The 69651-nt window shown below is 56.2% G+C and overlaps 1 protein-coding gene and 1 pseudogene across 2 annotated transcripts; one reads left to right on the top strand and one right to left on the bottom strand.

The window, feature by feature from the left end:
- Positions 1-10520: 10520 nt before the first annotated feature.
- On the top strand, positions 10521-45203 carry LOC309585796 (olfactory receptor 14J1-like; the record flags this gene model as incomplete). The annotated part of the gene is made up of 2 exons (XM_082303651.1): positions 10521-11162; positions 45035-45203. Coding segments are annotated over 2 exons (811 nt in total), but the record flags the coding sequence as incomplete, so codon positions are not given.
- Positions 45204-45876: 673 nt separating this feature from the next.
- On the bottom strand, positions 45877-47848 carry LOC309585795 (olfactory receptor 14J1-like; annotated as a pseudogene). The gene is made up of 2 exons: positions 47827-47848; positions 45877-46865 (listed from the first exon to the last, which is right to left on the bottom strand). The product of its transcript is annotated as an olfactory receptor 14J1-like (transcript).
- Positions 47849-69651: the final 21803 nt, after the last annotated feature.

The following is a 69651-nucleotide window of genomic DNA, read 5'->3' as shown; positions in this document are numbered from 1 at the left end:
TGAACACCAGAGAGGGAACCTTTCCACTGGATTTTCAGAGGACAGGAGCTACACAGCCACCACTGGACCTTCTGAGGAGGAGCAGACCCTTCTTTTTTTCTACAGGATTGCCACTTCAGGAGGACTGCAGCCACCATTCTACCAGACCACCACCACCACCCTGACTAACAGGGTGCCAGGTTGTATCTTAACTCTGTCAGTTTAACCCAGTGTTATCTGCTTTTATTGTTTTTTTGTTTTTCTTTCCTCCTCCTTTTATTTCCCTATTAAATTGTTATTCTGACTTGGTGTCTCCCACTAGTTTGTTTTCAAACTAGTACACTGTTTCAGTTCAAGAATCCACACACTCCCTGTCCATGTAGCAGCAATGGGGCTAAAGCCAATCTGCTCTGGAAGGTCATTTTAGCTGGGGCTGGCAATTGTTCCTTTATTTCAGCAAACCCCAAAGGAGCTGCATTCACTGAAGTTCCCATTTGCAGAGCCCAATGGTGTGGGGCTGGTCTGTTCCTAAAGGCAGATCTTTGCGGAGCAGAGATGGATTCTAAAATCCATCCTGCTGGAGTTCCCGCACTGGAATGTTTCCCAGTTCCATCCCCTTTAATCTTTCCCCACAGTCGGGTTCCCAGTGGTGACTCCTTGCACGAGGGACGGAACGTTCATACCCCCAGTGTCCGTGGTGCTCCTGATTCTCCCAGGGGCAAACGTGTGCTCCAAATTCCATCCCTTCCCACCCATCCTGGGGCTCCTAAGGATCTGACCGTGTCCTGCTGACACTCTGTGCCTCTCCAAGGCTCCTTGTTTGTTGGCTCAGCCCAGGTGTCCCTGAGAAAGGCAGAATCATTTCTACAAACACAGCCCAGCCTCAGAGCCTGGGCCACAGCCAGGAGCCGCTGGACCTCAGCATTCCAAACAGCTCAAGTGTCTGTCCCAGGGCAATCCCACTTTTCCTTGGTCCTGGGATCCTTTGGCCTTGACCTTGTTAAATCTGGATATTTTATACCCACCTCTAAGGGGTCCTGTGGGAGGCCTGGGCTCCCTGCCCAGCCCAGACACCCCTGAACTGGCTGCAAACATTCCCAGTGTCCTGTCTGAGGGCCATTCCATACTGCTGGAATTTGACAGCCCCAGGGGGTATCAGTGCAATCTGTCAGCTGATCAATATTTCCTGAGGTAATTTCCAGATCCGCTTTGGAAATGTTACAATTCTCAGCACTATTGTTCTGATGTGTCCATGGTAAGGAATATTCTCCTTCCATCCCTGTCCAGGTGCCCTGGGTGCTATTTCCTTCCCACACGTGTTCCCAGATTTTTGTCAAATTGCTGACTGAAGCTCCCCATGGCACTGGATTTTCTGCAGAGGTTGGTGTTGGCAAACAAGCTGTTAAGGGGTTACATTCTGTCATCTGCCAACATCTTGCAGTGACTTTGAAAACCGCGTTTCCCTTCCCAGAAGTCAGGAACATTGTTTCTATTATTATTATAGATACACAATGATTGATCATCTCCATCTAGATCCAATAAATAGTATCCCCTTAGAAAATCAGATTCAATACCTCAAACAATAGGATTTATGTAAAACCCCAAACCCCACGGTGTCAGTCAGTCTTGTTTCTGCTGTGTTTAATGTGGGCTCGCTGGTTTTACCCACATGTGATGAACCCCAAGTTGGATTCCTTCTACCTTGAGTGCAGGGTAGGTTACCAGGAGGACTTGAGATGGTCCCTTCCACTTTGGCTGGATTGTGCCAAAATTCCAGGTTCTGGTGCACACCGCATCTCCTGGTTGGAAAGGATGTACAGGCGAGTCCAGCCCCAATGATCTGTTGAGAACCATGCACCTTTTAAGGCTTACAAGAGTTAGTCCCAGTGCTATTAAATATTCATTTCTGCAAAACTTCTGAGCCTTCCCTTGTCTTGTTGGTGCCACATGGGAAAGCTTCTGGCCATCCAGAAAAAGGATCCACCAATGCCAAAATGTGCCAGTGCCCCTTCTGCCTGGGCACTTCTGCAAAATCAGTTGGCCAAAATCACCTGGTGATTCCCATTTAACGAGCCCTGGAGGCAGCCTTCTTCCTTCAAAACCAATCCCATCTTTCTCAACAACTGATCTATCATTTTTTGCCATTTTTCTGCTTACTAGATGCCTTTGTAAACTGGCCACCAGATTCTCCATTTCCTCCTGTGTTTGCTGATGTTTTAGTTCCGTTCTACATTAATTGTGGAGCTACAATTACCTGCCCACACGGGGTTACCAATCACCTGCTGGGATTTTCCGTAGCTGCTGCTGCTGCTGGGGCTGACTGCCTGTCCTGATCACTGGAATCTGGTTGTTGTTGCAGAACATTCCAGTTTTTTCTAGGTATTAGTGCAAGGAGAGCTTTTGCAGCACCCTCTTGAGCTGCTTGGTCAGCCAATGGATTCCCTGGATTACCTGGGGAGTCTCCAAACCCATGGGCTTTACAAGGGCATCAGGGCCACTTCTTTTGGCTTTGGCACACTCTGCAGTAGGGGACTGATTTCTTTTTGTGCTCACTGGAGACCTCTGTGCCCTTTCCTTCCATGTGGCTCCCTGGGCGTGTATTATTGCAAACCCAGAGCTCAAATCAGTCCATATGGTCACCCTTTGTCCTTCAGGGATTTCTAGGCAAGGTCATTCATTCTGCTTTTTGTGCTGCTCTGTTCAAAGCTAAAGCCTGGCCTTCTAGGACCTGGCTCGAGGTTCCCACTGCACACCCAGCTGCCCGTTTCCCATCCGCACCACGCTGCTCCCACCAGGGTGCAGGGCCAGTGCTGGCTCCTGCATGGGATTGCTCTCGAGGTCCCAGAGTCTGCCAGAACACACTTGTTCCATGCATCCCAGGCAGTCATGGCACAAAGACTCCAAGCCTTCTCTTAGAAGGGACTCCAACACTTCCCTCTTCCAACCTTGGGGACCTTGAACCAAACCGTGCAAAGCTTTTGCTGCACCCTTACAGGCAGGTCAACAGTTTACACCAGGAAAGGAAACGGGAAAGGAAAAGGAAAAGGTGCCTTGATCTGAGCAGGGCTCTTTCTCTGATGTCCTTTGGAGCAGGGATCAAAGGCTCTCCCCAGAATCCTTCCGTGCTGCCTGCAGGTGCTGCCATCCCTCAGATGTGTTGGAATTCCAGAGGATGAGGCCACGGGGTGTCCCAATGGTGCCTTGGTTCCATGGCCCCGCAGTGTAACCATGGTGTCCTTGGCTCTGCAGTGGCACAATGGACCCTTCATTCCATGAGGCCCCACAGTGTGGCAATGGTCCCTTGAGTCCAGGAGGCCCCACAAGGTCCCAATGGTCCCTTGGTTCCATGGCCCCGCACTCTCACAATGCTCTCCTTGGCTGCACAAGGTCCCGCAGTGGCACAAGGGTTTCATTTTCTCCTGGATTTCTTTTAGCTTGCTTTCTTTCTTCATTCTTTCCTCTTTTTTCTTTCTTTTTCCTATTTTTTTTGTTGCTTTCTTCTTTCTTTTATTTTTTCTTGTGTCTTTCTTTTTTTCTTTTTCTCTTTCTTTTTTGGTTCTTTCCTCTTTTTTTAAAAAGTTTTTTTGTTTCACATTACTTAGTCTTTCTTTCTTCTTCTCTTTTTCTTCACTTTTTAAATTTTCTGGTTGATTTCTTTTCGTTTTCTTTCCTTCTTTTTTCTTTCCTTCATTTTTTTACCTTTTTTCTTTTTCTTGTCTTTGTTGCTTTCTGTTTTTCATCTTTCTTTCTTTTTCTGCTTTCTTTGGTTCTCTTGTTCTTTCATTTTTTCTCATGTCTTTCTTTCTGTCATTTTCTTTCTTCCTTGTTTCTTTCTTCTTTTTTTGACTTTTCTTAACATTTATTTTCTTGTTGCTTTCAGTCTTTCTTTTTTTCTTCCTTTCCTTCTTTCATTTTTATTACCTTCTTGCTTTTTTCTTTATTTCTTCATTTTTCAATATTTCTCTTGGTTCTTTAATTGTTTCTTGCTGCTTTCTTCATTTTATTTTTTCATTTTTCTTCCTGGTCTCACATTATTGAGTCTTTCCTTTATCTTTTACTTTCCTTTGCTTTTTAAATTTTCGTGTTGATTTCTTTTAGCTTGCTTTCTTCATACTTCACTCTTTTATCTTTTTTTCTTTCTTTTAAAGTTTTTTTGTTGCTTTGTGTTTTCCTTCATTCTCTTTTGGCTTTCTTTCTGTTCTTCTTTTGTTTTTTTCTTGTGTCTTTCTGTTCTTTTTTTCTTTCTTCCTTGCTTCTTTCTTTCTTCTTTTTTTTTCTTTTCCTTTTATTTTTCTGTTGGTTTCATGTTATGTACTCTTGCTTTCTTTGTTTATTTCTTTGTTTCTTTCTTCTTTTCTAATTTCTTCACTTTTTTCATTTTCTTGTTAGTTTTTCTTTTCTTTCACTTTCTTTCTTTCCTCTTTTCTTCCTTTCTTTCATTTTTATTATCTTTTTGCTTCCTTGCTTCATTTTTTTAATGATTTTTCTTTTCTTTTTAAATAATTTTTCCTTGTTGGTTTCATGTTATTTAGTCTTGCTTTCTTTCTAATTCTTTTCATTTTTAATCACTTTCATTTCCTTTTTTATATGTCTTTTGATCTTTTTCCTTTCTTCTTTTCTTTTTTTTTCATTTTTATTATATCTTTCTTGCTTCCTTCCTTCATTTTTAATTTTTTTCTTTTTTTTTTCTATTTTATTATTTCTTGTTGCTCTCTTTCCTTCTTTCTTTTTTTCTTTCTTCTATTTTTCTTTTCTTCCTTCCTTTCCTTGTTCCTTCCTTCCTTCCTTGCCCAATTCTCACCCCACTTAAGGGATGCAAAGCAGCAGGATCCCCTCCCAATTGGGATCCCCTCACCCTCCCAAAATGTGGGGACTTCACCTCAGCCCCCCAAATTGCGGGGGGTTTTGGCACCTTCCCCAAATTCACTGCAACCTCCCAGAAGCCACCTAGAGGCCCCAAAATTGTCAAAAAGCAGCAGGAGCCTCCCCAAAAGCAGCTCCTTCTTTCCCTTCCTGAAATGCCCCACTCCAAGTGCCCAAACCACCCCATCAATCCCAAACTTCATCCCACCCCCACAATGCCACCCCCATCCCATCCCCACCCCACCCCTCCTGGACACCAATTCCCCTTCTGTGCTTCCTGACTCCCCACAGCCGGGCCTTGGGGCTGACGGATCGAGCCATTTGGGGCTGCCATCGACACATTGGGGCTGGCATTGAGTTGATTGCAGGCACCCGCTCAATCCCTCCATCCCAAATGGGAGCTTGGAACCTCTCCTCAGCCCTTGCTGTGCCCATGGGCTCACCTCAAGTCCCAAAATGAGAGCCAGGGCCCCACAGCCCATTCAGAACCTCTCAACATTGCCACAAACAGCAGCATCCTTCCCAAAATGGGCTGCCCGGCTCCCTGACAATAGGTCCCTCTTCCAAGGAACAGAGCCCCCCTCTCACAACCTCTCCCGAAGCATTGGGGGCACCCCAAAACTGCCTCAGGAACGGGACATACCCTGAGATCCCTTCAGGAATGTGGGATACCCCAGAACCCACTGAGGATCGGGGTCCCCCCGGCCTCATCATGCGCAGCCTTCAGCTGTCTCAGGCAGAGCCCATCACGCCCTCAGCAGCCCCAGCCCAGCCCAGCCCAGCCCTCCTGGGCAGGAAGCCCCAATGGCCGAGCCGGCCTGGGACACTTGCAGGGATGCGGGGGCAGCCGCAGCTTCTGGGGCCAGCCTGGGCCAGGCCCTGAGCGCCCTGCCAGGGAACCATTGCTGCCCCACATCCCATCTCAGCCTGCCCTCGGGCAGCGGGAAGCCGTTCCCTGGGGCCCGGCCCCGCAGGCCCTTGGCAAGAGTCTCTCTCAGCCAGCAATTGCTGCTCCTCCCTGCTGCGGGGCCCAAGCTGCAAGTTGATTTTCTGCCGCTGGCCCCGGCCCAGCCCCGAGCCAGGGCCAGGACCTTGCCCTGGAGCTCTGCGGGCGCTGTGGAAAGCTGAGAGGCAGCTCTGGCTTCTCCACTTTTCCTGTGCTAAAGCTGCCTGGCAGAAGAAATGGAGGGACAGCTCTGGTGGCACAATCCCTCCCGGCCCAGGGCCCAGCGCTGGGAAGGTCTTTCCGTGCCGAGGCTTTGCTGCGGCCAAGGAAAGCTCCTGGCTCAGGGTCACCTTTCCTGCTGGGCCAGAGCCCCCGAGTGGCCCAGCAGCAGCAGAGAATTCCAGCACAGCCCCGGCACGGGCAGGGCGGCCCTGGGCGGGCTGCGGGAGCCGGCAGTGCCTGAGCTCAGAGCAGCTGAGCCCGGGGGCTCTTGGCCAAGGCCGAGGCCCAGCGAGCATTTCTCAGCTCGCAGGGCGGCCTGGAAAGGTGCTGGGAGGGATCATTCACCCCCCAGGGCGGTCCCAGTGGCTCCCAGGATTTCCATCTCCGTGCTCCCAGTGCTGCTCCCAGCCCTGATCCGTGGGGATGGCAATGTCCTGCTCCCTTCCCGGGGCAGGCTCACACCTGAGCCAGGTGTGCAGGGCAGGACCTTGCCCTGAGCCCAAGCCCTGTCCCCCCTGCAGGATCTGCTTCCCATCGGCCTCTTCCTCCTGCGGCCCCAAGCCCAGCTCGGTGCTGAACGAAGGGCGCTGGGCCGGGGTCATCCCCCGGCGGGGGCTGCGCACCCCCTCTGCCCCCTCCCCAAATTCCCTCCCGGGGCAACAGGGGCTGCCTCAGGAGCCCTGGGGCTCCTGGGGCTCCATGCTTTCCTTCCTAAGGAAGAGAACCGTCCTTCCCATCCAGGCTCCCATGGCCAAAACTGAGATTTACCTCCCAAATTCTGTCTGTCCAAGGATTGCTCCCAGACAAAAGCTGCCATGAGAGACAGGTCTGGCTGCCCTCGCCCATGGTGGCCACCTATCATCTTCTACAAAACTCTTGGACTTTGTGCTTTTCTTTCATGTGGAATAAACCCATCCTTCTCAACAAGGTGCTCATGGCCAAAATTGGGATTCCACCTCCCAAATTCCCAATATCCAAGGGTTGCTCCCAGACAAACCTGCCAGGACAGACAGATGTGGCTGGCCTTGGCCTCTGGTGGCTGTAGCTCAGCTGCCCTGAATCCCTGGGGCTCGGTGCTGCCCTTCCTCTGGAGACCACTGTGACCCTGCATGGCCTCGTGGAACCCAGGGGCCATTGTGACCCTGCAGGGCTGGTGGCACCAAGGGGACCATTGTGACCCTGTGGCGTTCCATGGAACCAAGGGGCCACTGTGGCACTGCTGGCCCCAAAGAACCGAGGGGCCTTTGTGAGAGGGCAGCTGAGGAGGCCCAGAGTGGACACCAGGAGAAAGGAATTTCCCTCCCAGGCAGGGCTGGGGTGTAACACGTCCCCCAGAAGGAGTCTGGAGCAGCCCAAGGCTTTGTGTGCCCAGGCAGAGGCAGGCAGGACGCAGAGCTGCCAGCAAAGGAAGGGGCCAGCCAGGTGGGGCAGCCGGGGGGATGAGGACAGCCTGCAGGGACAGAGGCGCATGGCAGGGACACCGTGGGACAGCCTGGGCTGCAGAGGGCAGAGGGATGGGCAGCAGCTGCAAGGCCCTGACAGAGCCAACTTGTGCAGCCCTTTGGCCACGGCTGCTGGCCCTGGCCCTGAGGCCAGGAGGGGACAAGTGACCTCTGCAGCCCTGGGGCCTCAGGGCCTCCTTGTCCCTGCCCAGCAGCCTGGCAGGGGCTGCCCCATGGTGCTGCCCTGGGCACTGCACATCCCCACATCCCAGTGCCCCGGCAAGAGCCCTGAGCACTGAGGGAGGGACAGGATCTGCCTTGCCAGGGGCTGGGGCTCAGGCCTTGGCCCTTTGCACTCATGGAACACAGCCAGCTTTGCTCAGCACCAGAGACACCTTTCCCTTGCTTGTCCCCCCCTGCCATCGCTGCCTCCAGAGTTCTGCTCTCACTGGAACCTGGGGACACTTTCACGTGAGTCGTGTCCCTCACTGGGACCCATTAAAAGTTAAAGAAACTTTGGACTTTGAATCTGACTTTGAGTTCTTGGGAAGTTTTTTGAAGATGCTCTGAGGGACTGAGTCTGATGTGAACAACACCAAAGGCCCGAGAGGGTCATTAAAATCCTTGTGCTGCTGCTGTGCTGCTGAGCTGGGCCAGGCTCCTGGCACAGAGGGAACTCTCAAGCTCCTGGCAACCAGTGAGAGCTTCAAAGAGGCAGCTCTGCTGAGGAGCAGCTCCTCTGCCAGCCCAGCAGGGCTGAGGGCACTGCCTGCAGGTACCTGGCAGGAGTGAGCAGAGAGCTGGCTAAAGCAGCTGGGAGGGCAGCTCTGAACTCATTCCTGGAGAAACCTTCCCAGCGTGGGACACAGTGAGTCTCTGGCTGCAGGGATCCTCTAGAGCTGGCCCATGGCACGGCTGCCATGGCTGTGAGGATGGCTCTGCTGCCGTTCCTGCCTTGGGGGAGGATGTGCTGCAGAGCGGGGCTGCCCTGGGCACCGTCAGAGGGACAGGGCAGGACGGCTCCTGCTGCCAGGGCCGGCTGCAGGCTGTGAAGGTGGGCAGCAGCCAGGGGTGCCCAGGGCTGTCCTGCAGAGCAGCTCCTGCAGCCCTGAGGGCTCTTTGCCAGGCCAGGGCATCTGCCACCTGCCAGGGGCAGCTCTCAGCCTGCCTGGCAGCTCCCCATGGGCGGTGCAGGGGAGCTGTGGCTGCAAGGAGTGACTCCTGCAGGGCAGGTCCTGCTGCTGTGGAGAGGCTGCTGTGGGGGCCAGGGCTGCTCAGAGCTCCAGCTCATGCCCAGCTCATTCCTGAGGGGATTTTCATGAGCACATTCAGGGCAGGAGATTCCTGCTTGAGTCTCTGCTTTCCTCAGTTTGTGCTCCCACTTTTCCCAGGCTCAGCTTGGTGGGAATGGAAACTCAGCTGTGCAGGTGGAGCAGGGGCTGAGGCTCTTAAACCATCCCACTGAGGATTCCTGGGAGCCTCAGCAAGTGCCTGCACCTCCGCGGCCTCCAGATCCAGCCAGCATCACCTTTCCATGGTGCCCAGGCCCGGGGGAGCTGCTCTTTAATCCCCGCAGCCCCGAGCGGCTGCCGGGCAGGGCTGGCCCAGGGGCTGGGCTGGGCTCCGGCAGCAGCGGCAGGGACGGAGCCCGGGCCGCAGGAGCAGCTCCCGGCTGGGACAGCTCCAGCAGCAGAGCCGTGGGCAGGGAGGGAGGGAGGCAGCGCTGAGGGCAGCCCTGCTGAGGGGAGCTGTGGCAGCTGCCGGGCCTGCCCTGCAGTGCAGACACCGCGCTGAGCAGCGCAGCCCCGGTGTCCCCTCGCAGCCAGCACAGCCCTCAGCCCGGGGGCTCGGGGCCCTCAGCCCGGGGGCTCGGGGCCCTCGGTGCCCTCCTGGGCCGGCAGAGCAGCACCAGAGATGAAGGGCATCTCTGCGGCCGCGGGCCCGTTCCTGCTGCCCGGGGCCTGAGGGCGACTGTCCTGCCCTGGTGCTGCCCGGGAGGGGCTGGGCAGCGCTGCGCAGGGAAAGGCTTTTCCTCAGGGCCCGGCTCTCTCTCCTTGCCCTGCTCAGCTGCTCCTGGCGCTGCTCAGGGGCTCTCTGGGAATGGCAGCTCCAGCTGCAGGCTCAGGCCCAGCCCTGGGGCTCCTCCTGTGCAGGCTGAGCACAGCAATGGGGTGTCCCAGCTCCCTGTGCCCCGGGAGCTCTGGGCACGCCGGGCTGGGAGGCTGGCAATGAGCCGGCTCTCCTCCAGCAGGGCCATGGACAGGACCCTCGCTGTGCCCTCGGGATGCCATCCCAGCTGTGAGCTGCCTTCCAGGGGACACTGGGGCCGGGAGTGTCCTTGGCCAGCAGTGGGGCTGAGACTCTGAGAAAGGCTGAGCCACTTTGCTCTGCTGTGGGTCCCTCTGCTCTCAGCTGTGCCAGGCTGATTTTCAGGGGAACACAGTGACTGCCCCCGATCTCAGGAGGGGCAGCTGGGGACAGATGGAGCGACAGAGCAGCTTCCCTCACCCTTCTCTGAGTTACAGCCAATGCTCTTGCCTTGCACAGCTCTCTGCTCTCCCTGGGCACGGCAGGAAACCCTCTCAAAGTGCCTTTGGCCGTCACCGTTCCTTAGCCCTGGCACAGGAGATGCTGCCCAGCTCCTCTGCCTCAGGAGCACTTTGGGCTGATGGAGTCCAGCCCCAGGACCGGCCCCTGTCCCCATTCCCATGTCCCCGCTGAAGCAGAGCAGAGCTGACTCCTCGCTGTCCATGGGCGCAGCCCCTGCTCGTCACAGCAACGGGGCCAGATCCCAGCAGAGCTCCAGGCACGGGGCTGAGGGAAGGGCTCTGAGAAAAGGAAAACTGGGGGGCAGGGCCAGGAGAAAGGGCTTGGACATTGCTCAGCAAAGTCTCCCCTGACTCCTCACTGTCTCGTCCTTCAACAGCACTCCATGGCCAGAGGCTCAAAATGTGCAACAGCAGCTCCATCAGCCCCTTCCTCCTGCTGGCATTGGCAGACACGCGGCAGCTGCAGCTCCTGCACTTCTGCCTCTTCCTGGGCATCTCCCTGGCTGCCCTCCTGGGCAGCGGCCTCATCATCAGCGCCGGAGCCTGCGGCCAGCACCTGCACAGCCCCATGTTCTTCTTCCTGCTCAGCCTGGCCCTCACCGACCTGGGCTCCATCTGCACCACTGTCCCCAAGGCCATGCACAATTCCCTCTGGGGCACCAGCCACATCTCCTACTCAGCATGTGCTGCTCACGTGTTTTTCTTTCTCTTCTTCCTCTCAGCAGAGGATTTCCTCCTCACCATCATGTGCTACGAGCGCTACGTGTCCATCTGCAAAGCCCTGCACTACGGGACCCTCCTGGGCAGCAGAGCTTGTGCCCACATGGCAGCAGCTGCCTGGGCCAGTGCCTTTCTCTACGCTCTCCTGCACACGGCCAATACATTTTCCCTGCCCCTGGGCCAGGGCAATGCCCTGGGTCAGTTCTTCTGTGAAATCCCACACATCCTCAAGCTCTCCTGCTCCAAATCCCACCTCAGGGAACTTGGGCTCATCACTGTCAGTGCCTGTTTGGTGTTTGGCTGTTTTGTGTTCATTGTTTTCTCCTATGTGCAGTTCTTCAGGGCTGTGCTGAGGATCCCCTCTGAGCAGGGCCGGCACAAAGCCTTTTCCACGTGCCTCCCTCACCTGGCCGTGCTCTCTCTGTTCCTCAGCACTGTTATGTTTGCCCACCTGAAGCCCCCCTCCATCTCCTCCCATCCCTGGATGTGGCAGTGTCAGTTCTGTACTCGGTGGTGCCTCCAGCCCTGAACCCCCTCATCTACAGCCTGAGGAACCAGGAGCTCAGGGATGCCCTGAGGAAAGTGAGGACTGGATACTTTTCACAAGTTAAAATCTTTCTATTTCCTTCTGCCATGCGAGGAAAATGATGACTAGGATGCTTCTCAGAAGCAATAAACTCTCTCTTTTCTGCTCCAGAACCTTCAGAATGTAACTCTTTACAATCTTGGCCTCTTTTTCCTCTTTGTCCATATTTTCATTGGTGCTTTTTCTTATTCTTTTTCTGGTGTTATTCTGCTTTTTATAAAGTACTGTAGTACTACTCCTAGCATTTCTGCATGAACATCTACCTTTCTTTTGAAACACAAAGACTTTCAGGAGGCTTCTTCCCTGTGCATTTGAATCAAAACAAGGGGCTGTCCTGACCTTTGTGTCCAAGGTTTGTTCCTCAGCCCTTCTCTGGCTCTGCAGGGGCAGTGCCTGTGGGCAGAGCTGGAGGGAAGAGACTCCCAGCACAGCAGCACGGCCAGGGACAATGGCCCAGCCTCTTCCCACCTCTGCTCTTCCCAGCTCCACACTCCCTTTCCCAGCCCTTCTGAGGGTGCAAGGCCGGAGTGCTCGGGCAGCTCGGTCACTGTCCTGCTGCGTGTCCGTGCTGTGAGCACAGGCAGGGACAGGCCACGGGCACTGCTGGGACACAGCCGGGCTCCAGCACAGCAGCTCCATCAGCAAAGGGCATCTCCTGGGGGCAGGGCAGGAAGGCTTTGCTCTCCTCCAGAGCTGCTGTCAGGAATGTGCCCCAGGAATGCCCTGGCAAAGCAAACCCCAGTGCCCAGGGGCAGGGGGGAGTGTGCAGGGGGGGCAGGCAGCAGTGTCCTGGCACTGCCAGAGCTCCTGGGATGGACCTGAGGGAGCAGCAGAGCAGGGCCTGGGCTGTGCCTTTGTTCCGGGCACAGCCTGGGAAGGTGCCCAGGGCAAGTGTCCCACACCAGCCCCTGCCACCAGCAATCCCAGCACTGGCCTCTGCCCTCCCCTGCAGGAGGTTGTTTGTCCCTGCACGGAGGGACACCAAGTGACCAGGCCAGCAGTCCGTGTTTGCTGTGTCCTGAGGAGCCTTCAGCAGTGCATCGAGTGGGTGTGGGGAGATGAACCCGAGTGAGCACAAACACCATCAGCAGCACTCGGGGCTGGCACAATTCCAGGGGCACAAACTGTGCCCTGAGGCCACTTCACTCCCAGAGTAATGTCCTCTGGGAAAGCACCTGTTATAAACATATAGTATTGGCTTCTCGCAAAGTATTAAAGTAGATATTATATAATGTTAGAAATGCTTTTTGCTGTGTGGATGTAGTTTTCTCTCGTTTTAGCAAGAATGTTAGCAAGTGTGAGCAAGTAAGATAACCTCCAAGGGAGCAGAGGATGAGGCCCAAGGAGCTGCTAATCAACACTTTGTCCAGAGAACAAAAGGGCCCAAAAGCTGCTCCGCCCGGAGAACGGGCAGCCAGGAGGGTCCGAGAGCTGCTATCACCGCTCTGCCCGGGGGGCAAAGAGGCCCAAAGCTGCAATCAGCCCTGACTGTCTGGAGAATTAAGAGATCCACCCCACCATCGACTCTTACCTAGCGGGCCCAACCCCAAGAATCAAAAGAAATAAAACCACAAGGCAGAAGACTACGCATGCTCTAAAAAGGCGGACCCAAGGAGTGGCCATGCAGATCAATTCCTGGAAAAGTTTTAATATGAATACAGAACAGACAGTAAAAATGGTATAAAAGAGACTCACCTCGGGCATCAGGTGTGCTCTTGGCAGAGCGCCAAGGCACCCGGCCGTTATCCCTTTGCTTTATTTTACGTGTCTCTTATTGTCTTTATATTAAACTCTTTAAATTCTAACAGGAGAGTGAACCTCGCTTTTCACAGCACCTGAATTCTTTGCTGGGCTGTGCTGAGAACTGCATGGAGACAAACGTCCAGGGCAGGGAGGCTCCAGGGAAAGTGCTCAGGACAGCCAAGGGCTGCACAGAGAGACACCGGAGTGGTGGGTCTGTGGGGAGAAATCACAGCTGCCTCCCTTGGGAATCGCCCCCAGGACCTGGACAGGCCTGTGCTGTGTTCTGGGCACTGACCTGGAACCGAGGGATGTGGAAAAGGCCTCTGGTGTCAGGGATGTTGGGAAGGCTGGGCAGGCACTGGCATTTGTCCCTCAGGGATTCCATGAGGGTCCTGCCAAGATGAGCTCTGCTCCTCCTTGGAGCCCTTCATGGGCACAGAGGGCTGAGAGACCTTTCCAGGACAGGCTCAGGCCAAGGAGCCCTTGAGTCTCTCAGCCCCCCGTCGGTGCCTGCTGGAATTCAATCCCCCTCCCCATCCCGCAGCAGCCCCGCATTTCCCTCCTCCAGCCTTGCTCTCCAGCACAGCCACGGGGGCTCTTCGGGCTCTCGGCTTTTCCTGCAGCCACCGAGGCCAGCTGAGCTCTGCCTTCCCCACACTCAGCCCTGCCCAGCGCAGGCAATGCCCAGAAATTCCCTGTGTGTCCCTGGCCTCGCTGTCAGCCCCGGCAGCGGCTCCGTGGCCCCTCTGTGCCCCGCTGCCCCAGCCATGGTGCCCCAGCCCCTGTGCAGGCCCAGCCCAGGACAGGAGCGCTGCGGGTGGGAACGGCCCCTGGGCCCTGCTGCCCACAGCAGCCTTGGGGCTCTGCGCTGTTGAGCTTTGGACGGGGTACCCTTCCTTCCCGGACCAGGGTGAGAGAGCAGAGGAGGCTGCTGTTCTGCTGAGTTCTGTATTTCATAGTCTCACAGCTTTCTTGAAGGCAGAGTTCAAAGGGGGTTACATGATAAAGGCAAGCAGCAACAGCAACAACAGGCAAAACAGCTTCTTCTTCTTCTTCTATATGCTCTATATGCTCTATATGCTCTATATGCTCTAGACTCTATATTTTTTCTTACAGAAGTGTGGATTAGATTTGTTAATTGGCCAATAAGATTAACACACGATTCTAGTTTTCCTTTTCTTAACCTATCCTGGTCTAATTCTAACAGTCGTAAGCCTCACACCAGTGTTACACAGGTATTACACAGATTTGTGGATGCAGTTTCTATCAACTCTTATTGTTTATTTGAACGCTCTATCTAAAAAATGTGAACAGTGTCATTCTATCCATATTTTGTCTAAAGTAAAGAATTCTGTGAAAAGGTAACCCTGCTGCAGTAAGAACTGTGTTTAAGGTCTCTGCTGCAGCTTTTCAATGTTTAAGGCACTTAGCATATATTTCTACTAAAGGTTAAAAAATCTGTATTTCTATTTCACTTTGGTGTGACTTCATGTATCTCAGCTTGTCCAAAGGTTTTAATTCAACCCCTGTGCTTTGGCTTCCCTCTGGGCCTGAGTCCAGAGGAGCTTTCACTTCAACAAAACAGAACACTTACAGGAAAAGTAAATGGAGTGGGAACTCATGAGAGATTGAATTTTCTCTGATTCAACTCCAGGATTGATGCCATAGACTTCTGAGTGGAAGAATAATTAATTCATTCTCCTTAAGACAATAAATCAAGAGAATAAATTAGACTTTTGTATCAGGTATGAGTGAAGAGATTGCATCCAACATAAGTTTTTCCTGTAGGATTTTTTTTTTTTTTTTTATTTTCTCAGGAGATTGTATCAAGGCAGAAGAATTAAATTCAAGATATTTGTAGCAAAGAGATCTCTGCTGAACTGATTGTTCCAAATAAACATATCCCTTACCCCATATTTCCATGACTGGAAATTTTTCTAATTTTGGACTCTAGTATATTGTACTGTATGTGTATTCAGAATACTTTGCAACAGTTAAATTTGCTTAAATTTCATTTCAGACATTTACTTAATTTTAAGAATTTGCCTCATTTCAGCCATCTTTTAAAAAGTATTTTCACACTTTTATTTTTTTTGTCTGTTACCTTTTCAGTGAGGAGGATCATCATTTGGGTTTTCTCTTGGTACCTCACTAATGCACTCTGAGAGCCATGTTCTGTGTTATTAATGTAGTAGTGATCCGGGGTTCATGGATGGCTACTGCAGGAAACTTGATGGCCAGTAGTGAAAACAGCAAAAATAATGATGAGAGGAGCCACAGACGTTCTGCTGTCTGAGAACTGTGAACTGCCAAAATCAAAAAGGTCAGTGCTCTTCTGGTTCAGAATGCCCTTCAGTTGGAGCTGGAACATACTTTGGGCTAAGAGCCTGAGCACAAGAGGCTGTAGCACCTATTTGGTTCAGCAGTTCCCTATTGCCCTACTCCATACTCCACTGCATTCCAGCATGTGATTTGCTGAGCTGTAGACTGTCCCTGAGTGGTGTGATTGCCTGGAATGCTTGAAAATTTGGCTTCACATTCCTCAGTTTCTTTTCAGCATTTTCTCTGTTGCCCTCGTTGCCTCACACCAGCCCCTGTTTTACTTCTAGATGGAGAACAAGGTTACAAACTACAACTTCTCTTCCTATGTACTTAGAGGGGTTCTCACCTGTAATAATAAATGAAATAGGTTTCATTCCTTTTGATTCCTCCTGGTATGATGCAAAGAAAGGAAAGGTAGCTGGAACTATGGCTTTTTGGGGTGGCTGTTATACCAGAGCCCTGGATCTGTATTAGGGATATTCGTGTTGGCCAGACTGTCTCAGCAGAAAGAGGGAGGAGTGCAATATTAATGTCAGGAGCTCATCCCTGTCCGTGATTTATTAAAAGAAGCCTAGCTTCATGTCTTAGGCCCTGAATGAAATACCTGCAGTTTGGCTGCCTGAGTTTGTATCTATGGATCCCACTTCTGTGCAATGTCTGAAGGCCAGGGAACTGCCTTTGTTACCTCTCCTACTGGCACTGCTACAGGAGAAGGAAAGAAATCCAACTAATTTTGAATCAGCTAACGTGTCCCTTTTGGATACAGAACTCACTGAGAGCCATAAATACAGTGCGTGGCTTTAATAAAGCACAAACGTGAATTTTAAACCACACCTGGCATTGATGTTGCTTGGACTGAATGTGTGCACAGCCCAATGTTTCTCCTCATCGTCCCTGTTATGAATTTCTGCCATTTTTCCTCTTCATTCCTGTCTGAACAAAAGCAGACTTTGTGCCACTGAGTTGAGAACGTTATAAATAAGGTATGTAATTCATGCTATTATGTATAAAATTGGAGTGTAATCAGACCCTACAGAGACCGAGTTTCAAAATCCCTTCAGCAGCCCGGCTGAGAGAAAAATTTCACAACACTAAAAGAAGTTCTCTCACAATAAGTGAGGATTCCACCCAGGTGGGGTTGGATCTTATCACCGGGACATTTGCACCATAACGACTTGATTGCCACCTTCTGATATCTACATCTCATCTGATAAGGAATCGGACATCCCGGGAACTAAAAATAACTGTTCCAGGAAGCAGAGATGGCCCATTCATCAGCAGAAATGGCCCACTCATCACCCAGGATGGACAATTCCTGGGATCCAGGAAAGGCTTTGCGCAGCCCAACTCTGGGACAAGAAAACTTCATGAATATGCTAAAATGACGAGAAGAATAGAATTAATTCGGACTCTGCCCAAAAAATGCATAAGAAGGGACCAGCCAAAGCAGCATCCGTGAACTTGGGAGGTCTGGTGCGACAGAGATCAGATCTATGCGTGTTCACCCAGCTCCGACCCCGGGCTCGGAGCTGCTTTTCTCCATCGTGGCTTTTAAAACCGATATTTCGGTCACATAATAAATGTCATTTCTTTATAAATTTTGATTGGGCAATTTTGTTTATCTTAAGAACATCCTTCTCAGGCATCAGGAAACTGCCCCATCTCTTTGTTCACCATCTCGAGTGCTTTTCTCACTCAGAGAGGATGGTAACACCACAGGGATTCGTGTACTGACTCTGAGCAGCAAGCTTTGGCCCTGGTGAAGCTGAAGGACCATAAGGCAAGGCAGGAATTTGTTAAGAAGTTCTCACTAATCCCTGGATTTGAAGGAATGATGGAATAAATGGCAAACCTTTTGCTTCAGGCACTGGAGCAGATGATTTTTCTAACAAATAATATTGTTTTGAGCGTTACTGAGCTCATTCACCTTGTGAGGGATTTTTTCTTTAAAAAAACATTGATTTCTTTGTACCTTAACTGCACAGCTTTTGAACAGCTGGGTGCTTTTGTGTTCCTTCTCCCGTTTATGATGTCAGTGTGCTTTTTACTGCATATCCAAGAACAGCTTTTAATTTTTCTCATTTTTAGCTTCACTTCCTAGTTTTTACAGTTAAGTGCATTTTTTATGTTGTAGGTCACCTGTCACATTTCCCTCGGGCAGTATCTGTACACTGCAAGTGATTCAGCCTCTCTCTTTCTGTTTCATCTCATGCTAATGGCTGGGAGATGTTATCTGGGTTAGCCAGGCTAAGGAACATCCTGTTCTTGCTTGATTTTCTTGAGCTGAGAACCTTCTGGCTATCTCACTGCTCCTTGGAGTATTGTGTTGCTCTGGGTTCTGCAGATAGTTATCTGAGGTGGGAACTGGCCAGATGAGTTGCTGCCCTTTGTAAATGGCTCTGTTTAAATTTCTGTGCTATCTTGGACACCGCTTAAGGTGTTGGATCCTTCTTGCTTCAGGTGCTGTAAATGGGAAGATGAGAAATTCCTTCCCATCACTGATCAAAGTCCTGGCCAATCTCAGTATAAGGGGAGATCTGTAATGTGATGAATTTCCTTTGCTGCAGTGTCTGTGCCAGGCTTTTCTCCCTTGTGTTTGATCGTTTATAACATACACAGATACATGTTTTACTTAGGGAAAATCTGGGAGCATGGTGTGTTCATAGCTACTCGGTAACATATTTTCAGTATATATAACACGTGAATGGAAAAGGGGAAGTGCAGCACAATGAGTGTGTTTTGGGTATCTCCTGCAGATGTTGAATCTGGCCATAAGAAGAGATTTCTAAGAAAGTTTTATTAATGAACGTTGCATCATTGCTTTTTTTATGCTTGCAGCTGCTCAGAGGGAAGGAAAGTCCCACGTCTCTCTTACACTTGTTGAAACACAGCATGATTTGTTGGTGTATATAAATTTAAGCTAGCTATTTCTCATTTGACTTCATTTTGCTTTGTGCCAAGGTCCTCTGGAGTAACTGAAACAAAAGTAAAATGCCTGTTCTGATGGAATGATTGAATAAAATGTAAAAGGATAGCAACAGTCAAATTAGATCCCCTTGCTGCTCATTGCCAGGAAGAGCTGGTTCATTAAACCAAAGCAGGATGGAAGTGATGAGCAATGTGCTTGCTTAAAGGATTCCTCCCTTGAGAGGGTGATGGTGTCACCTGGATCCTTGAGATCATCATCTGCTGCTTGCTGACTGCCTCTGAGGAACAAGCCTCAATGTCATCTTACCTGTCTGTGACCCATCGGCCTCGGGAAACAGCTGCTTTCTCTCATGCTGCACTGGTTTGGAAAGGAAGGAAGAGGCAGGAAAATTGTGACTTTCACCTGTGTGAGTGCTTTGGTGGGAACAAGATTGTGTCTTTCTATGTAAGAAAGTGTGTGTGTGTCTCTCTTAAAAAGCCTGGTGCTTGTTATCTTTGCTAAGCAATTGCAAAGAACCAATGAAATAGAGAGACAGTGTTGTGGTGAATATTAACTTTTAATGAGCTTACAGAATAGAGCCTTTCATAATCGGAATTCCTTAGCTCTACAGAGATAATGAAAATAAGAATGTAGTGAAGTTGCTATATACACTAGCAGATGATTTCCAAACACTGAAACCCAAAGGATTTAAAATTTATTCTGCTAAGAAATTGCTTGGGACATGCAACTCTTGGACAGGAACTACATTTCATGCTAAGTAGACATCATCTGGTTATGTTGAAATGTAAAGACTCAATTGGGGTCTTGCAGAAAGCAGTGGTAGAAGTACTGTTGGCTTTGCTAAACGCAGACCTGGGCCAGTGGGAACTATCCTGGTGCTGGCAGACAACAAGGTCTGCATGGAGGCGGGGGTGGGGGAAATCACGGGTAGGGCTTGGCCCCAGTATTTTCAGAACTATAAAGGACTTGGAATGGCCTGGGAAATTCTGTTCCGGGTAGAGCTGATGATGGGATGGGTCAGCATTTAGGAAATGCTGATTAAATGAAGGGCACGCAGGGAGTTGAAGACATTGTGTTAAGGTGAGGAACAAGACCGGGACACCGCGCTGGGGCCCCGCGCACTTTTCCAGCCCGGCCGCCCCCACGGGCCGGGCCCCGCGGCTCCCGCTGCCGCCCCCCAGCACGGGGCTGTGTCCCAGACCCCACGGTCCAGCCCGAGGGTTGGGGGCGGCAGCGGAGCTGCTGGACGGAGCTTCCAGCCCCGCCAGCCGCAGCTCCAATCCCTTGGGCCGTGACGCCGGGGACGGGTGTCCGTCGGCACTCGGGGTCTGTCAGCTTTTGCAATGCAGAGGGAGAAACTGAGTCCCAAGGGGTGTCGCTTTCCATCAATCGCTATTTCTCCTCTCTTTTCCATGACGGATTTCACAGCGCTTCCTTTCGCCCCAGAGATTTGGAAAACAAAATTCCCGGCTGCCCCGGATCCCTGCAGCTCTCCACAGCTCCAGCCTCGTCCCTCCTCTCCGTTTCCTTCTCTCCAGTCTCTCCCGCCTGGCCCTGCCGGCTCGGAGGAAGGAGATTCCCCCGGCACCCCCTGCCTCCTCCTCCTGTCCCGTGGGGCGCAGTTGGTGCTTCTGGAGCCGCCTGCCCGCGCAGCCGGACCCGCCCTGCGGCCGCTCAGCGCTGCAGCCGAGGGAATGAATTGCAGGCACCGCTGCGCTGGGCTGGCCCTGGCCGGGTGCCCGGGGCCACCAAAGCCGCTCTGGCACTCTGCTCACAGCTGCAGCACACAGAGCACTGAAGGAAAGGCTCGTGGGCTGGGATCGGGGCAGGGAGAGCTCACTCACTGCTCACTGCCAGGGCCACAACAGACCCAAACTGGGGAAATTAATGGAATTTATTTCCAAACCAATCACACCAGGACAAGGAGAACTAAAACAAATCCTAAAGAAACACCTTCCCCACCCCTCCCTCCTTCCCGGGCTCCCAGTCTCCGCCCACAGTCCCTCCTCTGCCCTCCCTGCACGGCAATCGTGTCACCAGCCATGAACTTGGCTTTTGCCTCATCCCGGGATCTCTTCCCGGACAGGAAGAACTTTCCCCAGCACAGATTCAGGCTGTGGCGGCCTTTGAGGCTCAGGGTGTTTCTCCTGCAGCTCCTTGCAGGTCTCCTCTCCCCGTGCCGGCTCTCCTGCGCCACAGAACTCTGCCGGCTGCAGCTTTGCAAACGTCAGGTCCAGGTCTGGATGTTCCTGCACGATTTGCTCGAGGTCCTTGGGGGCTGCATCCGATCCACTGTTGTTGTGTTCCCCCTCGGCACGGAGCCCATGGATCTGATGGCCCCTGGCCAGGGCCTGGCACAGGAGGTGGAACCTGGGTGCTGCTGCAGCGGCGCCGGGGGAGCCCCAGGACTCGCTGTGGCCGCTGTGGCAGCCACAGCACAGCCCGTTCCCAGCGAGGAGCCCAGGGCTCCGTGGGGCTCTGCAGGACCTTGGCCCTGGGGCTCGTCTGCATCAGCCCGGGCAGCTGGGCTGGACTTGGCTTCCTTTGTGTCTCTGGCTGCCCTGGCACAGCAGCTGCCCAGCGCCCAGGGGACAGCAATGGGAGCGGGGCAGGTCGGGGTGAGCTTCAGTGTCTGTGCCCGGCAGAAATGCCAAAGCCTTCCCTAAGGAGCAGCGAGTGCTGCCAGAGCACAGGATGCTGCTGCTGCTGCTGCTGCTGAGCACGGGACGGCCCCAGGGCTGATGCCAGACAAAGCCGGGATGGGAGCCACAAACAACGGGAGGAGGGGGGGAGGGGCAGGAGAGGACGAGGAAGAGCGAGGGGGGAGGGCGGATGGAGGAGCAGGAGCGGCAGGAAGAGGAGAGATAAAAGGGGAGGGGCGGGAGGAAGAGGAGAGATAAAAGGGGAGGGGCGGGAGGAAGAGGAGAGATAAAAGGGGAGGAGCGGGAGGAAGAGGCAGGACAGAGGAGGCAGGAAGAGGAGCCTCCACGTGCATCCATCGCTCTCTGTGTCCGCAGCTCTCGGCTCCCCCCATCCCGCAGGTGACCGGGTAGGGACAGCTCGCCCCAAATATCTTGGGCGATCACTGGTGTTATTTTTGGGAGAGGGGATTTTTGGAGCTTGGAGGACTCCAGCACCGAGCCCCAAATATCTTTGTTGGTTCCTGGGGGAAGGGGGTTTGGTGGGGCGGGGGGGGAGGCGGATGTTTGGATCTTACAGGGCTCCAAATGTGAGTCGGAAATGCCCCTTGGGGGATATTGGGGAGCCCCCGGCACGCGGGGTTTTGGGGGTCCCGGTGGCGGCTGCCGGGAGAAATGGGATGGGGCGGGATGGGGCCCGGGAAGGGTGGGATGTGGATTGGGGGGTGGGATGAAGTGTGGCGGAGGGGGATGGGCGGGATGGGGCCTGGGCTGAGGCAGCCGAAGGTTGGGGATGATGAGGCCGGGGGGACCCCACTCCTGAGGGGCGTGCGGGGTATCCGGCAGCTCGGAGGGAGTTTTGGGGCACCCCTAATCCTGAGGGGGTGGTGCCGGCAGCGGGGGACACGTGGCTCCGGCAGCTCTGGCCCCAGCTGAGCCCCCCCCGCCGCCAGCGCCCCCCGGAGCGGAATTTGGGGAGGGGGAGGTGGGGGCGGCCAGGCCGGGCCCCCCCGCGCTGTCCCGGCGGGGGCCGAGTGCGGGCGGGAGCCCCGCGGGGCCCGGCCCTGCCCGGGCACGGCTGATGCCGCCCGCCCGCGCTCCGCACTGGTCCGGACTGGTGCTCCCAGTGCCGTGCGGGGCGGGGCCGCTCTGGGGACCCCCCAGGGCACAGCGCGGCTGCTTTGGGGCTGTGGGCAGCGCCCGGCGCTGGGCATGGGGCGGGTGGGGGCAGCTGGGGCCGCACTGGTGGCACTGGTGGTGCTGGGAGCCCCCCGGCCGCGGGCGAGGAGCTCTGGGGTGAGGGGCGGGGGGGGGGGAAGGGAGACCCGTTTTAAAGAGGGGAAGAGCAGTGAAAAGGGGATCGGACTCCCCAGACTGAGTGGGAGAGGGAACTGAGAGCCCCAAACCAGGTACGTGGGACACGGAGGCTTTGGGGGAGGATGAGAAAGGAGAGGGGGATATCGGAGAGAGGGAGGAAAAAGGGAGTGGGACCCTTCCCCTTCGTGGGGTCCGTTGGTGGATGAGGATTGGGGGATGATGGGAAAAGGGTGGAGGAGGGGAAAGATGGGGGGTGGGACCTCCAGAGGAGTGGGAGGGGTTCTGGAGAAGCCCAAAGTTGCCATCATTGCAGGGGACTGATCTCCTGTGGGAAGAGCTTTGGCCGGAGCACGGAGCTGATCTCCCAGCACAGGATCCAAGTGGGGGAGAAGTCCTGTGTCTGCCCAAGCTTTGCCCAGAGGTGCCATCTCAGAGGAGAGAGACCCTACAGGGGCCAGGAGGGCAGGAAAAGCTTTCATAGGAGCTCCAGCCTCCCCAGACACCAGGGGATCCACACTGGGGAGCCCCTATGGATGCCCAGACTCTGGGAAGGGCTTCACCGTGAGCCCCAAGCCCCTGGAACACCCGTAGGAGCCACCTGGAGGAGGGTCCCTACAAGTTCTCGGCTGCAGGAAGAGCCCCAAGGAGCCCAGGTCCCTCCAGAACCACCACCTGAAGCAGAAGGTGGTGACAACTCTCCATCCCAGGGCCCTGGGAACACTCTGGGGTCTCCGGGCTGACCTCTCCCAACAAGAACTCACAGCAGCCCTCGTCCTGCCCCTAAAATCCCTTGGGATCTCCCATCAGTCTCTGCATTCCCCGCTCCCCTCTCCATCCTGACATGAGACCAGAGGGGTGGAAGTCCCCACCCAGGGTGACCACAACACCAAGTTTTTATCTCCACCCACCAATTTTGCATCTTTTCCCTTGGCCAGGTTACCCGAGGGCGTGGGAGCAGCCCAGAGCCCTGCACTGCCCATCCCGACCTGTCCTGGCTCCATTCCCATTCCTCCCGTGGGATGTGAGGGGCTTGGGGAACAGGGGAGGAGGGATGGAAGAGAAGAAGGGGGGAAGAAGAAGCAGGAGAAAGGATGGAGAGAGGAGGAGCAGGAGGTGGGATTAGGGAGAAGGAGGAGGACGGATGAAGGAAGACGAGAAGAAGGTGGAGGAAGAGGAGGGAGCTCGTGGGTCCAGCGGTCCCAGAATTTGCAGGCCCCTCACCCCAAGGAGCATCGACCCCCCCATCCCACAGGTGATGGGGAGGGGGAGCTTGGCCCAAATATCCTGGGGAGTCCCTGGGCCAGTGTTTGTGGGGGGGATGTTTGGATCTTGCAGGAGTCCAGAGCTGAGCTGTAGGTGCCCCTTGAGGGGATACTGGGGGGTCCCCAGGCGGTGTTTTTGGGGGGTCCCTGTGCTGGCTGCTGGCAGAGCCTCAGTGGGGGGTGGTGGGATGTCAGGTCCACCCCATGCTGGTGGGTCAGGCACGGCCACCTCCAGCCCGGAGCCAGGGGGCTGCGGGACCCCTTGGGAGAGCCGGAGGGGGAACCTCGGGAGCCCCAGAGTGGGACGAGCAGAGAGGGGCAGTACCGGGAGCAGGGGAGCCCCGGCAGTCTGGAGGAGCGAACCCCTGTGACCCCCAGGGCCCCAAAGTGGGGAGCCCAGAGAGGGGGGAGCGCCGCCATTTGCGGGACCCTCAACAGCCTGGAGAGGGGCAGGGGGGACTCCTTGGACCCCCTGCACCCCGAAGCAGAGAATAAGGGGAGAAGGGACCTGGGGATCCCATAACCCCCAGCATCCCTAAGTGGGGAGACCAAAGGGGGGAGCTTTTGGATTCCTGGGACTCCCAGCAGCCTGGGGAGAGCGGGGACCAAGTAGAGAGGGGGACTCAAATAAAAGAGGGACCGCCAGCAGCCAGGACAGGCGGGAGCCCCAGAACCCCAAAACAGAGAGGCCAGAGAGGGGGAACTCCTGAGATGCTTTTTCAGAGCAGACTTTTGGTTGGACACACAGTGCCCAGTGATTTCTAGAGATGGACTTGGCAGAAGGACCTGTAAAGTCAAAGTGCTCATCCTTGTCCTTCCTCCCCAGACAAGGAGCTGAGCATGGAGCCCAGGGAGGACAAATCCCCGTGGCAGAACCTGGTAGAAGAGGCCGTTTTGAGCGGCTCCACGGCACAGGAATCCAACGGGGAGGAAAAGCCCCGGAGATCCCGCAGGAGGAGGGGCTGCAAATGCAGCCCAGGGTGCTCTGAGGAGGAAAGACCCACCCTGTGCCGGGAAGGCGGCCGGAGATGCAGCCAGAGGTCAGAGCTGGTGGTTCATGAGCAGCTTCACGATGGGGAGAAGCCCCACAAGTGTGGGGAATGTGGGAAGAGCTTCAGGTGGAGCTGCCACCTGATCGTCCACCAGCGCATCCACACAGGGGAGAGGCCCTACGAGTGTGGGGAATGTGGGAAGAGGTTTCAGACCAGCTCCAGTCTCCTCCTGCACCAGCGGATTCACACGGATGAGAGGCCCTTCCGCTGCCCCAAATGCAGGAAGGGCTTCAAGCAAAACTCCCACCTCGTCAGGCACCAGCGCATCCACACCGGGGAGAGGCCCCACGAGTGTCCCCAGTGTGGGAAGAGGTTTCACACCAGCTCCACTCTCCTCCAGCACCAGCGGATTCACACGGATGAGAGGCCCTTCCACTGCCCCGACTGCAAGAAGGCCTTCAAACAAAACTCCCAACTCGTCACCCACAGGCGCATCCACACCGGGGAGAGGCCCTACGAGTGTCCCGAGTGTGGGGAGAGCTTCAGACAGAGCTCTCACTTGACCAAACACCAACGGAGGTACCACTAAGGGAAGCCCTGCGAGTGCCCCGACTGTGGCAAGAGCTTTGTCCTCTGCTCCAACTCCATCTCCCATCAGAGGAGCCACGTTTGGCAGAGCCCTGGTGACCCACATTCCCTGTGATCCAGGTTGGGAAGAGCCCTGGCTGGTGCTCTCCACGTTCTCCTGGATCCCTGTAGGCACCTGGGTGAACACAGGGGCAGGAACATCCATCGGGACTCAGATCAACATTGGAGATTCATTGGGATGAGCTGATTTTTTACCTTTACACCCTAAATTTTCATCTGCTCTGTCCAATTGTTTTCTCTGGTGGTATCAAGCCACCCTGGATGATCTTGGAGATCTTCTGCAGCCTAAGTAACTTCTGTGTTAATCCTACTGAAACAACCAAAATTGGGGTAAAAATAAAAGAAATTAAACAAAGAGGTCTAAAGCGGCACCATTTTACGGAATTTGGGGGTGACTTTGCTGTTCAGGGGAATATTTGGGAGGATCTGAGGGTTGTGGGGCCACGAAGCCAGACAGACTGGGGCCACAATCTCTTAGTTGTGCTGGCAGAACATGTTCACCTGAGCCCGTCTGTTCTCCAGGAATTCCAGTTGTCTGTCCCAGTCCCTGCCCTGGGTCTCCCCCTTTGGGGTGTGACCTCCCAAGTGCCCAAATCGTTGCTGAAGTGCCTGAGCTGCTCTGGGCTGTGGATGTTCCTGTCCCCCAGCCTGTCCTGGTCAGTGCCATGGGGGGTTGGAGGGGGTCTGGGGGCTCCTTGGGGGACTGGGAGGGGCTTTTGTGTCTCTTGAGGGCATTGGTGGTGCTTGGAGGGGCCTTTTGGAGTGGTCTCTGACAGACTTCTGGTGATCTTGGCTGGGCCGTGTGACTCGGAGAGAATTTTGTGGTTCTTGGGGTCATTTATGATGCAGGGAGTGGTTGGGGGGGTTCCTGGCCAGGAGCTGTGGGGTGGTTTGAAGGGTCTGGGAGTGGCTATGGGGATGGGAGGCGGTTTTAGGGCAGATGTGACCTCTCCCCCAGACCCCAAAGCTGCCACCAGACGCCCCCCCCCCCAAGATGCTGCCTAGAGTTGGCGGTTCCATGTTGGGGTTCACCCTCCTGGCACTGCAGGAGAAGGTGAGGGGGGGGTCCCCAGGGGCCGTGTGTGTCCCCCCAGAGTGTGTGTGACCCCCCCATGCCGGTGTCACCCCCTTTTCCCTGCCCACAGGGCTCCTGAGGCAGCCCCTGCTGTCCCGGGAGGGAATTTGGGGAGGGGGCAGAGGGGGTGCGCAGCCCCCGCCGGGGGATGACCCCGGCCCAGCGCCCTTCGTTCAGCACCGAGCTGGGCTTGGGGCCACAGGAGGAAGAGGCCGATGGGAAGCAGATCCTGCAGGGGGGACAGGGCTTGGGCTCAGGGCAAGGTCCTGCCCTGCACACCTGGCTCAGGTGTGAGCCTGCCCCGGGAAGGGAGCGGGACATTGCCATCCCCACGGATCAGGGCTGGGAGCAGCGCTGGGAGCACGGACATGGAAATCCTGGGAGCCACTGGGACCGCCCTGGGGGGTGAATGATCCCCCCCAGCACCTTTCCAGGCCGCCCTGCGAGCTGAGAAATGCTCGCTGGGCCTCGGCCTTGGCCAAGAGCCCCCGGGCTCAGCTGCTCTGAGCTCAGGCGCTGCCGGCTCCCGCAGCCCGCCCAGGGCCGCCCTGCCCGTGCCGGGGCTGTGCTGGAATTCTCTGCTGCTGCTGGGCCACTCGGGGGCTCTGGCCCAGCAGGAAAGGTGACCCTGAGCCAGGAGCTTTCCTTGGCCGCAGCAAAGCCTCGGCACGGAAAGACCTTCCCAGCGCTGGGCCCTGGGCCGGGAGGGATTGTGCCACCAGAGCTGTCCCTCCATTTCTTCTGCCAGGCAGCTTTAGCACAGGAGAAGTGGAGAAGCCAGAGCTGCCTCTCAGCTTTCCGCAGTCCTGCAGAGCAATCCTGTGTGGGAAGCAGCCTGGGAACAGGGTTGAGGTGGCAGGGCAGGGGAATTGAGAGCCCTTTCCTCCGCCGTGGGCCCAGGCTCTGGCCCTTGCCCTTTGCAATGGCCCTGCAGCTGCCAGAGGGGCCTTTTTGGCTCAGCTGAGAGCAGTCCTGCTGCAAGGCTGTCCTCGAGCTGCTTGGGCTGCACATGTGCCCAGGGAATGCTCATTGCTTGCAGTCTCAGGCGCTGTGGGTGTGCAGGTGTAACTACTGCAGGAGGGAACAGCTCTGCTGGGGGCAGTTCTCTTTTTCTTGGTGGTTTTTCTGTTGAAGGAACGTTCCCTGCCAGCTCTGGGCAGAGCTGTGTAGCTGTATGTGCCACTTGTGTGTGGCACTGTGGCTCAGGAGGTGGCCAAGGGGAGCTTGGCCGAGGTGTGGGCAGAGGAATGGCCATCAGGCCAGGCTGGGGGGTCAGCGGCCGGTCAGTTGCGTTGCGTGGCCGCGGCTCTGGAGGCTTGTGTGGGAGCGTGTGCAGGGCTGGAAGGCTGGGGCTGCCGCCGCTGTGTCCCAGAGCCGGGAAGGCCGGGGCTGGCCCGGCCCTGGCCCGGCCCCGCCAGCTCTGGCAGCTGCCGGCGGGGACACAAAGGGCAGCTCCGAGCTGCGGCCGCTGCGCTGCGGCCGCACAAAGGCAGCGCCCGCAGAGCTCCAGGGCAAGGTCCTGGCCCTGGCTCGGGGCTGGGCCGGGGCCAGCGGCAGAAAATCAACTTGCAGCTTGGGCCCCGCAGCAGGGAGGAGCAGCAATTGCTGGCTGAGAGAGACTCTTGCCAAGGGCCTGCGGGGCCGGGCCCCAGGGAACGGCTTCCCGCTGCCCGAGGGCAGGCTGAGATGGGATGTGGGGCAGCAATGGTTCCCTGGCAGGGCGCTCAGGGCCTGGCCCAGGCTGGCCCCAGAAGCTGCGGCTGCCCCCGCATCCCTGCAAGTGTCCCAGGCCGGCTCGGCCATTGGGGCTTCCTGCCCAGGAGGGCTGGGCTGGGCTGGGCTGGGGCTGCTGAGGGCGGGATGGGCTCTGCCTGAGACAGCTGAAGGCTGCGCATGATGAGGCCGGGGGGACCCCGTTCCTCAGTGGGTTCTGGGGTATCCCACATTCCTGAAGGGATGTCAGGGTATGTCCCATTCCTGAGGCAGTTTTGGGGTGCCCCCAGTGCTTCGGGAGGGGTTCTGAGAGGGGGGCTCTGGTACTTGGAAGGGGGACCTATTGTCAGGGATGCGGGGAGCCCATTTTGGGAAGGATGCTGCTGTTTCTGGCAATGTTGAGAGGTTCTGAATGGGCTGTGGGGCCCTGGCTCTCATTTTGGGACTTGAGGTGAGCCCATGGGCACAGCAAGGGCTGAGGAGAGGTTCCAAGCTCCCATTTGGGATGGAGGGATTGAGCGGGTGCCTCCAATCAACTCAATGCCAGCCCCAATGTGTCGATGGCAGCCCCAAATGGCTCGATCCGTCAGCCCCAAGGCCCGGCTGTGGGGAGTCAGGAAGCACAGAAGGGGAATTGGTGTCCAGGAGGGGTGGGATGGGATGGGATGGGATGGGATGGGATGGGATGGGATGGGATGGGATGGGATGGGGGTTGGTTGAAGTTTGGGATTGATGGGGTGGTTTGGGCACTTGGAGTGGGGCATTTCAGGGAGGGAAAGCAGGAGCTGCTTTTGGGGAGGCTCCTGCTGCTTTTTGACAATTCTGGGGCCTCTAAGTGGCTTCTGGGAAGTTGCAGTGAATTTGGGGAAGGTGCCGTAAACCCCCTGCAATTTGAGGGGCTGAGGTGAAGTCCCCACATTTTGGGAGGGTGAGAGGACCCCAACTGGGAGGGGATCCTGCTGCTTTGCACCCCTTCAATGTGGCGAGAAGCAGCCTGTGAGGGAGGGGGGGAGGGAAAGAAGGAAAGAAGGAAGGAAGGAATTCGGAAGGAAGGAATTCGGAAGGAAGGAATTCGGAAGGAAGGAATTCAGAAGGAATTCGGAAGGAAGGAAGGAATTCGAAAGGAAGGAAGGAAGGAAGGAAGGAAGGAAGGAAGGAAGGAAGGAAGGAAGGAAGGAAGGAAGGAAGGAAGGAAGGAAGGAAGGAAGGAAGGAAGGAAAGAAAGAAAGAAAGAAAGAAAGAAAGAAAGAAAGAAAGAAAGAAAGAAAGAAAGAAAGAAAGAAAGAAAGAAAGAAAGAAAGAAAGAAAGAAAGAAAGAAAGAAAGAAAGAAAGAAAGAAAGAAAGAAAGAAAGAAAGAAAGAAAGAAAGAAAGAAAGAAAGAAAGAAAGAGAAAGAAAGAAAGAAGAAAGAAAAAGAAAAAAAGAAACAAAGTAAGAAGAAACAATAAAAAAAAAAAGAAAGAAAAAAGAAAGAAAGAAAAAGTCCTAGAACAAAAAGCCAGTGCTGCCTTTCACAGCCCCTTTGCTCTCTAGGAACTAGAGGAAACAAGCTCGTGATACGCACTTTCTTTCTCAACTCCATCGAGCGCATCCTTCTCTCCAGGTGGCAGAGTCCTTGGTGGAAGTGAAGCATCTCCAGCTGCAGTTCAGACTGAGACATGTGCCAGGACAGGAAACATTTGCTGACCTTCCCTCTTCCCTGTGCAACATGATTCTTGCAGCCCAGTCACTCTCGCACACTTTCGGGATCCCTGAGTCCAAGCACCTGAAGCTCCCACAGACAGACGTGTCAGGAAGGAAAACGTTCCAAAATCACCCCCTTCTCTTATCAGCATAGAAATTGTGCACAGCACGCTGCGGCACTGAACCGTCCTTCTCAGATAGACATGCCATCACACTTTTCACTCCTGCAGCTCGGTTGAAAATGTCCACCAGCTGCTCCCGCAATAGCAAAAGGTTCTAGAAGTGAAAGCCAGCTCTGGGCTGCAGCTTCTCCTTGCCGCATGTAAGCCACACCAAACTCACTGATGCACTCTGTCCTTCCCTTCTCAAACGAGTACACGGCGGCCATCAGGACACACCTGTGTCCCAGCAGCTGCGTGCCCAGCCGGGACCAGGAGCAGGGCTGGGGCTGCTGCCAAAGTTCCCCTGCCCCAATGACACAGCCGGGCTGATGGGGGGCTGGATCAGGCTTTCTTGTCCACCTGCATGCCAGGAGGGAGCACAAAATCTACCTGCATTCTCTGCAGCATGCCATCCTGGAGCAGAGCCATTCCCAAAGGAAGCCGTGAGCCCGTGACAAGCCAGTGCCGCAGGGGCATCCTAGCAGCACCTGTGGAAGCTGGGAGAGAGGAGCCCACCTGGAGCAGGTTCCTGCCAGCATTAATCATCCCGTGGCTTCCCATCAGGGTCTCCTTGCTTCCAAAAGGCCCCAGAGTGTCACTGTAGCCCCTCCATTCCACCAGGTTCCACAGCGTCACTGTGGTGCCCAGGCTTCCGTCAGCTTCCCCAGCATCCCCACGGTCTGCAGGGATCCCCGAGCTTCTGTGCTGGTGTCACAGTGGAGCCAGGCTTCCGGGTAGGTCCCCAGCATCACAAAGGCTCTCCTGGCAGCCACGGGTCACAAAGCACCGTGGGTTCTGGGCAGCCCCGCTGGGTCACAATGGCCGCTGGCTTCCACGAGCCCCCGCAGTGTCCCAGTGGGCCCGTGGCTTTAGGAGTGGCTGGCTGGGAGTTGGTGCCCCGCCAGCGGCTGGGCGAGAAGCAGCAGGGACAGCGTGCGGACAGTGCCATGGCCACTTCTGTGGCCACTCGTGTCTCTGTCCCAGGCACAGCCGTGGTGGGGAACACCGGCTCCTTTGGGTGTGCAGCTGGCAGTCACGGCCTGGAGCATGGCTGCTCCTGGGGGACACCCTGGGCCAGGAGGCTGCTGGAGATTCATCCCCACACGCTGCAGCTCCTTGTCATGAGGTGCTCGGAGTGATTCTAAAGGCTCCTCCCACCGGGCACTTCTCTGGCTTAGAGCTGTTGAGCTGTCAGCGGGAATGCAAAGGCCAAGCTCGGGAGCCTTTTGTCCTGGCGCCTTTCGTGTGTGAGCAGTCCCTGGTGCCGTTGTCTTTGGATCCTGACTCTGGCAGAGGGAAGGCTTAGGATGGTGCCTAGAGCTGAGAAGGAAAGTGCAAGTTAGGGCAAAGGAGTTCATCTTGCTCTTGAAGTGTGGGTGCAAAGAGGAGTCTGCACTTGCAAGGGGAAGATGAGGGAAATCTTTTTGTCCTGATACCGTTGATTTGAGAGCAGGGAAGTTTCCAAGTTGCCTCTGCCCTTGGGCTGCTTTCCAGCTGGGCTCGCAGTGATTCCTTCTCCTGCAAGTGGGCAGCGCTATCGTGTGCTTGTTTCCATGAGCGCTGACAGTGCCCAGGAAAAAGCCAAGCGCTTGGCTGGCGCGGCCCCAGTCGTGTGCGAGCAGTGGGTGGAAGAGCTCGGCTGTGCATCCTGCCTCTTGGAGACAGAAAGGAATGGGATCCTGCATGGAGCAGGCAAGGAGGAGGAGGAATCGTTTTTGCTGTTGGCTGTGCAGTTTCTAGGCTGCAAAAGAAAAGGCAATTCCAGCACGGCCTCTTTCTTTAGAACCTTTTCTGTGCCATCAGCTGCTCAGCATGGAACTCACAGCCTCTGAAATGCATCCAAATCCCTGAAGATAGGCTTTTTCTCTCAAGCTCAGTGTACCATCTTACCCTCTCATTTTTGCATATCCCAAACGCCCTTCCAAACATCCAGCAGCTGCTTGTCAAGAAAAAGTCCTAGAACAAAAAGCCAGTGCTGCCTTTCACAGCCCCTTTGCTCTCTAGGAACTAGAGGAAACAAGCTCGTGATACGCACTTTCTTTCTCAACTCCATCTAGCACATCCTTCTCTCCAGGTGGCAGAGTCCTTGGTGGAAGTGAAGCATCTCCAGCTGCAGTTCAGACTGAGACATGTGCCAGGACAGGAAACATTTGCTGACCTTCCCTCTTCCCTGTGCAACATGATTCTCGCAGCCCAGTCACTTTCACACACCTTCCGTATCCCTGAGTGCAAGCACCTGAAGCTCCCACAGACAGACGTGTCAGGAAGGAAAACGTTCCAAAAGCACCCCCTTCTCTTAGCAGCATAGAACTTGTGCACAACACGCTGCGGCACTGAACTGATTTTGGGGGGTCGTGTGTCCCCCCCAGCCCCGCTGTCACTCTGCCCCTGCCCGGCTGCTCCCAGTGTTCCCAGGAAGGCTTCCCAGTTCGCCCCGGTCCCGTTTATTGGGGAACAGTGGGAAGGGACTTTGGGGGATCCCGCGCGGGGACCGAGAGTGGAGGGGGCGGAACCGGCCCCAGGATGGATCGGGAATGGGACCCCCGTGTGTCACCCGTGTGTCGCCCCCCCCCGGGGGGTCCTTGGGAGGCACCTCAACCCCAAATCGCCACCCAGCGAACCCCAAAGGCGCAGAGACCACCCCCCCAAGCCGCCCCACAGCCCCCAAGGACCAACCAAAATTCCCCGCGAGTGTCAGAGAATCAGAGAAGGCGCTGAACAACCTTCAGCCAATCAGAGCGCGCGGCGCTGGTGACTCACCAGTTGCCAGGCAGACCCGCAGCTCCCAGCGCTCCCCCCCCGGACCCCACCTGCGCCCCCCCTCGCCCCCAGCGCCCCCCGCCAGGGGAATTTGAGGAGGGGGCGCGTGGGGGGCTCCCAGGCCGGGCCCACAGCCCAGCCCTGCCCCAGCCCAGCCCTGCCCCAGCCCGACCTGCCCCGGCTCCATCCCTGCTCCTCCCGCGGGATGCGACCGCGCTGGGAAAACGGGGGGCCAAGGGTGGGCGCTGGGCCCGGGGGGAGCAGGAGAAGGGATGGGGGAGGAGGAGAAGGAGAAGGAGAAGGAGGCATCTTTTAATGGTATTTTATTGAGTCACATTTTTTAGAGACCAGGATCAATACTCCCCGGGCGTCAGGGCGAGTCCCTTAGGGCTCTGGGGCCCTGCTGCCGGCTCACCCCGTGCCAGCGCAGCGCCAGCGCTCAGCGGGGCTTTGGCTTCCCGTGCCCTTTCCCGTGCCCTTTCCCGTGTCCCCAGCCCACCGTCACCACCCCCGTGTCCCCAGCTCGTGCCCCACCCCTCCCCCTCTCCCGCTCTGTCGAGACATGGAGATTGAGAATTTCCCCACCATCCACCCCAAAGGTTCCCCCGAGGCCATTTCCTCTCGTCCTTTCCCTTGGCAGCAGAGGCCCAGCCCTCCTGGCTGCCCCCTCCTGTCAGGGACTTGGAGAGAGCCAGCTCCCCCCTGAGCCTCCTTTCCTCCAGGCTCAGCCCCCTCAGATCCCTCAGCTGCCCCTCAGAAGTCCTCCAGACCCTTCCCCAGCTCCATTCCCATCTCTGGACATGCTCCAGCCCCTCCATGTCTTTCTTGAAGTTTGAAGCCCAATCGCTACCCTGTCGCTGCAGGTGCCAAAACCCCAGGGAGACTCCTTGGAAATGGGAGGAGAGAGGAGCCCTTCAAAGGGAAACGTGTGCAAAAATGCTCCCAAAGGCCGAGCGGGTTTGCTGTGGCTGCGGGAGGAAGAGATGCTCCGGGACTCCGCCTCGGCCCCGGAGCGGAGCGGCCCGTGCTGCCCCGGGGCGCGCGGGGCTCGGCCGTGGGGCGCGCGGGGGGCAACGGACACACGGGCACCGGACACACGGACACGCGGACAAACGCTCCCAGCGCTTCAGCGGCAGCGGCAGCAGCGGCAGCAGCGGCAGCAGCGGCAGCAGCACAAGAGCAGCAGAAGAGCAGCGAGTCCACGAACCCTCTGCTAAGTCCCTTCTCCTGCTCTCCTCTCCCTCTCCCAGGGTCTCGCACCCTCTCCCGCTCGCCCTTTCGTTCCCCAACCCCCCCGTCCCGCGGCCTCCCTCTCCCCGTGCCCGGCCGGGCCATGCCCCCGGCCCGGCCCCGGCCCCGGGCGGGGCTGCCCCCTCCCCGCCCCCGGGCGTCCCGCCGCGGTCCCGCCTCCGCCCGGCTCTCGCCGTCCTGGCTGTGGCGCTGCTGGGCGGGCATCAGTGCCTGGCTCCTGGGCACCATCGCCAGCCCCTGGCTCCGGCTGGCCCGAGCCCGACCCCCACCCCGGCCCCGGCCCCGGCCTCGGCTCCTCCCGGGGCCCGCCGGGGACACAGGCGGCGCGGCCGCTCCCGCCGCCTCGGCAGCGTCTTCCCCGCTCCGAACTCCGCCGCTCTTGAGCGCGGCCGCCGGCCCCGAGCCGCCGGTGTCCGCTTCAAAAGAGGCAACATGTGGGGATGGCCGGCCCGGGGCGGTTGAGCGGCGCTCGGGGGCCGTTCCTGGCCCCGGGCCGAGCGCTGACGGCCGCGTCTCGCCGGCACGGAAGGCGCAGCAGGGCCTGAAGGAGCGCTACCGGCTGGGTTCGCTGCTGGGGCGCGGCGGCTTCGGCAGCGTCTTGGCGGCGACGCGGCTCTCGGACGGAGCCCCGGTGAGTGGCGGGGCCGGCGGCGGGCGCGGGAGGCGGGGGGCAAAGGAGGAGGAGAAGGAGCATGAGGCTCGGCAGGGCGGGCGGCGAGCTCAGCCCGCTGCTCCCCTTGCCTTGCAGGTGGCCATCAAACGTGTGCCGCGGAACCGCATCCACCATTGGGGCCAGCTGGTGAGTGAGCGAGGGGCAGCGCGAGAAGCCGGGGCGCGACGGGCGGGGATGAGCCGAGGCCCGGCAGGGTGGAAGCCGCCAGAACGCCTCGAGGGAGAGCGGCCGTGGGGCCAGCGGAGCGCGCAGAGCGTCCCCGGCTGGCTGAGGGCTTGCCGAGCCCCGGCACGGCATGGGCCCCGCTGACGGCATCGTGCTCCTCCCGCAGCCCGACGGCACCCGAGCACCACTGGAGATCGTGCTGCTGGCCAAGGTGTCCGCTGGCTTCCCTGGCATCGTCCAGCTCCACGAGTGGCTGGAGCTCCCCAACAACGTGGTGATGGTGCTGGAGCGCCCGGAGCGGTCTCAGGACCTCCTTCATTTCATTCGGGCACGGGGCTTCCTGTGCGAGGAGGTGGCGCGGCACCTGTTCCGCCAGGTGCTGGAGGCCGTGCGGCACTGCACCAGCTGCGGGGTCCTGCACCGGGACATCAAACCAGAGAACATCCTGGTTGACCTGGCCACCGGGCAGGCCAAACTCATCGACTTTGGCTGTGGCACCTACCTGCAAGCCGCAGCCTACACCAGCTTTGCAGGTGAGCCCACGCAGGGGGAGGCTCCTGGGAGCGGCATCTCAGAGCCCAACAGCTCACAGCCCAAGGCGGCTGTGGCAGGGGGGATTCTCCCTTTTGCTGCCAGTCATGGCAGCCGGAGTCTTCAGCCTTGCTGCTTTTGAGCGGCGCTGGCTGAGGGCCCATCTTCCAGCCCTGCTGGCAGCCTTTGCCAGCCCCTCTGCCCAGGACTGGCGCTGGGGCTGGGGCAGCCAGCGCCACAGAAACACCCGTGGGTGGGGGTAGCAGAGAGGGGGGCCAGAACCTGTGCTCCAGCCCGTTTGGTGTGCAGGCGAGACAGGGCTCAGACTGCTCTGCTGCCCGTGCTTGCCTCGGCTTAAGAATGGTTTCTGGGGCAGTGCAGGCAGGGAGGATGAAAGCGTGGTTTTTCCCCAGCACCAAGTGGGTTTTTCCTTTGCATGGAATGCTCGGGCCTTGCCAGGGCTTCCGCTGCCCTCTTGCGACACCGGCGGCTTCTTTTCCAACCCCCAGTCTGTACACAAGCCCCAGGTGCTGGCGAGAGGGCAGCGGGTCACGCCGCGTGCCGCTGGTGCGGCCCCCGCATGCCCGGGGATGCTGGGGCGAGGCTCTGGGAGCAGGCAGCGTCCCCCTGAAGAACTCCATCTCTATTCCATAGGAACACCGTCCTACAGCCCCCCGGAATGGACGCACCTGGGCTGGTACCACGGCGAGGCAGCGACCGTCTGGTCCCTGGGCATCGTGCTGCACCAGATGGTCTGCGGGGAGCACCCTTTCAGGAGGGGCTGGAACAGCACCTGGGGCCGGCTCTCGCTCCCACGACGGCTCTCTCCAGGTGGATCCTCGTCTCTGCAGCACGGGGGGAATAGCAGTGCTGGGAGGCAGCAGTGGGCTCAGGAGCATCCCACACTGGCAGCTGCTGAGGAGGTGGCAATGTCCTGCTCTCCTCCAAAAGAAAGAACTGATGGCAAAGTTTAGGCAAAGCCCTGAGCACACGCAGCACGGCCTGGCCATGGCAAGAGTGGGGCAAAGCGGACAGGAGCCTTCTGCAACTGACTGGTGCTTTCTGCTTTCTCTGCACAGAGTGCCAGGATCTCATCCGACGGTGTTTATCCGTGCTCTCCTCGGAAAGGCCCTCATTAGAAGACCTGTCCTGTGCTCCTTGGATGCAGGATATTCGCGTGCCATAGGAGAAGGGAGAGAGCCACACGCACGCTTTGAGCCAGGGAGCCGGTGAGTTCCAGCTGCACACGCGCCTTGGCAAGGAGCAGCAAAGAAAGGCAGAGTTTTTGTCCTGCCTGAATCGCTGCGCAGGGCTCCTCAGCTGGGCACGCGCAGCCCTGCTGCTGGAGCTGAGCTGCTCTTCCCAGCTCTGGTGGCCCCCGTGCCAGCTGCTTTTGCTTGTCCTGCTTCAGCAACAGCCGGGGCCCTGGGCAGAGCACTGACAGCCTGCTCCAGCCCCAGGGAAGAAGAAGCCCCTGGAGAAGCTGTGCCAGGTGCGGCTGCTGCTGCTGGAGACATGGAGGGTGACATCAAGGATGACAAGCTCTTCCTCCACCTGGCAAGCTGAAGATGATGGACTTCAATTGTGGCACCTTCTTCAAAGCCAGGCTCCACAGCGAATTTACAGATGAGTCCACACCCAGGGGGATGCTCCCAGATTTGGGCATTGCACGGCCTGGCCAGGAAGCAAAGGTTCCTCCCTTTGCTGGGGCGGAGGCAACCAATCCTTCAGCCGGCTGCCAAGCTGCTTTTTGGCAGGGCGGGCGGGATGGGCTGGGGTGCTTACGAAATGGGAGTCAGCCCCTGGCCCTGCCAACAGCCCCCACCACCCACTGTTCCCTGGGCTGGGGCTGGGGCTGGGGCTGGCAGCCCGACACAAACAAGGCCCCATGGCAGGAGCAGAGGTGGCACTCCAGGAGCTGTGCACGGGCTGCTTTGTTTTGCAGGAAAGGAAGGGCTTGGGCTACTCCCCTCCCCTTGTTTGCTTTGGGCTCGCCGTGCCTGTTGGGGGGCAGTGCAGGGGGGAAGGGAGAAAGCGTGGGCTTCCCTCGCCCGTGGGTGGGTTTTTCCCCAGCATGTAGGGAAGGTTGGGCCTTGCTCAGGCCCCTGACAGAGAGAAGATTTTTTAGCTTTTTTCTTGTTTCTCCTTTTTGTCTGTAATGCCTTTTCTTTAATTTGTTTGTTTTTCTTCAAGGAAGCGTTGTAGGTGGTGTCCAGTCTGGATCGGGAAGTGCTTGGGAGCAGCTGCGGCGTGGATGGGACGTGGCCTTGGAGAAGGCCGAGGACATGGCTTGGGAGCAGCTTTTCTTCCGGCGGCGGGTGGCGTGCGGTGGGTCCCCGTCTTCTTGGCACGGCTGGGATAAGGGCTTTTGGGAGATGGCAGCGAGCACAGGAGCATCCCGCTCTGGGCAGCTGCTGAGGAGGTGGCTGTGCCACGGCCGGCTGCAGGCTGGGCACGTGTCCTGCCCTCCTGCTCTCCTGCCAAAGGCAGCAGGGACGGGCGGCTTCGGGCACCGCTCTGAGCACGGCCAGCACGGCCTGGGCACCGCGGGCGGCTGGGACAAGGGGGACGGGAGCCTTCAGCTGACGGGCGGTTTCTGCTTTCTCTCCTTGCAGACGGGCTCTGTGGATGCTGAGGCTGCTCTGGGCTCCGCCAGGGCTCTGCTGCGGCTCAGCACCGGGCCGGAAGAAGCCAAAGAAGAACCGGTGTGAGCTGCAGCAGAGACGTGCCCGAGCATTTCGGCAACGCAGCTCAAGCCTGCAGAGTGCACGCCTCCAGGGGAAAACATGACACCCCCCCGCCCAAAATAAACTTGTTCAATAACTTGTGAAATGAAATCAGTCTGGGATGAGCCCAAATGACATTTTTCAGCTTGCTCAAGCTTTAGCTCAGCCCTTCTCTGCACAGTTCTCTGCCCCACCTGCCTTTACTTCACAAGTGCTCCCTCTTTTCCCCCAGTGAGTTGCCAGCTCAGGGCAGTCTCTGTCGCACTGTAGCCTTCCTTGATGCCCCTGACCACGAGGAGGAGCGAGCCCCAGGTTTAGGGACTCATCCTTTTCACTGGCAGAAGAACAGCAATGTCTCAGAGGTCCGGTGAGATTTGAGTGTCATTCAAGAGCTGCTCTCCAGGCCTCAGCTCTCCTCACTGTTGGCTTCCCACTGCCACTTTTCCTCGTCCTTGCAGCAGGATGAGCTCTGGGAATGCCCTTGACCCTCGCCACTCCTGCCAGCCCAGCCACCCAGCTCAGTTTGGCTTAAGCTGAAGCTTCTCTGTCTCCTCTGGCACGGCAGTGCAGTTCCCTCTGCGGGGAGCAGCAGCCCCAGAGCACAGCAGGCAACAGCGCAGGCCGCACCTGCACCAGCTCCCCTCCACGCGTGGCTGGGCTCTTGGTGGCAACTAAATGCTCCCTGTTTGCAGCTGTCACTGGAGGATGGCCCCAGGGCAGAGCCCAGCCGGGCTCCCAGTGCATCCCCCGGAGCTTGGGGCAGACAGTGGTCCCAGAGCTGAGGTTAATGGTGCACAGCCGGCGCTGTGGCTCGCAGTCAGTGTTTGCAAGTGTTGCCTTCTCACCTCCTGCAGCTTGTGGGGAAAACGAGCTGTGCGGCCGGGCCAGCACTGCCCCTCTGGGCAGTGACAAGGCTGAAGGTCTTTGCTGTTGCAGAGGAGCCGGCATTGAGCCTTAGCAGGGCCTGGCAGGTGCGGAGCCGCATCTCGCCCGCTGTCCGGGGCTATTTCCCACATAGCCCTTCTTTGGCGTAACTCACCTTGTAAGCTGGCATCCGGGGCATTTTTGTCCCAGCTCTGTGTGAGTAGGTGTCCAAGAGCTGAAGTGAGCAGCATTTAGAAGCAGTTTCAAGATTTCTAGGCAGGCAGTGGAGCTGACAAGCATCTGTGTAACTCACCGTATTCATCGGGAGGGGCTGCTGGTTCTTTAGGAATATGGCACAATGGAGACACGAGACCGGGGAAAATCCCAGCTCTCTGTGGATTTGTGCAAAAGGGGGAAGCAGCAGAAACACTTTGTGTCTGCTTGTGCGGACACAAGGTCCAAGGAGCTGGGGTGGCAAAGGGTGGCCTGGGCTGGTGGCAGGTTAAGTCCTGTTTCATGTCATCATAGAGTGGCACAGGACAAAGCTAAAAGCACCCACAGCCACACTGATGAAGTCTTTCTGATGCTGCACATCCTATAGGAAATTGTTGCTGTCACACAATCCATTGGTATTTATAACTTTGCTTTGCAATACTTTAGGTCCAAGTTTCAAACTGCAATATTTTTACACTCAAGACACGGTCATGCACAATCCATATTTCAATTTCCTATTGCTTCAACCACAATTTAAAATAACTTAATATTGGCAACAAACCCCAAAACCTTTAAAAAAAGGCTGCTGAGGTCAGTGAGATGGATCCATGCCATCAGCACATTTGCAAAGTAAATAACTTAGTTCTCTTTTTAAAAGGATCAGTTACCACTTAAACCAAAGTTACAAAAGATTTTTCACTACACATTTGGTTTTTTCCTCTTTCATATTTTTTCTGTTTTTTCTTTTTTCTTTTTTTTTTTTAAAGAGATAACACGTCTTAAAAAAGGATTGTACAGCAAAATGAGATGCATTTCTGCTCAACAACGAAAATGTAGCCTCCTCCTCTGTTTCCTTTTGTCTGGATACCCTGAAGAAAAAAACCTAGCAGACACCAGCAGAGGTGTAAACTGGTTACTTTGGACTAAAGTGGAGTTCAGCACTGGTGACATCCTGACCCAGTCAAGAGTTGCAGAATTCTTTTGCAGATCTCGAACCATGTGCTTGCGGGCACAGCAGCTGCAGTGCTGATGCACCAGTGCACGAGAATAACTCTGTTATTGCCCCACCGAATTTGGGCTCTGCCCAAGAAGGAGGTGCTGCAGTCCTTTGCTCCTCGTTCCCGTGTGGAGCAGCTCCCTTCCTGCTGGCTGAGCTGCTCAGGCAGAGCCCGGCAGCTCCTGACACTGAAGGGCTGAGGCCTTTCCCCTGCTGCTGTGCTACAGACGGATTGAGCAGCATTGCTTAACGTGGCGATACCCAGCGGGACCAAAAGCAGTTGCCTTTGTAGACCTTAAGCTCAAAGGTGAAAAATCCCAAGAGACGAGGATGGAAGAGACTCGCAGGCTGCCTGTTTGCTGTGCTGCCCCACTTGTGAGCGGCCCAGCTTTGCGTGAGGCAGAGTGAGAACAAGGGGCAGCTCCCTGCCAGCCCCGCAGCCAAGGGGCCCCTCCAGTCCCGGGGCTTGGGGCACCATCAGAACCTTCCCAGCAAAGGTTCTCTTTGAACTTGCTCATTAATGAAATGTGCATGGTCATTAGCGCTCTGATAGATGTATCCACCCATTAGTGAAACATGGATTGACCTTTCTGTATTTGGAAGCTGGACAAGGCCATGAAATCTGACATCTGGCCTTGTTTGGGGCTGTATGGTCAAAGTCAACTCCCTTGCTTCCTCCTTGAGCCCTGGCCAGGCTTGGGGAGAAACCAATCAGGAGAATGAAACCAGATATTCCCACACTAGAAGTGCTGTCGGTTTGTCAGTTCAACACTATCAAAGCCGGGCCCTCTCCCAGCGGGGTTGGAGCCTCAGCTGTGGCTGGAGGCAGCTGCAGGAATTCCCAGTGTCCGTGAATGGCTCTCCAGTCCTTGGCTGGGACAGCTTCCCCCAGCTGATGTGTGCATGTGGGCGATGGTAAAGTCTGAGGGGAACTGGGGCTGTCTCTTTCTTAATCACTACGGGCAATCTTTGGCAGTGATGATTGGGTGCATTGCTGAGCTTCTCCTTTTGTGATTCTCTGCTGCTTTGAACTACAGTAAATGACGCTGATTCCTTGAGTTGGTGTCTGTGTCTGGTGCTGACCCTGCCCACTGGTAAAACAAATTTGGTATGGTCTGGCCGGATCCCAACAAAATGCTGCTTTTTAAATGAAAGTGTAAGGAATCAGTGCCATCCAAAATTCCCGGATGGGAAGACCTTCCTGAGGGTTTGCTGGCTGTGGCGTGGGCTGAGGTCGGAGCACCGTGCGAGCAATGAGGACGTCAACTGAAAGAAGCTGAAGCACTGGATGTATTAGAATGCATCCAAAAATTGCATATGGAAAAAGGAAAAGAACTTGTGGGTTTGGGAAGATGAGGGTGAATTTTGTTAACAGCATCTCGGAAACAGCACCAACAGAAGGAACGCTTGTTGTTGAAACGCTCCCACATGGAGCGACAGAAGAAGTTTTTAATCTTGAGCTTGGATTTGTTTGAGCAAAGGAAATAATAATAATAACAACAAGAATAAAAATAAAAAGAATTATCTACATGTATATAATATAATAAAAATTGTATGTTTATGTTTTCACATGTATATAATGACATTGTGAAATAATGCTCCAAATACCAATTTGTTAGCTTTGGCTGCTCAGGGATATAAGACTAAGTACTCTACAGAAAATGATTGGCCAGGACCCCAACATTGCTGGGAAACTGTGTGAGATTGTATACAAGAGATGAAGGAGGAAGGGATGAAACTGGCTGTTTTGATAGGGTTTGCTGATGCCAGGACGTGGAATGCTTTGTCTGTTCCTGTGCAAAATAAAGTGAGTAAGACTGCTGGGTTTTTCATATACCAGACTATCCACAAGCTGCAGAATTGATTGAACAGATGAAGGGGTTGTTAAAAGAGCACTTGAAAAATGTAGGAGATGGGAAGCTGTTGCAATGAAAAACCCACCTCCCAGATGTGCTCCATATCCTTAACAATGGGCCCACTGGGGAAATGGAAACCGCCTCGATGCGCGTGGCTGCACCCAATTTGCAAATACAACCACGGACAGTGACACTCTGACTTCCTGGAAAATTGTTCTGGGGGTGATGGCCCCTGACAGGGCCATCCCAGAGGCTGCAGGGCTGGACCTTTACGCATTAGAATGAATTAGGATAAATCAGAAGCAAATGAGAGTTATCAATACCGGCACAGGAATTCAGATTCCTCCGGGACACTGGTTTGATAACTGCTCACTCAAGCTTGGCCTTGACAAGTGTTCATATGGTGGGAGGAGTGCTTGGTGCAGATTATCAAGGAGAAATTAAAGTAGTTCTGTTAAACAACAGTGAACAACACTGGATTTTTCAACCCCACGGCAGGGTAGCACAATTATTGATATTGCCAGTTTTTAAAACAACCGTGAAAAAAGAACATCCACCTCACATCACCACTGTTCCTGGAGATAAAGGGCTTGGATCCAGCAGTCCTAATCATGGAGCCAGAGTGTGGGTCCAGAGGCCAAATGGCCCGCCCGAGCCAGCTGAAGGAAGAGCTGTAGGCAAAGACAACACTGTTTGAATCCTGAAACCTGGGTGAGAAAGATGGGAACATGTCCCTGCAGCCAAGTGTTCTATGTGAGAACAAAGAGATGTTACAGGATATTGTTTTGCAGAGCCTGCCAGACCAAATCTCCCTCTTTGCCCCAATGGTCCCTTTGCAAAGTGCTCTGATCCACGGCGCTCGATGTGAAGACTGATGTGCCACTGAGTGACTTCTGCAGACAGAAAGGGACCGCTTAACAGTGAAACTATGGTTGATCTTGTTGGTTTAATGTTGTCATTGTAATCAGAGCACTGGTTGGGAAAACAGATTTCTAACAGTAGGAGCAGAGATAGGGAACTCATTTAACCTCAGTAATTGCTGGGTGCGTGGAAGTCCAGAAGGATTCGATGACTGGCCTTGGCTGGCCCATCTGGCCCAACCCAAACGGTGGGTTAGAAACTTGAGCACAGTTCATGATAAAAACAGGGTTCTAGACCGAGGGTGGCGATCCCTGACCGCTGCATTTTCGTAGAAAAGGCATTTCTTGCCTAAATCGGATAAAGAGGAATATATGTAGGAAAAAGTGTCTGTGGATGGATGTTGTCTCCTGGAATAGGTTGTATGCACCCACACTGTGAACTGTTCAGTTGCACCCAGTATAAAGGGAAATGGAATCAAAGTCACGTACAGCTCTTTAATCATGGCTGGGTTAAGCGTTCCTATGAAGATTGTGAAAAGATACCCTTAAAGCACTTCCCGTATGATATTTTGGCTTGTCAACAAAGTAATTCAAATGCTTAAATCTAAAAGATTGTAGTATCAAAAGGATTGTTATGAAGGTTGTAGTTCGTCTCTAGGTCAAAGGACTGATTGAAGTACTGAGGCCTGAACAACAGGCCCTGACTGAGGCCTGAACAACAGGCTCTGAGCTAAAGTTGACATCTACATGAACCTTCCAACCAAATGTTCTATTTCTATCTGCTCATTAACAGAGCATTATTAGCAATATGCTCTATGTTCATTGGTGAAACACGGATTTACCTTTCTGTATTTAGAAACTGGACAGGGCCCCATCTGGCCTTGTTTGGGGGTTTAGGATCAAACTCCCTCGGTTCCTCCTTGAGCCCCGGCCAGGCTTTGGGAGAAACCAAAGAGGAGAATGAAACCAGATGTTCCCACACTAGAAGTGATGTCAGCTTGTTTGTTCAACGCTGTCAAAGCTGGGCCCTCTCACAGCGAGGTTGAAGCCTCGGTGCCCGCAAAGGTGGATGTACCTGCAGGAATTCCCAGGGTCTGGGAATGGCTCTCCAGTCCTTGGCTGGGACAGCTTCCCCCAGCTGATGTGAGGATGTGGATGATGGCAAGGTCTGAGGGTGACTGGTGCTGTCTCTTTCTTGATTACTGTACACAATCTTGGGTAGTGATGATTGGGTGCTTTGCTGGGCTTCTCCTTTTGTGATTCTTTGCAGTTTTGCATTATAATAAATTCCACTATTCCTGAACTTGGTGTCTGTGTCTTTGGTGCTGACCCTGCCCACTGGCAAAACAGACACTGAGGGCCCTGGGAGAACCAAAGGGGCCTTGCGACACCGCGGGGCCTCGTGTAACCAAGGGCGCCATAGTGACACCGTGGGGCCCAAAGGAACCAAGGGGCCAGCGTGACACTGCAAGGCCTCGTGGAACCATGGAGAGCATTGTGACACTGTGGGGACTCCTACAATCAAGGGTCCATTGTTTTCCTCTCCCTGCCCCAGCCCCAGCCCTGCAAAGAAGCCCAGTCCTGTCTGGCCCTGCAGCAGGAACTGGAGGCAGTGCAGGTCCGGGACAGTGACTCTGTGTCTGGGATGCTCAGGAGATCCTCAGCTCGGGCAGCTCGTGCAGCCCCAGGGCCCCGCTGCCCAGCACAGCAGCAGAGAGTTGGCTCCGGGGCTCCTCAGGCTGCTCCTGCTGCCATCCCAGGCACAGGGCAGCCTCTTGCCAGGGCTCCCACTCTGCACACACACGAGCTCCTGCTCTTCTCCTGGCCCATGCCAGCTCCCCACAGGGCCTTTTCCAGGGGAACACGTCTGTGCTGGCCTGAGCAGCCATTGCTGTAGCCTCTGCCCTGCTGCCCAGAGCCCCCGAGCTGGGGGTGCTGCTCTGCAGAGCATGGGGGCTGTGCTGCCCAGGGCCATGGGCTGCCTCTGCTGGGCTCTGCTGCTCAAGCTGGGAGACAGAGCTCTGCAGCTGATGGTGCTCCCTGCACTGACCCCCTCCCACACAGGCTCTGCTGTGGCCATGGAGGGTGCTCAGAGGTGCCTGCCTTGTTCCAGGGCGGGCACATGGGCTGGGGCTGCCCTGGATCCTCCTCTGCAAGTTCCCCGAGGGTCAGACGAGTCACTGCTCAGACTCCTTTCCCTGTACCTGCTGTGTCCCCCTGGGCTGCAGAGCTCTCATGGGTCACAGGAAACATTCAGTCCTTTATCTGTGGGTGAGCCCACCCTGGACAGGCCTGTGCCCAGTGAGCTCCACTCACTGCTGATCCCTGGCACACACTGTCCCTGCAGGTCCCCCGTGTTCTGCTGGCAGCTCCCAAGTCCCTCCAGAAGAACATTCCCCTGCCATCAGCCCTGGCACAAGCTGCAGAGCCCCAGGAAGGTTCATCACAGACCATTCACCATCTGGTGGGCACTGGCCACCAACAAGCAAAACCTGAAGCACACCCGAGTCTCTTGAAGGCCACACTGGGACCCTGATCTCATCCCACTGAGCCCTGGGAGAACAAGGAACACAGGCAGCCTCTTTAGAGTCTGGTCCTTGGGCCTGTTCCTGACAGTGACTGTGGAGGGAGAGCAAAGCCTTCCTGCAGTGCCTTCAGGAGATGCCCTTTGCTGATGGAACTGCTGTGGCGGAGCCCAGCTGTGTCCCAGCAGTGCCCATGGCCTGTCCCTGCCTGTGACACGCAGCAGGACTCGCACCACCCGGACAGAGCTGTTGGCCTTACACCATCACAGCGGCTCCAAAGGAGAGAGTGGAAGTAATAAGAGAGGAGCTCTGAAAAGACCAAGCTCTGCTGCTCCCTGGCTGTGCTGCTCTGCTGGGACTCTTCCCCCCCAATGCCTGCAACACTGGCCCTGCCCTCCAGCTCCAGGGATGGACTTAACCAAAGGATCTCAAACAGACACCTTGCTGATGGGTCCTTTATTTAATGTGAATACCCACACAGCAGACTCCTTATTGACACAGTCCCTGCCAACAGTCACATTCAGCCTGTAAACAGTGAATAAGATGCATAACAAAATCTTTTGGGTACAACCTTAACATATGAGAAGAAAAAAAAGCCACCAAAACCACCACCACCAAAACAACCTGAGAAGGCAGGCTGGGCCTCTAATGATTACACTTTAGCCTATGGAGCTGAAAACAGGCAGGTTTTTGCTTCTGGAAAGCATCCAGTCATCACTTTCCTCAGGGCGTCCCTGAGCTCCTGGTTCCTCAGGCTGTAGATGAGGGGCTTCAGGGCTGGAGGCGCCACCGAGTACAGAACTGGCAGTTCCAGGTCCAGGGATGGGGAGGAGATGGAGGGGGGGCTTCAGGCAGGCAACAAAGCCAGTGCTGAGGAACAGGGAGACCACGGCCAGGTGAGGGAGGCACGTGGAAAAGGCTTTGTGCCGGCCCTGCTCAGAGGGGATCCTCAGCACGGCCCTGAAGATCTGCACATAGGAGAAAACCATGAACACAAAAGAACCAAAAGTTAAACAGATGGAAAACACAACAAGCCCGAGCTCCCTGAGGTGGCAGTGTGAGCAGGAGAGCTTGAGGATGTGTGGGATTTCACAGAAGAACTGGCCCAGGGCATTGCCCTGGCCCAGGGGCAGGGAAAATGTATTGGCCATGTGCAGGAGAGCGTAGAGGAAGGCACTGGCCCAGGCAGCTGCTGCCATGTGGGCACAAGCTCTGCTGCCCAGGAGGGTCCCGTAGTGCAGGGCTTTGCAGATGGACACGTAGCGCTCGTAGCACTCGACAGCGAGGAGGGAAAACTCTGCTGAAATGAAAAAGAGAAAGAGAAAGAGAAAGAGGCTGTGCAGCACCTCCTGCCTAGGAGGTGGTTCTGGTGTCCCAAAAGGGAATTGTGCATGGCCTTGGGGACAGTGGTGCAGATGGAGCCCAGGTCGGTGAGGGCCAGGCTGAGCAGGAAGAAGAACATGGGGCTGTGCAGGTGCTGGCCGCAGGCTCCGGCGCTGATGATGAGGCCGCTGCCCAGGAGGGCAGCCAGGGAGATGCCCAGGAAGAGGCAGAAGTGCAGGAGCTGCAGCTGCCGCGTGTCTGCCAATGCCAGCAGGAGGAAGGGGCTGATGGAGCTGCTGTTGGACACTCGCCGTGTCTGGCCATGGGGACCTGTTCATGGAGAAAAGTCAGTGACAGCTTAAGGGAAACGTCTCTCAGCAAAATCAAAGACATGCCCCACAAATCCTTCTCCTGTCACACACTGACACCTTATGGGGATTCAGAGTGTGGCCACAGAGAAGGGCTTTGGCTGGCGTGGGGCCTTGCGAGAGACGGGGCAGGCCGGGGCCATGTCTGGCAGGAGGCGAGACAAAGAGCAAGAGGCGAGACAAAGAGTAGGATAGTTAATGGGAGATTGGGCAAGGAGATGGTAATCTGTAGCCCTTGGAGATGTAAAACAGAACCTTAGGAGCTGAAGTTTGTAGCTGCTGAACTGCTGGTTTGGAACAGTATATAAAGATGGGACTTGTGCGATAGAATTTGGCTTTGCATTCAGCCGGCCAAGTCCGTGTTCGATCACCGACAACACCCTTCTGTTTTTCTAGCAGATCTTCCTTCAGCTCCAGCCGCAGCCCTGGTTGGTGCTGGCTGAGTGTGACATGAGTTTCAGGGCAGTTGCTCCGGGGGTTTTTATAATTCAGCCTTGCTGTGCAGAAGTGGGAGGGGGACAGGGACCTGTCCTGGTGTTCCACTTTGAAAGCCCAGCTAACACAAGGGCACTCCCAGGGCCCAAGAACAGGAATGGCAAAAGCTGTTAAAGTGTTCTAGAGGTTTTTATAGCTCCTCTTCATCTCCCCTGCTGACTGTTTTTGGATGTCAGAAACACTCAGCATTTCTGCTGCCCTCGGGGAGAATAGAGCGAGTTCTGTGAGGCAAGGTGGTGAGTGGAGAGTGAGGGGAGGTGGTCTGTCACTCTGTCCTGTTCCAAGATCCTCTGGCCTTTCACCCTCCTCAGACAGAGGATAATCACCCTCCCATATTTCCCTTAAAAACCATCCCAATGCTGCTGAGAGCAGATCGATCCACCACAGCCCATCAAATGTCCATCCCCTTCTCGAGCTCTCAGCCCCACACTGGTAGCCAAATACACACATGGCTCGTTTCACCAACCCAACAGCCCTTTCTCCATCATAAAACTTTTGTGTCTCACTGTGGGGCTTTCAGGTAACACCAAGATGCTACACGACCTGTTTGCGCCCTGGAGGCAAGCTCAGAGCTTAGGGGGAATCCTCAAGAAGAAAGCCAAGTGTCCTAATGATGGCATTGGATGTAGGGAGATGGAGCTCCTTCCCTGGCTGCATTGCCCACAGCCGGGCTCTGGGGCCAGCGTCACCCTGAGCCAGCTGTGCCCCCTCCCAGAGCCCCCAGGGCCGGGCAGCTGCTCCCAGCCCTGTGCTCTGCAGAGGGAACTGGGCCCGGGGCTGCAGAGCTGCCCCACGGCTCTGCTGCAGCTCTGCCTGCCCAGGAGGGGCTTCACGCCTTGGACCCCCGGCCCTGAGGGCAGAGGCTTGGCTGAGGGAGAGAGGAGGGGAGGGGGCTTGTTCAGAGGGAGGGGCTGCACTCGAGGGCATCCTGTGGAGGTCTCTAAGCTCTCCCTGCCACAACATTTCTGCCTTTTGTTTTCTCTCATTGCCTGATCTTCTCTCTGCTTGCTGAAGATCTTCCTCCTGGAGCTGTTTCCCTGTGCCTGATCTCTCCCTGCCAGCACTCACAGACCCCATATCTCTGTGCACTCTCCTTGGCCCTACAGAAACCTGCCTGTGTGCAGGGCACTGGCTGGGGACAGGTTCTGTTTGCAGCTGGGAGAAAGGACAGCTCAGACTGAGCCCGGTGGGTCCAGCAAAGGTGATGCCGGTGCGGTGCATGGGCAGAGGAGTGTCTTGAAAGCACTTTAGGAAACTCCTGCAGAGCACTCAAGTTACAGTTCCGATGCCTTAGGGACTCTTAAAAATGATGAATGCCTTTATCACTTCCCCCCTCCCATTCCCCAAGAGTAGGAGACTGAAAACAGTCTCAGGAAATTTCATCCCTATAGAAAGGATTGTGTTGGAAATACTACTGGACTGAGCTGAAGGCCTGAGCATGTCCTCATGTTCTACACCAGAGATACTCAGAGAATGCACTTCCTGAATCCACAGTCAGTGGCATGTTCCAGCTTGAGGAGATCACTCCAGGAACTGCAGCTGCACTGTCCTGCAGCCAGAGGCTTCCTGTGTCAAGGGCTGGGAATGATTCTCCCCCGGTCACTTCTCAGCATCTTCCCAGCCCTAACGGATGGAACCCCTCTGTGCCTCTGTGCTGTGCCCGGGCTGGCTGCAGGCAGTGCCCCAGCCACCGGAAAGGCAGATCCTGTCCCTCCCTCATTGCTCGGGACTCTTCCCAGGGCACTGGGATGTGGGCATGTGGAATGCCAAGGGCAGGACCATGGGGCGGCCCCTGCCATGCTGCTGAGCAGGAAAAAAGAGGCAATGAGGCCCCAGGGCTGCAAGGGTCACTTGTCTCCCAACTGGCCTCAGGGCCAGGGCCAGCAGCCCTGGCCAAAGTGCTCCAGAAGTTGCCTCTGTCAGGGCCTTTCAGCTTCTGCACACCCCTCTGCCCTCTGCAGCCCAGGCTGTCCCACGGTGTCCCTGCCCTGCGCCTCTGTCCCTGCAGGCTGTCCTCATCCCCCCGGCTGCCCCACCTGGCTGGCCCCTTCCTTTGCTGGCAGCTCTGCGTCCTGCCTGCCTCTGCCTGGGCACACAGAGCCTTGGGCTGCTCCAGACTCCTTCTGGGGGACACGTTGCACCACTGCACTGCCCGGGGAGAGAAATTCCTTTCTCCTCGTGTCCAGTTTGGACCTCCCCAGCTGCCCTTTGCATTAATTCTTTCTTTTGCTGGCTGTTCTCTACTGTGTCAAAAGGATCCACCATCTCTGAAACCACCCTTCAAGCCCTCCCAGGACTCTCCTCCGCTGTCCTCAGTCTCCACTCCACTGAGCACAGAGCTCCTTTGTCCCTGTGTAGTGATCATGTGCTTGAGGCCACGGGCACCTAGACAAGAAGGTCAGTTCTTTTCTACAGCAAGGAAACCACAGAAGCCCAGTGTTTTGAAGGCAGATGAGAGGCAGCCACCAGAGGCCAAGGCAAGCCAGACCTGTGTGTCCTTGCAGCTTCTGTCTGAAAGCAACCCTTGGACATATGGGGAGTTTTGGAGGTGGAATTCCATTTCAGCTGTGGGTGCCTGGACCGGAATGACAGTTCTTCTCGCCAGGAAGGAAAGGGCAGAGCCCCAGTGTTTCAAAGGCTGATTAGTGGTGGCTCAAGGAGGCCAAGGCCAGCCAGACCTGTTTGTCTTGGCAGCTTTTGTCTTGGAGCAATCCTTGGATAGACGGATCTAGGGCTGCCAAATCCCACTTTTGTCCATGGACGTCTGACCCATAAGGACAGTTCTTTTCCACTGGCAGAAAAGTGAGGAGCCCCAGTGTTTCAAAGGCAGATGAGAGCTGGCCCTCAGGAAGCCAAGGGAAGCTGGACATTCCTGGCAGCTTTTGTCTGGGAGCTATTCCTTGGAGATATGGAATTTCAGAGGTGGATTCCCAATTTTGGCCATGGATGGCTGGACTTGAAAGATGGTTTTTTCCATGGCAAGAAAAGCACAGCCCCTTGTGTTTTGAAGGCAGATGCGAGGTGGCCCCTAAGAGGCCAAGGCCAGCCTGAGCTGTCTGTCCTGGCAGGTTTCACATGGGAACAATCCTCGGATAGAATCCAATTTGGAGGTAGCATCCTAATTTCAGCCATGGGTCCCTGGAGGAGGACATTTCTTTCCCACAGAAAGGAAAGCACGGAACTCCAGCGTTTCAGGGGCAGAGGAGAAGCAACCCTCAACATGCCAAGGTCAGTTGGACCAGGCAGGTGGCCCCCAGGAGGCCGAGCCAACCAGACCTGTTCCACGCTGTTTGCAGCCTTGGGGCCCTGCAGCATCACAATTTTGTTCCCCTGAGGCCCAGCAATATCACAGTGGTCTCCTTGGCTCTGCAGTGGCACAAAGGCCCCTTGCTTCCATGAGGCCTTGCTGTGTCAAAACGGTTTCCTTGGTTCCATGGGGCTGCAAAATAACACAATGGCCCACTGGTTCCATGAGGTCACAGAGTGTCACAGCGGTCTCCATGATTCCATAAGGTCCTGCAGGGTCACAGTGGCTCCTTGGTTCTATTGGGCTTCCCAGGATCACAATGGCCCCTTGCTTCCACAAGGCCTGGCTGTGTCACACTGGCCCTTTGCTTCCATGAGACCTTGCAGTGTCACAATGGTTTCCTTGGTTCTATCAGGCCCTGTGGTGTCACAATGGCCCCTTGATTCCATTGGGCCTCTTACTGTTACATAGTTCTTAGTTCCGTGACGCCCTGTAGTGTCACAGTGGTCTCCTTGGCTCCATGGTGCCACGCAGTGTCACAACGGCCCCTTGGTTCTCTGAGGCCCGGCTGTGTCACAATGGCCCCTGGCTCCCATGAGGCCCTGTGATGTCACAATGGTCTCATTGGTTCCATGAGGCCCTGCAGTTCCACAATGGCCCTTTGGTCTCACAAGGCCTTGGAGTGCCATAATAGTCTCAGCGGGTTCCCCCGCTGCTTCACAATGGCCTCCTTGGTTCCATGATGCCCCATAGCGTAACAATGGTATCCTTGCTTCCACACAGTCAGAATGGCCCCGGGGCCTCCTGGAGCCCCACAGTGTCACTACGATCCCCTTGATTCCACCAGGCCCTGCCGTGCTACAATGACCCCTTGGTTATACAAGGCCCTGCAGTGTCACAATGGCCCCTTGGTTCTGAAGTGTGCAAGAGCCTAATGCTAAGAGAAAGGCGCCAAAAAACGCTTCGTCATTATCACTGCTCAACACCTGAAAGGCTTCAAAAGTGCTTCGTCATTATGGCTGCTTATCATAATCACTCTTGAACGCCTGGAAACTACGTGCCGTACGGGCCGTGCATAGCCCGCCTTGAGGCCCATAAAAAGGAAGGCAAAACTGGTGCAAAATGTGGAGGTGAAAGCAAGAGGTAGAATCCCTGCCCTTTGCCTTTCCCCCCACCACCACCATCGCCTGCTGCCAGACACCCTGAGGCCTCCGGGAGCCGACGCCGCCCGCCTGGGGAGCACCCCCCAATCCTTCACCCCTGCACTGAAATCCCGAGGGAGTTGTGCAACCCCTAGCCCTGCTCCTTCGTCCCAGGCGGACCCAGGTTCAGCTGCAAGCATCGAGCCTGCATCTCGGAGGATGGGCCGCCGCTTTCCAGCCAAACTGCTCCAGACATCAGAAGAGGCAGATAGGACCCTTCAAACAACAGGAAAAAAAAGGCAAAAACCTCTCCACTTCCCCCACCCTGTCTCAGCAGCAACAAAGGTAGCACAGTGTGGTGCTGACTTATCCTATGCTTTTTAGAGTAACCTTGGCTTTTTCTAACTTTTCTCCACTTTTCTCCTTCTTTCTCTTTGCCTCTCTTACCATTAGATAAACAGATACCCATTTTTTTGGCACCAACATTTAATCTCGTTTGGTTTTAATCTGGTCTTTGGGAATATTTTGAAGCTTCAAAGTTCTTTCCTTTTATACTCAGAGATTTTGTTTTCTTTGCCCTTCTGGGTGTAAATCAGATAGTAACAAAGTGTCATAATGCTCTCCACAGTTCCATGAGGCCCCACAATGTCCCAATGGACTTTTGGTTCCATGAACTTTGGTACTGTCAGCAACAGTCTCCTTGGGTCCGCAGTGTCACAATGGACCCTTGGCTCCATGAGGTTCCGTAGCGTAACATGGACGCCTTGATTCCATGAGGTTGTGGAGTGTCACAAGGATCTCCTTGGTTCTGCGGCCCTGCTGTGTGACAATGGGCCTGTGCTTCCATGAAGTTCTGTACTGTCAACCATGATCTCCTTGCTTGCACAGTGTCATAACTGACCCTTGGTTCCATCAGGTGCCTGGCCTCCAACAACCTCTAAGAGACCCTTATGGCCCCTCAAGGCCCCTCACAGCCCCTCATGACCCCTCAATGTCCCTCACAGTTCCCCATGGCCCCTCATGGCAGCTCACAGTCCCTCATAGCCCCTCACAGTTCATGGCCACTCATGACCCTTCACAGCCCCCAACAATCTCTCATGGCCCCTCACAGCACCTCAGGGCCCCTCATGGCCCCTCACGACTCCTCATGACCCTTCACAGCCCCTAACAAACCCTCAAGGCACCTCACAGCCCTTCACAGCCCCTCAAAACCTCTTGGAGATCTTCTGCAGCCTAAGTAATTTCTGTGTTAATCCCACTGAAACAACCAAAAGTGGAGTAAAAATAAAGAAATTAAGCAAAGAGGTCTAAAGCTGCTTAATTTTACTGGAATTTGGGGGTGACTTTGCTGTTCAGGGGAATATTTGGGAGGATCTGAGTGTTGTGGAGCCACGAAGCCAGGCAGACTGGGACCACAGTCTCACAGTTGTGCTGGCAGAACTTGTCCACCTGAGCCAGTCTGTTCTCCAGGAATTCCAGTTGTCTGTCTGAGTCCCTGCCCTGAGTCTCCCCCTTTGGGGTGTGGCCTCCAAAGTGCCCAAATCGCTGCTGAAGTGCCTGAGCTGCTCCTGGCTGTGGATGTTCCTGTGCCCCACCCTGTCCTGGTCGGTGCCATGGGGTGTGGGAGGGGGTCTGGGGGCGCCTTGGGGGACTGGGATGGGCTTTTGTGGCCCTTGGAGCGGTTTGAGGTGCTGAGACAGGGTTTGGGGGCTTTTGGGGCAGTCTGTGTGGGAGTTTTGGGGTGTTGGCAGGGCTGTGTGGCTTGGAGAGAATTTGGGTGGGTGTTGGGGGAGATGGGTTGGGAATTCTGTGGCTTTTGGGGCCATTGCTATTGCAGGGAGTGGTTGGGGGAGTCCTGGCTGGGAGCTGTGGGGTGGTTTGAGGGGTCTGGGAGTGGCTGTGGGGCTGGGAGGGGGTTTTAGGGCAGATGTGACCTCCTCCCCAGATAGCCAAACTTGCCACCAGACCCCACCCCCAAGATGCTGCTGGGGGTCGGGGGCTCCATGTTGGGGTTCACCCTCCTGGCACTGCACGAGAAGGTGAGGGGGGGGTCCCCAGGGGCCGTGTGTGTCCCCCCAGAGTGTGTGTGACCCCCCCCATCCCGGTGTCACCCCCTTTTCCCTGCCCACAGGGCTCCTGAGCCAGCCCCTGCTGCCCTGGGAGGGAATTTGGGGAGGTGGCAGAGGGGGTGCGCAGCCCCCGCCGGGGGATGACCCCGGCCCAGCGCCCTTCGTTCAGCACCGAGCTGGGCTTGGGGCCGCAGGAGGAAGAGGCCGATGGGAAGCAGATCCTGCAGGGGGGACAGGGCTTGGGCTCAGGGCAAGGTCCTGCCCTGCACACCTGGCTCAGGTGTGAGCCTGCCCCGGGAAGGGAGCGGGACATTGCCATCCCCACGAATCAGGGCTGGGAGCAGCGCTGGGAGCACGGACATGGAAATCCTGGGAGCCACTGGGACCGCCCTGGGGGGTGAATGATCCCCCCCAGCACCTTTCCAGGCCGCCCTGCGAGCTGAGAAATGCTCGCTGGGCCTCGGCCTTGGCCAAGAGCCCCCGGGCTCAGCTGCTCTGAGCTCAGGCGCTGCCGGCTCCCGCAGCCCGCCCAGGGCCGCCCTGCCCGTGCCGGGGCTGTGCTGGAATTCTCTGCTGCTGCTGGGCCACTCGGGGGCTCTGGCCCAGCAGGAAAGGTGACCCTGAGCCAGGAGCTTTCCTTGGCCGCAGCAAAGCCTCGGCACGGAAAGACCTTCCCAGCGCTGGGCCCTGGGCCGGGAGGGATTGTGCCACCAGAGCTGTCCCTCCATTTCTTCTGCCAGGCAGCTTTAGCACAGGAGAAGTGGAGAAGCCAGAGCTGCCTCTCAGCTTTCCGCAGTCCTGCAGAGGAATCCTGTGTGGGAAGCAGCCTGGGAACAGGGTTGAGGTGCCAGGGCAGGGGAATTGAGAGCCCTTTCCTCCGCCGTGGGCCCAGGCTCTGGCCCTTGCCCTTTGCAATGGCCCTGCAGCTGCCAGAGGGGCCTTTTTGGCTCAGCTGAGAGCAGTCCTGCTGCAAGGCTGTCCTCGAGCTGCTTGGGCTGCACATGTGCCCAGGGAATGCTCATTGCTTGCAGTCTCAGGCGCTGTGGGTGTGCAGGTGTAACTACTGCAGGAGGGAACAGCTCTGCTGGGGGCAGTTCTCTTTTTCTTGGTGGTTTTTCTGTTGAATGAACGTTCCCTGCCAGCTCTGGGCAGAGCTGTGTAGCTGTATGTGCCACTTGTGTGTGGCACTGTGGCTCAGGAGGTGGCCAAGGGGAGCTTGGCCGAGGTGTGGGCAGAGGAATGGCCATCAGGCCAGGCTGGGGGGTCAGCGGCCGGTCAGTTGCGTTGCGTGGCCGCGGCTCTGGAGGCTTGTGTGGGAGCGTGTGCAGGGCTGGAAGGCTGGGGCTGCCGCCGCTGTGTCCCAGAGCCGGGAAGGCCGGGGCTGGCCCGGCCCTGGCCCGGCCCCGCCAGCTCTGGCAGCTGCCGGCGGGGACACAAAGGGCAGCTCCGAGCTGCGGCCGCTGCGCTGCGGCCGCACAAAGGCAGCGCCCGCAGAGCTCCAGGGCAAGGTCCTGGCCCTGGCTCGGGGCTGGGCCGGGGCCAGCGGCAGAAAATCAACTTGCAGCTTGGGCCCCGCAGCAGGGAGGAGCAGCAATTGCTGGCTGAGAGAGACTCTTGCCAAGGGCCTGCGGGGCCGGGCCCCAGGGAACGGCTTCCCGCTGCCCGAGGGCAGGCTGAGATGGGATGTGGGGCAGCAATGGTTCCCTGGCAGGGCGCTCAGGGCCTGGCCCAGGCTGGCCCCAGAAGCTGCGGCTGCCCCCGCATCCCTGCAAGTGTCCCAGGCCGGCTCGGCCATTGGGGCTTCCTGCCCAGGAGGGCTGGGCTGGGCTGGGCTGGGGCTGCTGAGGGCGGGATGGGCTCTGCCTGAGACAGCTGAAGGCTGCGCATGATGAGGCCGGGGGGACCCCGTTCCTCAGTGGGTTCTGGGGTATCCCACATTCCTGAAGGGATGTCAGGGTATGTCCTGTTCCTGAGGCAGTTTTGGGGTGCCCCCAGTGCTTCGGGAGGGGTTGTGAGAGGGGGTCTCTGGTGCTTGGAAGGGGGACCTATTGTCAGGGATGTGGGGAGCCCATTTTGGGAAGGATGCTGCTGTTTGTGGCAATGTTGAGAGGTTCTGAATGGGCTGTGGGGCCCTGGCTCTCATTTTGGGACTTGAGGTGAGCCCATGGGCACAGCAAGGGCTGAGGAGAGGTTCCAAGCTCCCATTTGGGATGGAGGGATTGAGCGGGTGCCTCCAATCAACTCAATGCCAGCCCCAATGTGTTGATGGCAGCCCCAAATGGCTCGATCCGTCAGCCCCAAGGCCCGGCTGTGGGGAGTCAGGAAGCACAGAAGGGGAATTGGTGTCCAGGAGGAGTGGGATGGGATGGGATGGGATGGGATGGGATGGGATGGGATGGGATGGGATGGGATGGGAAGGGATGGGATGGGATGGGATGGGATGGGATGGGGATGGAATGGGATGGGTGGGGGTGGCATTGTTGGGGTGGGATGAAGTTTGGGAGGAATGGGGTGGTGTGAGAGATTGGTTACGTGAAAAGGGACATATAGATTCGGGATATACAGATTCTTTGCAGCTTACTGATCTGAGAAGCTGGCTACGTGAGAACGGGCACATAGACCCTTGCAGCTAGCTGAGCAAGGTCTCATAAGACAATGCACCACACATCCTGTGTAACAACTGAAGTTACAGAATATTACATGTATCTTGCTCAGTAACTGAACCACCATTGAGCCTTACTGCTGAACTATGGGGTTTATTTGCAGAGCCAGCAAGGTTAGGTTTTGGCAGCAAAACAATGGACATCTGTGGTTAGAAGGCCAGGGAAAAAGGCAGAACTGCTGACCACGAAAGGGGGTCTAAGGAGGGGTCTGGGGGGACACACACGGCCCCTGGGGACCCCCCCTCACCTTCTCCCGCAGTGCCAGGAGGATGAACCCCAACATGGAGCCTGTGGCCCTGGCAGCATCTTGGGGGTGGGGTCTGGTGGCAGCTTTGGGGGTCTGGGGGGGAGGTCACAACTGCCCTAAAACCCCCTCCCAGCCCCACAGCCACTCTCAGACCCCTCAAACCACCCCACAGCTCCCGGCCAGGACTCCCCAACCACTCCCTGCAATAGAAATGGCCCCAGAAGCCATGAAATCCCCTTTCCATCTCCCCCAACACTCACCCAAATTCTCTCCAAGTCACACAGGCCTGCCAGCAGCCCAAAACTCCCTCACAGACTGCCTCAAAAGTCCCCCAAACCCCGTGCCAGCACACTAAGTGGCTCCAAGGGCCACAAAAGTCCCTCCCAGTCCCCCAAGGAGCCCCCAGACCCCCTCCCATCCCCCATGGCACCGACCAGGACAGGCTGGGGGACAGGAACATCCACAGCCCAGAGCACCTCAGGCACTTCAGCAGTGATTTGGGCACTTTGAGGGGCACACCCCAAAGGGGGAGACCCAGGCCAGGGACTGGGACAGACAACCGGAATTCCTGGAGAACAGATGGGCTCAGGTGGACATGTTCTGCCCCCAGAACTACGAGATGGTGGCCCCAATCTGCCTGGCTTCATGGCTTCACAACTATACTCCCGAATATTCCCCTGAACCACAAATTCACCCCCAAATTTCAGGAAAATGGTGGAGCTTTAGATCTCTTCGTTTAATTTCTTTATTTTTACTCCAATTTTGATTGTTTTGACAGGATAAACATGGAATGGAAATTACTTAGGTTGGAAAAGACCTCCAAGATCATCCAGGGTGGCTTGATGCCACCGGAAGAAACATTTGGACAGAGCAGATGAAATTTTTTAGGGTGTAAAGGTAAAAAATCAGCTGTTCCCAGTGAATTTCCAATATTGATCTGAGTCCCGATGGATGTTCCTGCCCCTGCGTTCACCCAGGTGCCTACGGGGATCCAGGAGAACGTGGAGAGCACCAGCCAGGGCTCTTCCCAACCTGGATCACAGGGAATGTGGGTCACCAGGGCTCTGCCAAATGTGGCTCCTCTGATGGGAGATGGAGTTGGAGCAGAGGACAAAGCTCTTGCCACAGTCGGGGCACTCGCAGGGCTTCCCTTAGCGGTGCCTCCGTTGGTGTCTGGTCAAGGTAGAGCTCTGTGAGAAGCTCTTCCCACACTGGGGACACTCGTAGGGCCTCTCCCCGGTGTGGATGCGCCGGTGGGTGACGAGGTGGGAGTTTTGTTTGAAGCCCTTCTTGCAGTCGGGGCAGCGGAAGGGCCTCTCATCCGTGTGAATCCGCTGGTGCAGGAGGAGAGTGGAGCTGGTCTGAAACCACTTCCCACACTCAGAACACTCTTAGGGCCTCTCGCCGGTGTGGATCATCTGGTGGCGGATCAGGTGGGAGCTGTACCTGAAGCTCTTCCCACATTCCCCACACTTGTGGGGCTTCTCCCCATCGTGAAGCTGCTCATGAGCCACCAGCTCTGACCTCTGGCTGCATCTCCGGCCGCCTTCCCGGCACAGGGTGGGTCTTTCCTCCTCAGAGCACCCTGGGCTGCGTTTGCAGCCTCTCCTCCTGCGGGATCTCCGGGGCTTTTCCTCCCCGTTGGATTCCAGCGCCGTGGAGCCGCTCAAAACGGCCTCTTCCACCAGGTTCTGCCGCGCGGATTTGTCCTCCCTGGGCTCTGTGCTCAGCTCCTTGTCTGGGGAGGAAGGACAAGGAGAGGATGGGATTTGCCTCCGGGCCACAGGGAAGGGCAAGGAGATCCCCCCAGTCCGTCCCCGGCAGGACGGCGTCGGCAGCGGGGTTGTCCTGCAGCCGGGGGCGATGCTGGGCTGGGAGATGGAGCAGGAGAGAGGGGAAAGGGGCACTGACTTCCTCCTCACCTGCCTGGGGCTCCCGGGGCATCTTCCTCTTCCTCACAGCCTCCTCCTCCATCTGGCCAAGGGTTGGGAATGGGAAATCCTGGTTTGGGGAGAAACAAGGGATGAGCACATTGAGTTTAAGGTCCCTCTGCCCAAGTCCATCTCTAGAAGTCACTGGGCACTGTGTGTCCATAAAAATCTGCTCTGAAAAAGCCTCTCAGGAGTTCCCTGTCTCTGGTCTCTCCCCTTTGTCTTTGGGGGTCCCCTCTGTCCCAGCTGCTGGGGTCCCTCTTTCATTGGGATTCCTCCTCTCTCCTTGGTCTCCACCCTCCCCAGGCTGCTGGGAGTCCCAGGAATCCAAAAGCTCCCCTCTTTGGTCTTCCCACTTAGGGATGCTGGGGGTTATGGGATCCCCAGGTCCCTTCTCCCCTTATTCTCTGCTTCGGGGTGCAGGGGGTCCAAGGAGTCCCCCCTGCCCCTCTCCAGGCTGTTGAGGGTCCCGCGAATGGCGGCGCTCCCCCCTCTCTGGGCTCCCCACTTTGGGGCCCTGGGGGTCACAGGGGTTCGCTCCTCCAGACTGCCGGGGCTCCCCTGCTCCCGGTACTGCCCCTCTCTGCTCGTCCCACTCTGGGGCTCCCGAGGTTCCCCCTCCGGCTCTCCCAAGGGGTCCCGCAGCCCCCTGGCTCCGGGCTGGAGGTGGCCGTGCCTGACCCGGGCAGACCCAACCCCCACCACGGGGCGTACCCCACATCCCCCTGCCCGCTGCCAGGGCTCTGCTGGCACCGCCACCGGGACCCCCAGAAACACCTCCTGGGGACCCCCAATGTCCTCACAAGGGGCATTTTCTGCTCAGCTTTGGAGTTCTTCATTCTCCAAACATCCCCCCAAAAAACCCAACCCAGGGAACCCCCCGGGATATCTGGGCTGAGCTCCCCCTCCCCGGGCACCTGCGGGATGGGGGGCGATGATCCCACGGGTGGGGGGCTGTGAATTCAGGGAGCGCTCAACCTCATGTGGGGAGTGACTGGGTCTGAACTGGGGGCAACTGTCTTCAACTGGAACCACACTGGAAGATAATGGGAGCAGCTGTGCCCATGCTGGGGTCATACTGGGATCCTACTGGAACTGACTGGGATGATACTGGGAGTATCTGAGAGGGACTGTGATCATACTGGAATCAGACTGCAAGGGACTGGAAAGGTGCTGGACATGACTGGAACCGTACTGGAGGTGACTGGGAGCAACAGAGACCATGCTGGGAGCAAATGGGATCATATTTGGAGTAACTTGGAGTGACTGGATTCATACTGGGAGCAACTGGGCCCACACTGGGAGTGACAGGGAGGCACTCTGGGCATGACTGGAATAATACTGGGAGTACCTGGAGTGACTGGGATCATACTGGGGGTGACTGGGTACAACTGGGATCATACTGGCATTGAGAGGGAGCAGCTGGGATCACATTTGGGGACACTGGGACCATACTGGAAGTGACTGGAACCATACTGGCAGTGACTGCGGGTCCTACTGGGATCATGCTGGGAGCCACTGGGATTACAGCGGGTGTGAATGGAACCTGACTGGGGGTTACTGGGAGCTGCTGGGCCCATGCTGGGAGGAAAATGTGGACACATTGGGAGTAACTGGGATCAACTGGAAGGTACTGGAACCACGCTGAGGGGACTGAGACCACAACTGGCATCATACTGGGAGCAACTGGGACTACACTTTGGGCAACTGACAGAAACTGGGATCATGCTGGAGGACCCTGGAAGTAACTGGGAAAGACTGGGATCATTCTGCGGTAACTGGAACCTTACTGGGGCAACTGGGAGTGCCTGGGAATGACTACAAGCATGCTGAAGGCAACTGGGATATACTGGGAGTGTCTGTAACCATACTGGGGGTGACTGGAACCACACTGGGAACAGCTGGGATCATGCTGGGGGGAAATGAGACCATGCTGGGGGCACCTGGGAGCAACTGGATCTATGCTGGGGGCAACTGGGCATATCTGGGACTATTCAAGGGGCAACTGGGATCATACTGGGAGGAACTGGGAACAACTGGAACTATGCTGGGGGCAACTGGGATCATACCGGTATCACAGTGGGTCCATGCTGGGTGAGACTGGCATCATACTGAGGGTGACTGGAATCATACTGGGATTGACTGGGAGTGGCTGTGAGCAACTGGAATCGTGCTGAAAGCAGCTGGGAAGAAGTGGGAGGGACTGGGAGCATGCTGGGGGTGACTGGAATATACTGGGAGAGACAGGGAGTCACAGGGATCATACTGGAGGCTACTGGGCTCATGCTGGCATTGACAGGGAGCAACTGGGAACACACTGGGGGCCACTGGCATCATACTGGGAGTGACTGGGGCCTTGCTGGGATTAGCGTGGGTGTCAGTGGGGGTTACTGGGAGCGACCAGGCCCATGCTGAGAGCCTACTGGGGATGCACTGGGATGCACTGGGAGGAACTGGGAATGATAGGATGCATGCTGGTGACAACTGGGATGTACTGGCAGTGACTGGGATAAATCTGGGGGCAACTGATCCATGCTGAGGTAACTGGGAGTGCCTGGGAATGACCACGAGAATGGTCAGGGCAACTGGGATATACTGGGAGTGTCTGAGACCATGTGGGTGGTGACTGGGACCACACTGGGTGTGACTGGGAATGTGCCGGGGAGAACTGGGACCATGCTGGGGGAAACTGGGGGCAATTGTGAGTGACTGGGGCCCTGCTGGGAGAGACTGGCATCATACTGGGAGTGACTGGGACTATCCTGGGGCAACTGGGAGAACTGAGAACACACCAGACAAAAGTGGGAAGAACTGGGAGCAACTGAGACTGTGCTGGGGGCAAATTGCATCATAATGGGGAGTGACTGGGAGTGACTGGGTTCATACTGGGAGTAACAGGGATTCTCCAGGGAGTGAGGGGAAGTGACCAGGATCATACTGGGCCTGACTGGGCTCATACTGGGACTGATGAGGAAACTAGAACCACTTGGGGAGGGAACTGCGCTCATACTGGGAGCAGCCATTTCCCAGCCCCGGCACCCCCGAACCCCTTTCCCGGCCCCGGGACCCCCGAGCCCCTCCCGGCCCCGGCACCCCCGAGCCCCTTTCCCGGCCCCGGGACCCCCGAGCCCCTTTCCCGGCCGTGCCGCCCCTGCAGCCCCCAGACCCCCCCGCCGGGGTCCCGCCAATCCCAGGGGTCCCCCCTCTCGGGCTCCCCGCTTTGGCCTTCTGGGGCTCTCCTCTCTCCGGGGTCCCGCTTAGGGAAGCCGCGGCTCTCCCGGGGCTCCCCAAAACCGGTGTCCCCCCGCCCCCGCCGGCCCCGCGCCGTCCCCACGGGGCCCCGGCAGAGCTCGGAGGGCCCGGCCCGGGAAGCCCAACCCCCACCGCGGGGGGACCCGCATCCCCCCGCCCCCGCCGGGGCTCTGCCGCCACCGCCACCCCCAAAAACACCTCCCGGGACCCCCCGATATCCGCCCCCGCCGGGGCATCTGCGGCTCGCCTTTGGAGTCCCGCAAGCTCCAAACATCGCGCCGCCCGCCCCGACAGACAGCATGGAACAGCGAGCCCCAAATCGATTCCCTGCGAGCTCCAAATATCCCTCCCCCCTCCAAAAACACCGCCCGGCATGTTTGGGCCGAGCTCCCCCTCCCCGGGCACCTGCGGGATGCGGGGCGGGCGATGCTCCCGGCCCGAGCGGCTGCGGATCCAGAGAGCGCTGCCCGCACCTGGAGCCTCCTCCGCCTGCTCCGGCTCCTCCTTCTTCCCCCCGTGCCTCCTCTTCCTCCTCCTCTGGCCCGCCTCCTCCTCCTCCTGCCCTTCCTCCGTGCCTGCGGCCGCGGCCCGGGAGCTCTCGGGGCAGCGGTGCCGGGCCGGGCCACGATGGGAAAGGGCTGGGTCACCCCAGAGCGAGCTGGGGCAGCGGAGCTTTGGGGCAACAGCGGCAAAGGGGTGCGAGAGGGGGGATCCGGGCAGGTGGGACAGCGGCAAAGGGCTTCCAGTGGGGTCCCCCAGTTAAGCCCAGTACCCCCAAAGCCCGTCCCAGCCCTCCCCGTTCCCTCCCCAGCCCCGGCTGAGTGCGGGGCTCAGCCCAGGAGCCGTCGCCGTTCGGGGCTCCCCCGAGTGCAGCAAACGGGAGAGTGCCCCCCGGGTGAAATGTTGGGGTTCGCTCTACCATCGGCGCTTTAAGATGCCCCGCTAAAGTCGGTGCCCACTGTAACTCCCGTTAAAAGGGCAACACCACTCCCGTTGATTCCGGCAGCGGAGCCCCGGGGGGGTTTGTGGGTCCCGGCAGGGTTTGGGGATCCCGGGAGGGTTTGAGGCTCCTGGGAGGGTTTGGGGGTCCCGGGAGGGTTTGGGGGTCCCGGGAGGGTTTGGCGGTACCTGGGTGGTGCCGATGATGGCGATGGGGACCCCGTGCTGGGTGTGAACATTCGCGAGGGGCTCCTGGGGGGGTTTTGTGTGTCCCGGGGGTTTTTGGCGTCCCGGTGTTTTTTGGGGTTCCCGAGGGGAGTTTTCAGGGGTCTCAAAGTGGGGGTTTGGGCGATCACAAGGGGAATATTTGGGTGTCCCAAGGCTGTTTTGGGTTCCCTGCCGGTGATGGAGATGGGGATCCCGTGCCAGGTATAAACGTTCTCAAGAGGGTCCGGGGGGTGTTGGGAGGTCCCGTGGGAATTTTGGTGTCCTGAGAGGGTTTTGGGGGGTCTGTGTGGGGCTTTGCGGTCCTGGGGAATTTTTGGAGGGTCCCGGGGATATTTTCGGGGTCCCAGGAGAGGTTGGGGTTCCCCGGGGGGGTGTTGGGGATTCCCGGGAGGTTTTGGGGTACCTGGGCGATGCCGGTGACAGAGCTGGGGACCCCGTGCCGGGTATGAACCTTCTCGCTGCGCACGGGCAGCGTCAGCGTGTTCAGGGAGATCCTGGGGGGCCCGGGGGGTTCACCCCAAATCCCAGGGGACCCCAAATGCTGAGGGACCCCTGAACTCCCCTCACCGCTGGATCTGCTGCAGGCAGGGGGGCACCAGCACTCGGCCCCCAACCCCCACTCTGACGGGGGGGCTGCAGAAGAAATCTGGGGGGCACAGACGGGTGAATGGGAACACCTGGGACCATGGTGGGATCATAGTGGGATCATCCTGGGAGTGACTGGGATCATACTGAGTGTAACTGAAAGTGACTGGAATCATACTGGGAGTGACTGGGAGCCCCAGGGCCCATGCTGGGAGTGACCTGGGCCCCACCCCGGCTGGAACTGGGGGAACTGGCCCAGCTGGGGCTCAGGGTTGTTCTCCCCCAGGGCTGTTGCCACCCCCGGCCCCAGAGAGCCGAGGGACAGGGGACAGCCGAGGGACAGGGGACAGCCAGGGAACACGGCCTGGCGCAGGGACACTGTGCTCCAGCACTCTGGGCTGTTGTGCCCGGGGCATTGCCCTTGGGCTCCCAGGACAGGCAGAGGGGGCAGAATCCCCTCCAGGAGCTGTTGTTGGCTCGAAGCTTTGGTGTTGGACATTCTCAACCACTCAGTGATTTCATAGTCTCCTCTATGATGTCAGACCTCTGCCCAGTGATATCACAGCCTTATCTGCGATGTCACAGCTCACTCTATGATGTCACATAGCAACCCTGTGATGTCATAGCCACTCTGTGATGTCACACCACCTGTGATGTCACAGTCTTCTCTGTGATATCACACAGCTGCTCTGTGATGTCACAGCTGACTCTCTGATGTCATACAGCCACCCTGTGATGTCACAGCCTGTTCTGGGATGTCACACGACCATTCTGTGATGTCACACCAGCACCCTGTGATGTCATAACCTGCTTTGTGATGTCACAAGTGCTCTGTGATGTCAGTCTGCTAGATGATATCTGACCTCTGCCCTGTGATGTCATAGCCCAATCTGTGATGCCACAGCACCACTCTGTGATGCCACAGAACCACTCTGTGATGTCACAAAGGTGCTCCATGATGTCACAGTAGACTCTATGATGTCATACAGCCACCCTGTGATGTCACAACCCACTCTGTGATGTCGCAGCCAACTCTGTGATGTCACACAGCCCCTTTCTGACATCACAGCTGCTCTGTGGGTCTGTGACACAGGCACAGAGGTGTTACCAAAACTTCAGTGAAACAAAACCTCCTCAGCACCAGCGCAGCACGAAGCAGCAGCATTCTTTATTGGGCCGGATGCACGAGGGGAGAGCCCCTCCCAAAGCCGTGGGTGCCGAGTTCAGGAATGTTCCTGTTTGCAGACTGTGCTTCACAGACACATTCCCAGATTGTCCCACCAGAAACACACACACGATCATCATTGCCCCAAAATCATTGCAGATTTCCCCCACCCCTTTGCACATCCCTTCTTCGGCCCTGGGGGTCTCCTTGGGGGTCCCTGCTGGTCGCTGACCCCAAAGCCAGCCCTGACTGCCCGGTGAACTGGTGAAAGTTGGCACACCTGGGCTGGTTGCTGCCCACAGAATCAGCCTTGGGCGGGTCCATGGCCAGTGGCTTTTGGAGAAGAAGCATTGTATGAACCCACCAGGTGCAAACGGTTTTTCATCTGGCAAATTTCCCCCCCTTGGAGGGCTGTGAAGCTTCTCTTCCCTTCAAGCCTTCAGAAGCCTCACTCTGTTCCTTTACTCACATCCCACGAGTTCCTCAGCTGCTTTCACAGCCATGTTCTTTACACAGCTCAAAGCAAGTGTCATAAGCACAAGTAGTGCTGTGATCCCAGTTAGACTTTGCAAAAGTGAGGCCAACCATCAGTCAGGGAAAATCCAAGTCTTCTAAATATTTTATCCAAACAGTTACAGTCTAACCCTCCCCTTAATTCCCTGCTGGATGCAGCAACTGATTTTATCCTCTCTACCTGATCATCCAACCCAGCATCACATTTGGAATGTGCACACAACAAGTGTTGCTGTTTCAGTTCAAGAATCCACACACTCCCTGTCCATGTAGCAGCAATAGGGCTAAAGCCAATCTGCTCTGGAAGGTCATTTTAGCTGGGGCTGGCAATTGTTCCTTTATTTCAGCAAACCCCAAAGGAGCTGCATTCACTGAAGTTTCCATTTGCAGAGCCCAATGGTGTGTGGCTGGTCTGTTCCTAAAGGCAGATCTTTGCGGAGCAGAGATGGATTCTAAAATCCATCCTGCTGGAGTTCCCGCACTGGGATGTTTCCCAGTTCCATCCCCTTTAACCTTTCCCCACAGTCGGGTTCCCAGTGGTGACTCCTTGCACGAGGGACGGAACGTTCATACCCCCAGTGTCCGTGGTGCTCCTGATTCTCCCAGGGGCAAACGTGTGCTCCAAATTCCATCCCTTCCCACCCATCCTGGGGCTCCTAAGGATCTGACCGTGTCCTGCTGACACTCTGTGCCTCTCCAAGGCTCCTTGTTTGTTGGCTCAGCCCACGTGTCCCTGAGAAAGGCAGAATCATTTCTACAAACACAGCCCAGCCTCAGAGCCTGGGCCACAGCCAGGAGCCGCTGGACCTCAGCATTCCAAACAGCTCAAGTGTCTGTCCCAGGGCAATCCCACTTTTCCTTGGTCCTGGGATCCTTTGGCCTTGACCTTGTTAAATCTGGATATTTTATACCCACCTCTAAGGGGTCCTGTGGGAGGCCTGGGCTCCCTGCCCAGCCCAGACACCCCTGAACTGGCTGCAAACATTCCCAGTGTCCTGTCTGAGGGCCATTCCATACTGCTGGAATTTGACAGCCCCAGGGGGTATCAGTGCAATCTGTCAGCTGATCAATATTTCCTGAGGTAATTTCCAGATCCGCTTTGGAGATGTTACAATTCTCAGCACTATTGTTCTGATGTGCCCATGGTAAGGAATATTCTCCTTCCATCCCTGTCCAGGTGCCCTGGGTGCTATTTCCTTCCCACACGTGTGTCGGGTGGAGTCGCGGGAGACAAGCACTCAAGGCATGATGTTCAGCAAGTCTCGATTTATTTTTCAAAACTACACTTACTTATAGTACCTTTAATTAGCTCATACATATTGCAAAAGTTGAGCTCCTCATTGGTGGGAGCTATTCCGTGGGATCTGCAAACACGGTGGTCTTATCTTTCTCTTCCATATGGTTTCTGTCTTCTTACTTATCTGAATGCACATTCTATTATCTATGCAACTTCTTGCTCAAGGACTCAGTGTCTGCATCTTTTCTAAGCCTCCTGTGTTATCATGACCTTTGCTTTTTAGCCATTCTTCAGAAAGACTCTCAACACTTCCCCTGTTTTCTTTTTGCATGATCATAGTCATATTGACTGACTTCAAAATTAAATTTTTTATACATGACATTATACAGCCAAGCATAAGTAAACCAAGCAAAACAATTATTAGCAACAGCATTAAAGATTTAATCACACTTTTCATCCATCCTTCTAAGCCCATCCACTCTGTAAGTCCTTCTAATCCAAAAAATCCGGAGTCCTTTTTTATTTTTTGGGAGTGTTCAATCAAATTCTTAATTTCGGCGTGGATGGACTTAGAATGATCCTCAAGATCCATACAGCACATTCCTTCAAAGTCTTCACAGCCATGGCCGTGGGCTAAGAGTAGAAAATCTATAGCTGCTCTATTCTGAAGCAGGGCGTGTTGGACTGAACTCAGATCTTCTGCAAGTTCAGACAACACTCGGCTGGTACCGTTTGCCTGTTTAACTACCCAACATGCCAGTTTTTCCAAGTGACGATGGGCTCGTGCCGCAGCTGCACCAGGAACAAAAAGGGAGGTAAAAAGCACTTCTGATTTGCTCCATAGCGTGAGGTCATCCTGACATTCAGGTGTTATAGTTTCTGTTAAAGACCTCCGCCATCGTGTTCGGTGTGTAGCATTAGGATGGTGCTGTGGAAGTGCAAGACTCAGTTGGCCAAAGGTACAGGGCCCACCTACAGGCCTGGATGGAATACCTGACCAGGCACGATTCCCACAAATTAGGAAAAACCCTCTGGGTAACTTTCGAGGGAAAAACGTTCCAGGGGCTGCAAGAGATCGATTTCTCACGGTAATGTTGCACCATTCTAAATCTCACTGTGAAGCATTGCCAATAGGATAAATCAAGGTGGGGTTGGATTCATTCAGTCGACAGCCATTAAGGCTGCCCTCTTGGCATAAATTACGTGAACGATTAATATAAATACAGGCTGTAGCGTTAAGAGAATCAACTAGTTCTATCTCTTGTGGCTCAGGGCCCACCGGGAGTTTATCATCCCAGCTATCATACTTCAGTAGGCCAGCGGTAATATTCATTGTGGATTTTAATGGTCTAATAATTTTGAACTGGTTCTGGGTCTCGATTACGAAGTTACGCCATGTATTATCTGTTAGTGGTACTCCAACTAAGCATGTCAAAAATGGGGTACTGGGTGTGGCTAAGGAGGCACAGAATGTTGTGGTGTTCAATTCACGTGCCAAGGAGACCCAGATATTATCTCTAGGGTCAAACACTTTAGGAGGATAGGAAAGGGGGTGACCCATTACTGAGCCTGCGATTAGCAGCACGATGCTTAAACCGCCGGCAAACATGATCCCACTTTCTTGGGTCAACTTGCCACTGAATGGGGACCCCGATATTTGGTTGGCACGAGGATTGCAAAACTACAGAGTAGCTATCAGCTAAGATCTTTTTTGCTAAATGCTGTACTGACCACGCTAATTCTCTTAGCCGCAGATCTTCAAGATTTTCAACTAATTGCAAACTGTCAATGATATTTTTGCCTGTGAGTTGTACTAATGCTCCTTGAGCCGTCTCACGGTGCCAGTGAAAACTGCAAGACTGACACCAAAACCCTTCTGATAGATGTTGCTGGTGGACCCACCACTGTAAATTACAGCCTCCGCAAAGCAATCTTACCCACGCCTTTCTTGTTTGCCTGCCATATCTTTCTTTTTGGTAAAAACCTGTTTTCTATTTACTTATGCTCTTCTTGAGACTCATTTACTTGGTGAAAAACACATCTTTGTTTGTAGTCACATGCCTTTGTCCTATTTCTAAAAATCTCCTTCCAACTCATCTCCAACCTTTGCCTTCTCAGCTATTCAGTGATCACTGGTTCAGCAAAACATCTTTTACTCTATATCAAAACTTGCTTTCATTTCTACATTCGGAGATCCTTCTGCCAAGCCTACATACCTGTGAAACTTTCTTACCAAACTTTCATCCTCTCCAACAAGAGAAAAAGAGAGAGAAAGAGAAAAGAAAAAAAAAGGCAACAAGAGAAAAGGAAGGAGGGAGGGACATGGCAGGACATCCTCCTGCCAGGGCTGACGCTCCTCTCAGCCCCTCTCGGCCCCTCACAGCCCCTCACAGCCCCAGGCACGGGGCTCCTCCCAAGGAGAAGGGGTCAGGCCCTGCTTGTTCTCCTTTTATTTCGGGCACTTCACAGCAACGAGCACAGAAAGGCTGAACCGGAGCCTTTCCGCAGCGTTTCCCTCGGGGTTAATGCCGAGGCCGAAGCTCTGTGCCGGTGCTGGCCCGAGCGCGAACATCCCTGCAGCCCCCGAGCCTTTGCTGTCCCCCGGGCCCGTTCCCTGTCCCCGAGTCCCGCCCGGCTCTGGCAGCAGCAGGAGCCGCAGCGCAGCGGGCGCCGGCCCGGCCCGGCCGGGGCTGCCGGGCACGAGCAGCAGCAGCGCCGGCCCTTCCCGCCCGCTCCCGCCTCGGCTTCCCAAGGGCTTTTTCCAGGGGAGTTCTGGAGCAGAGCAACCATCACCCCCAAACAGCCCCGATTCCTCAGGGCCCGGCTGTGCTGCCCTGAGCCAGCCTTCAGAGAAAAAAGGAAGGATCGGCTTCCAGCGCTGCTCTCAGCACGGTTTTACTCCCCCTGAGCTGACAGCACGGGGCTGTTGTTGCCTTTGCCTTGGGAACTGGAGATCGCGGCTGCTCTTGCCCCTCTTCTGGTTGCCACCTGAATTTTATCAGAAAACCGCAATTGCCTCTTTCGATCAGCGCTAC

The sequence above is a fragment of the Coloeus monedula genome (assembly GCF_965178545.1).
Source record: "Coloeus monedula genome assembly, contig: HAP1_SCAFFOLD_401, whole genome shotgun sequence".
Classification (NCBI taxonomy): domain Eukaryota; kingdom Metazoa; phylum Chordata; class Aves; order Passeriformes; family Corvidae; genus Coloeus; species Coloeus monedula.
The sequence above is the reverse complement of the archived record's forward strand: the minus strand, read 5'-3'. Positions and strand labels throughout refer to the sequence as shown.